The sequence below is a fragment of the Myxocyprinus asiaticus genome, chromosome 42 (genome assembly GCF_019703515.2).
Source record: "Myxocyprinus asiaticus isolate MX2 ecotype Aquarium Trade chromosome 42, UBuf_Myxa_2, whole genome shotgun sequence".
Lineage (NCBI taxonomy): Eukaryota > Metazoa > Chordata > Actinopteri > Cypriniformes > Catostomidae > Myxocyprinus > Myxocyprinus asiaticus.
In genome coordinates, this window is record NC_059385.1 from 25,076,481 (window position 1) to 25,148,569 (window position 72,089).

The 72,089-nt window shown below is 37.3% G+C and overlaps 2 protein-coding genes across 3 annotated transcripts in view; both read left to right on the forward strand.

Annotated features, from left to right (window-relative positions):
• pptc7b (protein phosphatase targeting COQ7 b) overlaps positions 1–6,371 on the forward strand; it is a 33,338-nt gene extending 26,967 nt beyond the window's left edge. The window contains exons 4-6 of the mRNA XM_051684186.1: positions 2,025–2,148; positions 3,005–3,134; positions 3,250–6,371. Coding sequence (XP_051540146.1) covers positions 2,025–2,148; positions 3,005–3,134; positions 3,250–3,308 — 313 coding nt within the window. The 3' untranslated portion in view covers positions 3,309–6,371. The remainder of the gene's footprint in view (positions 1–2,024; positions 2,149–3,004; positions 3,135–3,249) is intronic.
• Positions 6,372–13,143: 6,772 nt separating this feature from the next.
• Positions 13,144–56,365, forward strand: tbc1d10ab (TBC1 domain family, member 10Ab). 2 transcript variants are annotated; one of them, XM_051684163.1, is made up of 10 exons: positions 13,144–13,240; positions 13,753–13,937; positions 33,054–33,150; positions 33,954–34,061; positions 34,472–34,578; positions 36,693–36,807; positions 37,099–37,164; positions 48,479–48,668; positions 49,301–49,455; positions 53,025–56,365. In XM_051684163.1, the coding sequence occupies exons 2-10, from the start codon at positions 13,765–13,767 to the stop codon at positions 53,430–53,432; spliced, it is 1,419 nt and encodes a 472-aa protein (XP_051540123.1). In that variant the 5' UTR covers positions 13,144–13,240; positions 13,753–13,764; the 3' UTR covers positions 53,433–56,365. The 2 variants fall into 2 exon arrangements, with proteins under 2 accessions (XP_051540123.1, XP_051540122.1); XM_051684162.1 differs by having other exon boundaries at positions 13,146–13,240; positions 13,598–13,937.
• Positions 56,366–72,089: the final 15,724 nt, after the last annotated feature.

Below are 72,089 nucleotides of genomic sequence, written 5' to 3' on the forward strand. Positions count from 1 at the left end.
CCTTTTTTTTTTTTTTTTTTTTTTTTTTTTTTTTTAACACTATTTAAAAGCAAGCAGACCTGCACTTGTCATCTAATCAATTAGCAAACCAACTGTTGAAAACCTAAAAGTGAACAAAATAAGAGAGATTCATTTCTAAAGAATACACACCTAAAAATGTACAGGAAATAGAGCAGCTAAGGTATTTGACTGTAAATGGCACCACTCTGATTTTATTTTTGGTAAGGCAAGCATCGCTATTATTACTATTGCACATTCTCGGGGTTTAGGTTTTGAACAAACCTTTAACCCTGTGTATTAAACTTTGACACCTGTTTGTGCTATTTCCCAATGTATTTAGGTTAACAATCAATCAATCAAAACAATCAATTTCCGTGCTTTGCATTAGTAAAACGTCTCTGTCCTCTTTCCAAAATCTCACCAAAGTTTGTTTGTCGTATTTTATTTGTCCTCACCTTGCTAGATGTGACCTATAATCGTAACTGCAGTAGTTACCCATTGCACTAAGACAGATTACACTAAAGATTAAACTAAAATTCGGTCTCAAGGGATTTGGAGCTAAAGGGCCAGGTCTGGTTTCCAGGAAGGCAACCCGACTGTTTGGATGTGGTCCAGGGGTCAAGTTAGGTCTGAGTTCTCTTTACCCTGGGTTTCCATTAACCTTCGTTTAGGTCAGGCTGAACTCTGCCCTGGTCCCACTCTCACGCTACTTCTTGAGTTTCAGCCATGATCAAGTGTTCCGTTCTAATTCAGTGGATTAGATCTTTGTTTTCCCTTTTAATTTTTCTACAAAATCACTGTATCGTTGCCAATAGACAGTAGATCCATAATGCACTTAATTTTATGGGATGGGTCCAACAACGACTAGCCTAGTTGATTAGTGAGGTTGACTAATTAATCTAGATTTTATTCATATTTAGCTGTTAGCTGTTAAAATCTAAAAATTCATCCTCTTCACAGCATCGCCACTAAAGCCATACACATGCAGAGTGTCCTGCCACAAGCGTTGAGTTTTTTTTAAATGGTGTGTCAAATTAAAATCGTTCAACTTTTAAAGTAGAACTATTTCATTCCTATTTCATTCCGTTGTGCTATAACTGTTTTTGAATGCAAGAGTGCATCTTATGTAAGGGCAGACTACGAAATGCACTTGATAGCGGTCAGGTGAATGCGAAACCAGCCTGATTATACAAGGCTTCCTTAAGACTGATTAGTCGACTAATCGTTCAGGCAACCAACCTGACTAGTCAGTTTTGAAAAGATGTAGATTGTAGTGGCTATTTTGTTAATGCAGTTGCTCAAGGCTTGGCACCAAACATGGGTATAGAAGTGGCGTAGTCATTAGCTTAGTTTTCAACCAAGTTACGAATTTAATTTAAGCACAGTATCGGAACATCACACAAACAATTTGCAAATAAAGCAGCGTTTCGATCCAATGTGTTTTAAGAGAACAAAATCGTCACTTCGGGGGAAATTGACATAAAATAGAAATGAAAATGCAAGATTAAGCCACTATGGCTCTTATATTTAATATAATGAATTACTTGGTTTAGAGTGCGCAGACAAATTGCTCTGAACTTTGTTTGTTAGCGATCAGTGGCAGATCCCTTATGTCTGACCTGATGAGGAAAAGTCATATGACTTCATTTATGTGTGTCTATATTCCTATGTAAATTCTATAGGAATATATTCCATTGTAGTTTAAGCATGTCTACTATCAAATATCGTAGAATGTAAAAATGTAAAAAAAAAAATGTTAATGAGCATTTTGGAGATGTATTTTTTTTTTTTTTTTCGCATCTTGGTGTTTTCAGCCAGCATTTTTTTAATGTGTTAACCCATAATTCCCATAAACAGACATGGATGGAAACCTAGCTGTTGAAATAAACTGGTGAAGTGTTGGCTTGTGGCATAAAATTAAATCATTGACTTCTGTAGGATTTCACTGTTCACTGCCATGTAAGTCTTTTGATTTGTTTTTACTGTGCAGAGCACTGAATGCAGTCTTTCTCTGTTTCTTTCAGTCCTGAGGCAGCGGATAGCTCCTCCTTTGATGTCCAGCTAGGGGACATTATTCTGACTGCAACAGATGGCCTCTTTGACAACATGCCTGACTACATGATCCTTCAAGAGCTCAAGAAACTTAAGGTACAGCCAATGCTTGTATTTGATGTGAAAGTGTTGGTCTTAATTACTCATTTAGTGGTCAACCAGTATGGGTTTTTCAATAGCTGATACCAATATCTTGAGAACAGGGAATAGTCCAATATAATATATACAGTATCTGCTGGGTAGGGGTGGGCGATATACTGGTAGACACAATAAACTGGTAGAAATTTGACAACCAGTATACATTTTTGATTGTCGTCTCTATCACAGTTACGCAAAATCGCCACCACGTGGCAAGAAATGTGAAACTCAATTTGGTTTTAAATCAACCTTTAGCATAATGCTAAATTTCTTACTTTGAATATGTTTGTCAAGTTCCAAATAAGGAGAAAATTTTACTAGAGGAAGTAGTTTTAATTTATAAAGTATTTAATTCACTGACTGGATTCTTCAAAAATAGGCATTACAATATGATTATTCAATATAGAAACCTATTTTTGTTGTGGTTTATTTATTTTTATTTTATTATATTGTGATGTATATCTTTATTGTGATATAAAAATTATTCATATCATGATATTAGATTTTGGTCATATTGCCCACCCCTATACTGTGGGTTCCAAAAGTGTGAGGTCACATGTGAAAATGCTTCCATTTAGCATATTTTAATTTGCTACATATTAAGTCCACAATTTGAATACCAGTTAACATGATTTTTTTAGCTTTTAGTATGACAGCATGCACTCGAGCTGGCATGGACTCCTCAAGTTAGTGCTACACCTGGTGATCCATGTTATCCAGCAAAGTTAGAGAATGTTCCAATTATTGTCTTCTCATCCACTTTTTCATTTTATTTATCTTCAATCTCTTTTTCAAAATAAAAAAATTGTCTCAGAACACCAACTATGACAGTATCCAGCAGACTGCCCGCAGCATTGCTGAGCAGGCTCATGAGTTGGCCTACGACCCCAACTACATGTCTCCTTTCGCCCAGTTTGCCTGTGACAATGGGCTGAATGTAAGAGGTGAGTCTTCAGAAGCTGGTTGAATCCCTTCCATCATCACCGAGTTCAAAACTTGAAGTCATCAAAGATCCATATTCAAGAGACTGACCTTGTCATTGTTCTATTTCCTCTCCAGGGGGGAAGCCTGATGACATTACCGTGTTGCTGTCCATTGTGGCAGAATACACAGACTGAGTGCGCTCAGTGGGGCGCACACCTGTGTCTTCCACCCCTCTCCAATTGCACTGCTCCCCATTTCCCAGCACCCATCACCCTTTCCATTCTTCCATTTCTTGAGTAGATCTCCAGTTAACGCAGGGAGGACTATCACATGAACTTGCCGGTGTGGGAGGTGCTAAGAATGATACAAGTGGTACCAAGTCTACAAAGAGTCCAGAATAGATGACCTCACTTGTGGCCAAAACAATTTTTGGGAATCATTTACCCATCTTCAACCTGTGTTGTATTCGGGTCATTTTACATGGGTCTTTTAGCAAAAAGAGTCATACATTATCCAAAATAAAGTGTTTCTCATGGAAGGAACTGTTGAAAGGGATTGAAACTGGCACAAATGAAAAGTGAAGTGTGTAGTAATGATTTGTTAATTGGTGGGTTGTCTACGTCTTGAGAGTGAAATCTAAGTGTCTCTGAAAGGGTTAATTTTTTGGGTGAACTAGCCCTGGAAATCTGCAAGCCTGTGGTCTTCTAGGTTTATGTGTGTAATAAGTGTCCTGTTTGGTCATCTGTCGACTTTGGTTAAGCTGTAACGGAAAAGAAGGTTAGAGTTCAGATTGAGAGCTGGCTAGATTTAAACTTATTTAGAAATGCAAGTGCTTCAGGAGAATCTGGTCGGTTCAGTTTAGCCAGCAAACCTGCCGCAATAGTAATACAGCCTTCATCTACACTGTCACGTGCAGTGAGGTCTCAGTTAATGGTTTGTAAATTCAAAGGCATAAAGGAGATGGGATGGAATGTACCACTTGCGTTTGATTATACGAGATTGATTATACAAAACTTTAAACTGCACAGGCGTCATACCAGAGAATGTCACAATCCGCTGATACACTTGTCACGGGGACAGTGGATTTTGACTGAATGCGTGTTGGATGTATATTTACATGACTTCACCTCTCGACCCTTGAGTTTCGAAGTCAGCACGCACAAATGGCTAGCATCTGGCAGTGCTTTTTCATGCAATTTAAAGGTCAGGTATATAAATAAATGTTTTATTTTTATACATATTTTGCTTCTGTTGAACAAGATTCAAAAGAAAGCAGGAGTAAGGGAATGTTGGTCTTTACGGATCGACTGTAAGTCCTTTCGGCATTTTCCGTGCTCCTTAAAAAGGCTTGGATTTTTCTAATTGTTTTAAGGCTATCTAACGTCCCCCCCCCCCCCCAGTGTCACTCTAGATTTGTTCTAGTGAACTTTTTCACATGTGCAGCTTTAATTTTGTAAATAATAAATGTACGAATGACTACATTATTTATATGAATGTTTGTACCTGTACAATAAACTTGGGTGAGCTTATGACGTCTTTTCACAAAAGCAATGATTCAAGCAGACCGTTGAGTGTGATTGGCTTGCAGTCTTTTCCGCTATGACCTTCCGTTAAAATAGAAGCCGTGGTACGAAAAGTATAATCGGAAACATTGTCATAATTTTGTCTACTTTGATTTGATTGGGGAAAACATAAAGCAATTCGTTACTCTAAAATACATCTTTGTTTTTCTTTCATTTTGGGTTCAGTTTTTAGTTTTTGTCAAACATTGTTCATGCCCAGGATGGAAAACCTCAATCAAGTATGTGTTTGATTGGTTAAACTTGAAGTATATCCCACAAATGAATGGTATATGCTATATTTAATATACTGTATAATTAAACACTTATCCAGTACCTGGAACTAAAAGTTGAGATGTTTGGAAAGGTTTGCTGTCCCATTCCCCACATAGGCATGGTCATAGTTCTCCAGTTATAGACGAAGAGAACTATGACTGAGCCCTTAAAATTTGTGCCTGCAACACAATTTGACCAGAACTGTGGTCTCTTATCATGTGTAATGTCTTGTGGTAAATGTATTGTGTAATCGGTAAAGAAAACCAAAGCAGGAAAGCCGTAAGACCAGCACGACCAAGGTATTTTTACCCATCTCACCCTATCACTCCTACAAAGACTGCAATCAAAGCGTTAAATGTTGAGAGTTTCTAATTGAATCACGACAGTGTCCTATGTCTGCTTTTTTTTTTTTTTTTTTCTAGTTGTATGAAATAAAACAACTAAACAGCCAGTAAACTTTAATGGTAATAAGATCAGTTGTGTACTTAACAATTACAAAATGTGTGAACTAGTTAGATGTTTTTTAGCTATCTTTTTATGTTAGTTAAAGGTGAAGTGTGTAATATCTGCAACTCTAGTGGCACCAAGCAGAATTGCAATCTATTTGTTTGCATGGCATTACTGCGTTGCACCATAACAACATTGGCTCAACCAGTGGCTAGAGTTTTAAGAGTTTGCTTGGCGATTCCAAAGAGCCTGCAGTTAAACTAATTACTGCAATAATTATTAATAATGATTTGAACTGTTTGTTGAACATTGGTGTCTTAAGCACGACTGTTCGCATCATGCCTAAAGAAATACCCATTACCCATGGTAAATTCACTGTAATACAGGGCCATTACTTTTGCAATTCTGTATGGTGCCGAAATTACACACTTCACCTTTAATGAGTGTGTCATTGCATGAGATGATGTCATGACTGAACTGGTTTGCATCTGGAGTTTTGCCACTTTCTTGTTTCGGCCCGGCCAAATCAAAACAGCTGTCCTGTTGTCAGTTACAGTAGTTTTACTACATCAGAGTCATTTCATAGAGTCACAAATCTGCCTCTCTGAGTTGATCTGATAATGACTGTACGCTTGTCAAATTTGTTTCTGTTTCACTGTTAGTGAACTAAGACAAAATTGTCTCCCTCACGCACACATACGCCTTAAAATCTCATTCTGTCCCCTCCAGAGGCCTTTGTGCGGCAAAGCTTGTGTGTCTTGTATGAGTGTTGCTTAAAGCAGTTTGTGTCCTATCTGGTTGTATCGTGTCTATTCCCTCTCTCGTTTGATCGCTTCTATGGTGCTTCTGCAGCCAAGATGAGTCTCTAAAGCAGACAGTGTTTGAATGAGAACTACACTTTTTGTGTGTACAGTGTAACAATGCAAGAATAGTTCTTGTAAATATGTTTTACCAAGTTGTAAGATATTTAAATAAAAGAAATATAGTATTTATACTAAAATATGGTGTGGAGTTGTTATTGTGCCACTGTTTTTGCACCGTGAATATTCTTTGAAGTGAACCTGTTTCAGATTAATTAAATTAATTCATGTTGACGTTAACTGCACTTTTGAAGTAATAGTTCACTTATAGGCATACTTATAGTTGTCTCTGCACATTTAACTGAGAAAGGAGACAATATTTTAACATTTGAAAAATGTACGGGTACACTAGTTATGTTGACCTTCATTTCAACTCACACTGAAGGTGGTGATGGTGGGGGAGGCAGTTATTTGCTCCAGGATTAGTGAATAATGGAAAAAAGAAGCTTTTCAGTCCAGCTGTCATTGACTGTAGATAATCACACAAATATACTTGAGAATACTGTATATCTGATCCAGAAATATGAATTAATCATTGAATTCCCAATGTTTGTGTGATATCAAATACCCAGATCTAATGAATAGGTTCATAGGTATTTGATATCAAATATCAAAAGGCTGATTTATTGGTAGAATCTATACATTGGCTATAAACTATGAAAAAAAAAAAAAAATCATGAATTATACGTCAATGGCATTTTCTTATTCAGCAAAGCACAGAAAAGGAAATAACAGCAAAGTAGCAAAGTGATTCATCACTTGGCTAAGCTCGTTGAATGTAGAATTAGGTTGTAATAGATATAGTACAGCAGATAATGGGAAAAAAATCAGCACTTCTTGGGGGTTATAGAAATGAAATGTTGTGGATATAGATTTTATATAAATGAAATATAGATGTAGTGGCTATATAAAGTCTACAAAAGGAATCAAATCTACTCAAATACTCTTAAAGCTACACTATGTAACTTTTGGCCCTCTAGCAGTTAAAAAATAAAACTGCATGTGTCTAGCGGAAGAACATTGTTTTGGTAATGACGTAAGTTGTGCTATGGCTCTGCTCCTCTATGTGGATGAATGTTGTTCGAAGCACCAGTGTGCACTGGACACAGGACATCTTATCAGAGCGAATGGACAAATACATAATGAAAGAAAGGAAAAGACAGATATCTGAAAACGTCATCTGAGCAGATAAGTGCCGTATCTTATGCTGTTGTTTTGACTGATTGGTAAAACTGATGTTTTGAAATAAATGCCGTTACAAAAGTTGGGCAACGTTCGTTAACATTAGACACAATAATTGCTAGTTTGATAAGGTCAAACGTTGTAAAGTTTTTATAACTTCAGGATATTCTGGCCAAATAGACCACGGTAGTAACTAATTTAAAGATTGTCATTGTTATCAACCAGTGGTCAACATCATTTCAAGACTCGCATGTCCTTGGCAAGCCTAGGACTGAAGGATTTATTTATATAAATCATTATGAAGAACAATACACATGTGCTAGCAAGTGAAAAGTTCTGCACCGATTACAGTATAATTATTGTATTTCATTACACACACATAGACAGGGTTGGGAGGGTTACTTTTGAAATGTATTCCACTACAGATGACAGAATACTTGCTGTAAAATGTAATTTGTAATGTATTCCATTAGATTACTCAAGGTCAGTAACGTATTCTAAATACTTTGGATTACTTCTTCAGCACTGGTAGATTTTTTCACTTGTTTTGACTATAAAAACTCTGCCAGTACAGTAAGACAAAATCCACATGTTAAAAATAAATTCTCTGAAAAACCTAAATATCTTATGCAGTGTTGTTTCTAAAACAAGATAAATCAAACTGATCTTGTTTTAAGGATTTTTAGATATTTTTACAGGAAAACAATACAAATTTTCAAGAATACAATTTTTGCCCTAATATCAAAGGTCTTACCAGAAAAAAGAAATTATGATCCAACGTGAATTTTCTTGATAAACAAATATGATCGTGCCTGGTAACATGTGCATGTAAAATGTCTAGAAATAGCATTTTAGCTTAGCGTAAAGCTGGCAATTTACACAAGCATTATTTCTATTTCTTCTGCTCCAAACTTACTTCAAACTTACTTCTCTGTCTGCTCGTATGAATGTAACACATCGTAAGAAAGTGTTTCACCGCTGTTCAAATGCACTTTGGATCGCATCATTTATATGCATAAATGTTTTCCATCTGAAAGAACTAAATATTAAATGAAACAAATGACAATAAAATACAAAGTAATCTCTTCCGTAATCAAAATACTTTTTGAATGTAACTGTATTCTAATTACCAATGATTTAAATTGTAACTGTAGTGGAATACAGTTACTTAAATTTTGTATTTTAAATATGTAATCCTGTTACATGTATTCTGTTACTCCTCAACCCTGCACACAGACGTGTGTGTGTTATTACACAACTATACATAAAACATATCAATAAAATATCTTACCTGTTGAGTAAGAAAAGAGCCATCTCTGGGTCAATTTTAAATCCTTTCAGATCTCAGAGTTCCCTTTTTGCTTGTAGACTCTGCTCTGTTCGGGATTTCTTTGCCATTTTTAATGATCCATGGTCAGTTTTTCTCATTTGTTGTGACAACAAACTTTCAGCTTCAGCTACTCCCACACAATACACGTGCTACAGTAGCCGGAGCTTATTTTCTCTGAGTATGGATATGACAACACGCACGGGCAAATTACTCATGTATGCAGTTTCCTGCGAAATCCATCCCGACAGCTCTAAAATATAAATCATTATTATAGGTTTATCAAAGTGTATTTGGGTATAGACATGGTTTTGAAGATGGATTTTTGGATTCTCTCATTAATGAAATTGTATTATTTTTTTAACAAAAAAATGTACATAGTGTAGCTTTAAGTGCCCATTCATTCATCTGCCCAAAGTAAGATAATTCCTTTGTCTGTATTCTGAAAATGAATACACCCATCCTTGCAGTAACAGTGTCATCATAAATTACAATAACAGTTTAAATAGTGCATATTATGGCCGAATATAGTGTGTTAGCGCATTAGTGCCATAAATAAAAAAGGTAAACATTACAAATGACACATTATCTTTTTTCATGGAAAGGTATGCAAAAAATATTCATACTCCCTGAAAGATATTAATGAATTAAGTGTCATGAGATATCTCACTGGTCACTGTGACAGCTCTAGGCAAAACAAAAATATGTCCACGGGCCGCGGTCTCTGATGCTTTCTGCCTGTCAATCATTTTGCTTGTTCTCATAGTGTTGTAGTTGCAGGCAGCAAATTATTGAGACTTGATGCCATTTTAATGCCACGTTGCTCATAACAGTTGTCAGTTGAGGATGCTATTTTGCTGCTGTGTTTTTGACAACCACTTCTGCTCGGTGTTGGTCTCAATAAAGCTAATTTGGTATCTTGGAAAGCGGAGTTTTGGAAAGAGGGAGCATTAAAATAGCTTACTGCACCTTTAAATCATCATCGAGTTGTTAAAACAGGTTATTTTACTGATCTTGCGTGAATTATACTAATAGATTGAGGCATGAAGTCATTGATAACACATTTGAATGTCATTTGAGTAGTCTTCATTTTTAAATGCTCCTTTAAACGCCACTCTGGTGGATGTTCACAAGCAGAATGTCGTTGCTCAGTTGTTTCAAACTTATTTTAGGCTCTGAGCAAAGAATGAAGAAGCAATTGCCATGAGTGTGCTGGGGCCTAAACAAAAAAAAAAAAAAAAAAAAAACGTATCATACAATTCATTTACATTTTTCACCCTTTTTCTTTCTTCACTCAAAAAGTTCACTCACATTGTTACACTGACTATATTTGTAATGAAAAAAGCTGTTTAAAATTAGACAAAATGCAAAAAAGTCATTTTCACAAGTGTCATAGTGAAATTCAGGTTTATTTTTCACTTTTTTCACTTAAACATCACTCAAATTGTTATGCTGATTATAGTTTTAATTTAAAAAACCTGTATTAAATGAGGAAAAAGAGCAAAATAGACTCATATTTACAAGTGTCATGATGAAATTCATGTTGATTTTTCACTCTTTTTTTTCCACTCAAAAACAACTCAAATTGGTATATTTGTAGTGAAATCAAAAACTTTTTTAAATGAAAAATAGACACATTTTTTAATCAACTGTGTATGTTTTATGAAAACAATTAACATGACATGTATATTTTGATGTTATAGATTCAATATACATAGTTATTTGAAAAAGTTCAGGACTACTAAATAAAATAACGGTTAAGGATATATTGCCTATAAATAAAATGTTGTGGACATATCCACAACATTACATTTATATAGCCGCTCTTATAATGCTGAAGATATCAGTGGGCCTGAGGAAACCCCAGCAGTCTGATGGCAGCACATTATCTCTAATCCTTTATTCACGGAGAGCTCTGGCACGTGGCTATGAGAAAAAAAGACTGTGAACACTGCTGATCCCTACATGCCAGAACTCTCTCTCCCATCAAAAACACATGCATACACTTGTAAGACAGCATGAAGAATGGACAGAGTCTGACCTTAACCCATGCAAACCGCTAGCTGTGGGGCGTGACATATCGACCTGCAAGGCTGCATCAATTTGTCTTCAGATTAAAACACACACACACACACACACACACACGAGGGGAAGTGTGGCAGCAGAAGGAGACCAGGGACATGAAGGAGGAGTTCTGCGATGGCTGCACGTGGCCAGGCGACCCAGATGTGATGCTCATCTCTCAAAATTACGAGTTAAAAACATGATGTGGTGACCGGTGCTGCCCTTCACACACATGAACAAGCATTAGTGTGTAGACTCATTGATGTATTATGTCTGTCACATCATTCACACTGGCTGTTTTTTATGATACACTACCAGTCAAAAGTTTGGACACACCTATTAATTCTTTATAATCACCCAGGAAAGCTTTTCCTGCTTCTAGCAGTTGATGATTTCTGTGTCATCCACATGAGGGCAGCCATAAGCTTTAAGACTGAGTGAATATTTGAGTAAATTGTGCTTTGCCTTCCAGCAATGAAATGTAAAAATATATCTGCACAACAGACTATGAAACTGCAGCTACATTCAAGTTGTTTGTGCCTTGGAAACACATAGCACATCTGAAATGTGTGTGTGTTTATGCGTGTGAACTGAATGTGCAAGCACATATAGCCGTGCAGCCACAATGACTTCCTCAGGACTCTTTTATGACAATCATGAGAACAGCATGTGAGGGACTAACTGTATAGTTTTGCCATCACAGGAGGCAACAGTGAAGAGCATTGGACATTATTGGTTAATTATTGAAGACCATTGAAGTTGATCTTACACCACATATACAAAGGTTGACCAGGGAGGGCTGTGGTGTTGCTTTTGGGGTGATGCTGGTTCTGTGCACCCTCCAAAAATATTGACTTTATGTCTGACTGTTGCCCTTGAGGACTATTAATGCCTTAACTTTACATTTTTAATTATTAATGGGCTAGGCAATAATCATTAGTACCATTTCTATCACATCATTCTGTTTACATTGTGTGTATGCAGCATGACAATGTTATACTGCACTGTCTGATTATTAACTCTCATGTTCTGTTGAGATTGACTTTACTGTTTTTATGTCTGGGGTCCCAGAGAGCCTAATAATTAGAGTCTAGTATTTATTTATTTATTTATTTATTATTAACCTCTTTTTATTTTTCATAATATGTTCCTCTGACCTAGTCAAAACCCTTTTGATAGATATCATTGAATCTTTACCCTCTATTGTATCACAAAGTATATAATGCCTTTTCAGGAATTTGACTCTTATCCAATATAATGTTGCTTCTTATTGGGCTCAATTAAAAAGCACACATTGTAAAAAAAAAAAAAAAAAAAAAAAACACAAACACAAACACAAACAAACTATAAAAATATCAAAATAAACAACTGCCAGGAGTACAATGCAACAGTGTGTGGATTAATCTACCATATTTCATTGAGGACATTTAAAATATGTTATTGAGATGAAAATGTTGACTATAATGAGTTCTCATTTGATAAGAAAAACCTGATACTTCAATGTAAAGTATTTCTTTGATATTAAAAGATAAAAAAAATACCAAATGAAACATAATTATATAATAATAATAATAATAATAATAATAATAATAAATATAATTAATAATATAATATGAGATTATTATTGTTACAAGATACCTGAAAATATTAATAATAATTTTATAATAACGTTATATATATATATATATATATATATATATATATATATATATATATATATATATATAATAACATGTTTCTTCCAAGTAAAACATGATGATGATGATTATAATAATAATAATAATACATTTACAAAACATTTTTTAAATATTAATAATTTTATAATAACATTTTATATTTATAAAAATAAATATGTTTCTTCCAAGTTAAACATAATAATAGAAATAATAAAATAATAAAAAACATATTTTAATATTATCAATAACTGTATAACATTTTATATTCAAAAAAATCTTTGTAACATGTTTCTTCCAAGTAAAACATAACAATAATAATAATAACAATAACAATAATGATAATAATAATAATAGTAATATTAATACAAAACATCTTTAAATATTATCAATAATTATCAATAATAATCAATACCATTTTATATTTTTAAAAAAAATCTTTGTATGTTACTTATACGCTTAGCTCTATAATGATGTAAAAATATCTAAATACCAAATACCCTTTTTCGCTGGGTCTCAGAGGAGTATGTTGGTCAGTTAAATAGCAAATGTTTATGTTGTGCTTTACGCTAAACACAATTTGAAGGGATGTAAATAATACTGCATTTACTGCGCATAATCAGCCACGCCTCCTTACAGCTCGAGAGAAGAGGTCGATACACACAAACATAGATGACATGAAATATGATAAAAACGGTCGCGCCAAATATATTATACAAGCAGTGGACTTAAAACACAGTGAGTCTGAGTTTTATTCGTTTATACAGAGAGTTAAATATGTCAAGATGTGGGTTGGACTTTGTGTTAGCTTGCTAGCTCATTATTTTGAATATTCAGTATTGTTTGACAGAATGTGACAGAAGACCAGCGTTAACTTACATTCAGTCGGATTTAATCCTCCCAATAAACCACAAAGACAAGCGCTAAACCTTTGATGTTTCCTCAGGCCGAATGATGTTGTTTTTAATTGACTATAATGTCTTAATGTGTCTTCTGTGAAATTGCTTTTATAAATGTAACTGTTGAACTGTAATAATGGCCTGTCAGTGTCAGATACACCTCAGTTTTAGATTCATCTAATGTGTCTATCATCAGGAATGGCATATCGTTAGTGTCACTGGAGGCTGTGGCTCAGATCTCAGTGTGTTGAGAGTTTGAGGCTGTTGACAGGAGGAAATCTGTGTGTCACTGTCAAGAGAGACTTCATTCTTACTTGAGCCACAGTCAAGCCAGTATATTGGGTTTTGCAGCTCATATTCAGGATGGCGAAGCTTCAGTCCGGTAATGGAGTGCAGTGGAAGGACAGCAGGAGTCTGGCCGAGCATGAGAGATCTTCTCTGGTCTCAGACGCTGAGCTCAACGGCTTTGCCAACACTGAGATCCAGACTGACAAATATGGATTCTTAGGAGGAGCTCAGCAGAGCTCAGGAGAAAAGTAAGTGGAGCATTTATTACTTTATGGTGATTTTAGACGCATTGCAGTTGCATGTAAGGATTTAAAAGAAGATGAGTGTTCAAGAGTTATGTAATTTATTACTTTAATTAAAATCGCAACCAGAGAATGTATTAGTAACACTATAATAACTTTTATTAATAGCTTTAACAGACATTATTGCATGATTTAATGCTTAACATAACTGAAAATGTACATTCAAACAGTTGTAAATGTCATGAAACTTTGATTAATGTACATATCTGAATGCTCATTAACTACTGGTTTAAGCGTCATGCAACTTTTATTAATGACTTATTCATGAAGTTATTATAAAGTGTTTCCGATTATTTGTTTACTCTTTGTTGGAGCATATGAAACACTTTATAGGTATACTACATTTTCACTCTTCAAAGACTATTCCTTTAAGTGGATTCTGGATAGTCATTGAGGGCAGTTTGTCCTATGTAAGTCTTTATCCTCGTCCATGTGAGCGTAGATGAGTTTACAGGTCTATAACACCTGACTAAAGTCCCCAGTGAGTCAGTCGTTTTGTTGAGGTCATGTAAGCCGACTAGCTTTGAAAAAAAAAAATGCTTGATCAGCTCACGTCCATCTACGTAAGACTGAACAGAAAATGTTATATAATATTCTAAGCTCTGAAATGTCTGTTTTGTTATCATTTGCTTTTGAAATGTGCAGAAATGCAATTGAATCAAACTTTTTAAACTAATGTGGTCATATGGAATGGATATATTCTACAAACCAACGTTCACATCGCATTAGGATTTTTGCTTTGGAGGATCCTGTGCAGTGACTGCGCTTTTTTTCTTCTTATGCCGCTATTACAAACGCTTGTCTGTTTCACATTTACTTGCATGACTGTCTCTAATGGCACAAGACAATGCAGTACAGTTGGACCAGTTTAAAGCAACTATGCACAAATCAAATTAATCTGGTATTGAATAAATCACAGAAAGGTGCAGCTTATCGATTTGTTTTGGCTGTTAAATCTACCTGCATGTGTTTTCATGATATGATATGAATACTGCTTCATTTCATTTCATATCATACTTTCATACCATATTTGATATGAAACTGCTCCATGGCTCTTTTTGTTAATCCTTCAGGCAGTAGTGTGATAGACAGACAGACAGCTATTAACAATTTTTATTGATTATTGTATAAAAAAGAATAAACAAAGTATACACAGAATAAACTTTAACCCCCATTATTTCCTCCTCCCCAAACCCACCCTGTTCCTTAACAAACATCCCTGTGGTCAAAGCCTAAATTACACAATGCACACATAGAAACAAACAAACAAACAAAAATATTTGAGATAACAGAAAATATAAAAATCAACAAACAAATAGAAAAGAAAGAAATACACAAAGAACAGAATCCACAATTACTGCCACAATTTTGTCTCTCTCCACATGGTCCTCACTTAGAGCCTTCCAGAACGGACAAATACCTGTCCCATTTCTTGCCATACGTGTCAAATAATAATACATTATTATTATTGACTTTTAGAATTTGAAATACAACAGTAATATATTTCAATCGTGCACTTTTTAAACCCTCACGCTTTTATTTTGACATTCTGAACTCTCCAGGAAGTCCTGTATGTGTCTGTTTGTAGGCAAGTTCACAGTAGCTTAATTCGCTTCTTATTCAAATTCTGGTAAAATGCACCTCCGGTGCCATTCTAAATGCACATTATAAGTGAACCAAACTATTGAGCATCTACATCTGAGATGTTTCGTGAGTAGCACTCAAATGTTGCGAAACGCGTGAAGGTTGAAAATAGCCGCGAGTGTGAGTGTGTACAGAGCAGCACCATTCAATAACGCGCTGGCGCTGCGCATACTGTATATTTACTTATTTAAACACAGCCTTTTGTGATTCACAGAGCTATCGCACGTCTTCAAGTGGCTTTGAATAAAATGCACAAGTCATATGAACTACTTCAGTGATGCTTTTATGGTTCTTTTCTGTCATTTTTGGAGCTTGACAGGAACGAACATGACTAACACACAGTATCGGATTTGGATCGGGCTCGTCGGACCGATACCCGATCCATCTACAAACATCAGTATTGGAGCCGATACCGATCCAGGTATCGGATCTGTGCATCCCTAATCTGCCAAGCCCCTTATATGACATCTTTTCAAATGCTGCAACCCTGCCCAATTTGGTGAACCATTTCTAAAATGAGGGAGCGCCAATTGACTTCTTTCTTCTAAGAATTATTTGTCTGCCAATCATTACACTAGTTTGGACACAGCTTTTTGTATATTTGTCACCTACTTTAATAACCGCCTCATCACCCAATATACATAGTCTGGGGCAAAATGAAATTTGAGTATCTAAAACCTCACAAATACAATTCTGGTCTCTTACTCAGAATTCTTGAATCTTAGCGCAAAACCACAGAGCATGGGCTATGTCTCCATCCTCCAACTGACATCTTCGGCAGGTAGTTGTGACTTTAAGCCAAGTCTAAACAATCTAGTGGGAGTCCAGTAGAAACGATGCAAAATCTCAAACTGAATAAGGCGTACCCTTGCATCCCTAGACATAGTTTTAATATTTTTTTTAATACTTTCCCACTCCCCACCCTCCAAGTTCAAATCTCTTTCCCATAACCTCTTAAGAGCTGTAAGGCCCCATCACCAAGACTCTGAATCAATGAAGAATAATACACTGACACTTCATGCCCCTTTCCATATCAGATTTGGTAGCCGGTGGGTTAGTCTGCAGCTCTTTTCTGGCTGCTTCCAGAGACTTGATTCGCTTTTCAGCCTCGTCCATTCTTGTGATCAGGGTGGAAATTTTCCCCTCCATAGATGTGATCGCTCGACGTATTTCCACAAGGCCCTCCATGTCGGTCGAGATTTTCATTAGCACTGCATAAATGTTTGCAATATCTTAATCTACATCCTGAGGCGCGCTGTCATTCCTAACCGGACCCCCGCCATCCTGCTCTTGAGAGGCATCAGACGTGTGTGACCGTAAGTGCTTTTAAATGTCCACACAGGCCAACAACTTTGAATTCTTCGACATCCTAAACTCCCCGTGCAGTTTAATAATCAAAACTAAATTAGTTCTCACCGAGTAATTTGATTGAAAGGATAACTGTAGCAAAGTGTAGCGGAGAACAGCACTAGGCTGCTTCCACTCGCATAGCATCACGTGACTCAGATAAATAGTTTTAATTGCTAGTCAAATAACATTTCTCAACTAATCCGCATCAAGACATTCGGTCTATTTTGATCTGCTGTCAGTGAGTGAAGAAGCTGGATTCCCATTGAGATGACTGTGTTTCACCTGCAAAATTTGGAAAACGATGACTTTAGGAAACAGAAAATTAAAACTAGTGTGGGCGTGGCCAGTAAGTATTACGCAACCCCAGCCCCTTGCACGATTAGTTATTAAATATTTTGGCTAATTTCTTGCTTTCAACGAGTTAGTCAGCAAATCTGCCCCTCCCCCAAAATGAGCACAGTAAATGCAAATAAAGTCTGCAGATTCCATCTGGGCCAAAGAATGCGAAATTGACTGCATTCGTTTTGCCTTTGCCTCTTGAAGAAATGTTCAGCTTTAGCCCTTATGTGCTTATGAGTTGTTGTTTTTTTTTTATGGTAGATAGTCTCTTTCCAGTCCATTGTCATAAAAAGGAGGTCTTTGAGGAGTCTGGAAATGCTGTGGTCCATCATGGCACAGAAATATCACTCCTTCTTAATGAGATTGAAGTCCTTTAGAGAACGAAGACTTTGCTCGTGGTATGAGGGCAGTTTGACAGCAGAGTAAATGACTATTGTGCTTCTCCATGGTGAAGACAGAGTGCACTGTTTTGCCTTTTGTTCTCTTCCATTTGTTTACTATTGCCATGGAGATGAACTTGAGTTCCAGGCCTCTGGGGAGCGTTATAGGACACCAGTGGCAGTGCACTTTAGCTGGCTCATAATAAAGATTTACAAGCTTTAGTTGTATTTGTAGGCATTGATGTGCTCTGATTCTGGGAAGTTTTCCAGAGAGAGTAACAAACACACATAGGCCTTTCGCGATCATTAAATAATCGTCTGATCGCAGTTTTTTTATCTAACCGCGGTTATTTGAGAGAACCGTGTTTATTGTGCACTTCAAATTCCAGTCAAATTTTAAAATTGTAATGCTCAAATAAAGGAATTTTATGCGAATATTAAAATGCCATCAACGGCACGTTTGTGTGTCATTCAGTTAAACTTTCATTCACTGAGCTGCATCACCAACATCAACCAGTGCGTTTCCCAAATGCAGCGTTAGCCAACTATGGTCGCATGTTCCATCATTACCAACATAGTTCAACGATTTGGTGTTTCCCAAAATGTGGTTAGAAGCATAGTTTCTTGTTAGTTTGCTGTGTGGACATCATTTGACATCGCTGAGGCTTCTGTATCTTTTATTCCATGTATATCTTTCATTCTGTCAACACTTTGACCATGTTTACATGCATTTAAGAGAACTATTTATTCTGGGGATTTGCAAAAAGCTGTGTTATGAAAAGTGCAGCCGTTTAAGGGATTAAAGTCTGTAAAGAGAAAGCGCTTTATCACACATAATACTTAACATTAACATAATAATTTTATTAATAATATAATTAATATAATAACTTAATATTTGCAATAGTTCTTACTCATTTCAACCATGGTGGTTGAAACGATGGATTTGCGACATAGTTACTACGGTTTGGGAAACAGCCGTGATTAGCTACTTAATTTCTACAATGACGTATCATACTATGATGGTTACGCAGTGAGTTACGTCGTTGTACACGAAACATACCCCCAGAGTAGCTCATGTCTGGAAAGATCGTGTGATGCACTTCTCAAGCATTCTGATGCACGCGCCGTCAGCACAAACTCCAGTGAAAATATAAACAAACAAATACATATACTTTGATAGTGAACACTCCGACTTAACTTGAAATTATCGTATAATGACAAATATTCCTGGTCATAGCGGGTATTAGGGCTGGGCGATATATGGAAGATTAATGATATAATCGAGATCATTTTGCTGACGATGTAAAATTGACCAGTATCTTGAATATCGCAATGATTTTAATGTGCTTTCATTTGGCCATTAAGTTTCATAAAGAGTGCATCAGTAAACTAATTTCACAATCCTTCAGGGCTGCACAATTAATCAAAATAACATCAAAATGGCAAGTTGGTCATATATGATTATTAATCCACAAAAGGCTGTGATTTAAAGACAGATAAACACGGTCTGTGTGTGATTCAGAACAAACCGGTGACGCGCTGATCTGTGCACACGCATGGCGGCACTCTCAGATCAGTTCACGTGCATTGTGAAATCAAAGTAATGCAGGTTCAAGCATTCGCGCAATTCCAAATAGGCTGCTGAATATTTTGATAATCGATTAATCTAACGATAATTTGACTATTCGGCGATTAATTATTAGCTCTTAACCGATTATTCAGCTTGTGCCCCAACTAAAAGGTTGTATTAAACATGCTTACTAACAATAAAGAGGACAAAATCATCTTTTAAAAATACCTCTAAATGACATTCACTGAATTAAAGGAAAAAAAAAACCTTTTTATTAAATTGAATTCAGTAAAGAAACTCACTGCAAAAATCATATTGTTATTAAGTGTTTTTGTCTTGTTTTCCATTTAACATTTTCTAACAATCCTTAAAACGAAATATATTTACTTGAGAAGCAACATATAAGATATTTAGACTTGCTTTAAGAGAATTGTGGGAGAGAGAGAGTTACGGGCAGCCGCCCTGCATGTGTTTGTGTTTGTGTTTGTGGTTGTGTCTTTTTGTTTTATTAAAAGATTATTTATATTGTCAAGCCGGTGCTCGCCTCCTCCTTTCCATTGAACTTTGTTACAAGAATTAATCTTAAATATAAGTGTATTTTGTATATAAGTGTATGTTTTCACTTGGTTATACATCTGCGAGTGCAGTAAAGACAAAATATACTTATATTCGAGATCTATTCTTTAAAGCAAATCTAAATATCTTATATGCTGCTTCTCAGGTGAATGCATCTTTTTTTTTTAAAGGATTTTTAGATATTTTAAAATATTTATATTTTTAATATTATATTCAACATTCTCAGATAACAATTTTTTTCTTCTGCAGTATTGCTGCTAAAGAAAATATATGTTGTTTTATAGGCGTTTTAGATATTTATATTGGAAAACAAGCCAAAACAAAAACAAATTAAAAATGTATTTTGTTGCAGTGTATAATGGGGTGAAGACTACCCTCTCTCACCTTTCTGTTCACTTCAATCCATCTTTAACTCACAAAAAATGAAACTCTCTCTTATTAAAAAAGCTGTGTATTACCAATTTTCTTCTCGATAAGAAATGCACAGTCACATATATTATGATTCAGTAAATCGCAAGCCATCACGTTATAATCTAGCTGCATTACGCTGGGTTTACACATCCTCCGTGAGCGAGGTGTGAGCAGCGCGTTTTCGTTTCGGCAGCCGTTTCATTTCATTAACAGATGACACAGTTTACACTGCAAGCGTAAGTCACGAGGTGAAGTGTCCCAGACACGGCAGTGAGCAGATAGTTTCGGTGTTGAGCCTATTTTTGCCGCACGGCTCACGCTGAGTTCAGCGGCTCGGGGTGCAGTACAACACTTAAATAATCAGGAGATTATCGAAAGACACAAAAGCAAATCAAAATTATTCAAACCGAACCTATAGTACACTACAATTTATGTCTGCATGCAAGTAAACTCAATAAAATAAATAAAGTAAAGAATAAACTGCCGGACCTTTTGCCATTCTGTGTATATAGATGTGCAGTTTAGACACAACATCAACCAATCACAACTAAGTGTGCTGATAAAGATGAAGTGCAAGTTACTGCCTGCTGTTGTCCTTGAAGCAGCAATAACCTCAGCTTATTATGACCTTATTAAAGAAAACATTTGTATAACTTTATTTTCTGCGTAGAGGCGCTGCTGTTTCTCGCGGAAGATATGCGGCCAATGAGAACGTCCAACGCGACCGCCCACAGTGAACCCGTAAAGCGTGCGTACTCGAGGGATGAGCGTCCCCGTGACAGAGTGTGCATCAGCCGGGTGCAGTTTCAATCTCTCCCCTTAGATCGGGACATTCTCGCAACTCATAGAAGAGGTGCTGACCGCACAGAGAAATACCAGTTTCGGAGTTTGTAGTTATTTAAATGATCTGCTTCCTTATTATTTGAACTTTAATAAAGCTATAACGCATTAAATAGAACTGCATTTAAGATGTCCTTTAAAGAGCTCCGGCTTCGCTTATTCCACAGTGAGAGTGCTTCTGTATTTACCCATTTGGTATTTTTGTATAATTCCCTCATGCTTTGCGATGTACATCACCTGAAGCTGTTTGGAAAGTTTAGAGTGCATCTGGACTGTGAGCTGTGTAATTCTTCCTCTCCTCAGTCAGGCACCAGCTGCAGTGCTGCTCTCATGGGTCATCATTAGAGTTAATGTGATCTCATGTTACGTTAAATGAGATCAAACAACTATTCAACAACAATTATTTTTTATTGTCGACGTTGTCGATAATGCTGACTAATCGTTTCAGCCCTAATTCCAAACATTAGTAACTGCTACAATTTATACTAATCTACAAATGCGGCACAGAATAACAGAAAAGGAGGAAATTACAGCATTTCAGGAAATGCGGGACATTGTAAGCTCTCAAATACACATTGCCTTTTCTGTGTCACAGTAAAAGCTCCTTGTGAAGTTGAAATAAATACGACGGCACTTTCGGTGTCAAAATAAAAGACCAAGGTGAAGGTTAAGTAAACAGGACAGAAATATTTTACTTTTGTATAACGCAAATCTAGTAATCAGAATAATAAAGATAATTCAGATAATAAAAGGTAATATTATTATATTATAATAATAAACCTAATGTGTCCCTCATTAATAATGGTCTAATATGCAATGTTTAACTTGGGTTTCAAAAATAAGTCAGTGATGTAGCTTTGCACACCTTTGTAAACATTTGAAGCTGGTAAATAATGCTTTTTATTAAGTTTTATTATGTATCATTGTATATGAAATATAAACATAAAGTGCATATCAATGAAAATGATTGGATTGTATTCTCCCTTGTGTTTTTTTCATAAAAAACTAATTATTTTTAAATAGATTTTTATTTAATGTTTTTAAAATATTGAATCTACTTGGCTACAATTGCTGTTTGGATGAAATGATGGTTCCTCTGATTTAAAAAAAAAAAAAAAACACTTTTGAGCCATTTTAGAGCAAATACATGATTATCGAGATATATATCGAATATCATCAATAGGCTGAAAATATCAGGATATACTTTTTTAAGGATGTATGTCTTGCACAACATTTTTAGCTATTTAGCTGCAGGGCGAAGATTACTATTTAAAACAGTCTACTTCATATCATCCTCATAACACACCTGTTACATTTCTAATTCTGTAATATACAGGTATTTTCTTTCTGTGCTTTGTGTATCAGTTTTGGTCTTGTTGGTTTGTCTAATGTTATGTTTATATCCACATTCTTAATTCACAGGTTACACCTAATATCTACCTAATGTATATTACACGTCACAACTGATTTAGTAGCAAGGTCTCCTCTCTCAGGGATTCATATGTTTATTACATTTAGCCAAAAATCAAATCTTTAACTCAGTGACTAAATCTGAAAACCCATCATTTGCTCCACAGAACTCTTTGCTGAAAAACACATGTGTAAGGGGGTCTGGGTAGCTCAGCAAGTAAAGAGGCTGACTGCCACACCTGGAGTCGCAAGTTCGAATCCAGGGCGTGCTGAGTGACTCCAGTCAGGCTTCCTAAGCAACCAGTTGGCCCGGTTGCTAGGGTGGGTAGAGTCACATTGGGTTAACCTCCTCGTGGATGACGCAGAGAATAGCGTGAAGCCTCCGCACACGCTAGGTCTCCGTGGTAACGTGTTCAACAAGCCACGTGATAAGATGCGTGGATTGACGGTCTCAGACACGGAAGCAACTGGGATTCGTCCTCCGCCACCCGGATTGAGGCGAGTCACTACGCCACCACGAGAACTTAGAGCGCATTGGGAATTGGGCATTCCAAATTGGGGAGAAAAGGGGAGGGAAAAAAAATAAAAAATTCTAAATGACAAGGAAGCTGAGGTTATTATGATGTATTATGAATTTATATCTATAAAGTGCTTATATGAGATCACATAAGGTTTAAATCATATCTTTCAAATTATGAATGTGATACAATTTTTAATTGTCTTAAAAAATGTAATATATCTAAAAAATATTTAGCTTCGGACACATTTTTTTTAAGCCATGATGGTAAAAACAGAATTTTTCATTTTTGTGTTGGGGCCAGTGACAATTTTGGCAGGGCAAGTAAAAATCTGAAACACTGGCCCAACAAATATCCTTGGTGTTGAGCCCTGATTGATGTATTGATTAAAAACACAAATTATTCACCAAAGGCATTGGAGCACAAAAGATCATATGCATTCTTTGACTGGTAAGACAAAGTAATGCTATCAAATTTCATAGTTTGATGTCAGTTCACATCAAAGGACTTCAAAGGAGCTTTTATTCCCAGTGAATCTTGACCAACCACAAACAGTTGTGTTTACATGTAGAGAATCATACATCGATTGTTATTTTACTGTGGTAAAATCATAGTAGCACTCAAACTTGAGTGGCTTATTGACTTTATAAAATGGCAACAACAGCAATTTAATGAAGACCGCAATGTTCAAGAAATAGAATGTATTCATTTGAAAAATAATCGGAATAAGAAATTATTTAACCAAGTGATACATTTGCCTTTGCCTAACTGTAGGCTGTTTATTATATAGATTAATTATTATTATATACTGTATATTATAAATATTATTATAAATAATATTCAGCCACATTTACAGTTATTTTAATTCATTTAGAATCAGATGTGTATATAACCATTATCAACAGCTTTGAACGTGTCTCATCATGTTTTAAAAATCAACAATGATTGTGTTTAGATGCACAGCAATATGTTGATAATTACCAAAAAAATCTGATAATGCAAGAATACCTGTTTACATATATTGCAATTTTTAAAGTATTGCAATTCTGTAAGTATTGTGATTTGGTGTTTTGATATATTTAGCTGTGTTTACTCCTTTTTCTCAGAAAGAAATGTCTATTGAAGAACAGTTGTGTCTGAAATGACAATTGTTTCACTATGTAATACAAAATTTACAGGTAAAACTACCAATCGACCAGTTGGTGCGTGTCTGAGCTATTTCACGAAAGCTCAAATACAGAGCACCACAAAACCGCTTATGTGCATCCCGGACACAGATGACGTGCTTCAAGTAATGGAAGTGCTTGATGTCACAAGGCGCTCGGCTCAGCATTCAGAAGTGCACAACTGTTAGATTATAAATATTGTGGAGTCACGACATGTAGTTTACGGCATCTAACAGTTTGATAAGCCTTTTTACAGCTAAACTGTTTGTTAAAGCAGTGTCAAACAGAATCTGCAGAATGATTCCTGACCAATACTCTCCACAACAGCTCACAAATAAACCTGCGGATTATGCATAGTAACAGTAACATTACCACAGCAGAGGATTTGACATCCAACAGTGAACAAGCAGCACTTTGATGGCTGTAGCAGCGGTGAATTAAAAGACTAAATGTAAAGAATTAAAGAGATGAAACTCCTCCTGCACAAATATAGCTTTCTGTATTTACCTATCAATCATTGTATTAACATTAAGCTAAACGTGTATTTTTTTAAAATTTAAATAAAAATTGATTTTCCATAAGGGAGACGATTTTAAAGTAATTTGTCTCAAGAATCGCGATTTGTAACAGAATTGATTTAATAGTATATAGACTATTTCAAGAATGTAAAAACAAAAACAAAGGAATTAGAATGGTCCAAACGTATTTCCGGAACAAAGTCTCTTTTTCAAGGTAAGTCAGTCCACTTGGTGGAACACTTTTGGGCAGTTTGGGCAGCTATTTTTCTATGTAAACAAGCGTCATAAAAGTGCAGCTCCTATCTACTTGAATGGGGAAAGATTGAAATCTCCAAAATGGTTGGTAAAAAAAATAGGTTAAAGGCCACAACGCACTTTCCTCCTTGGTCCGAGGCGCGTGGGGCGGTGGCTTCTCTCGAGCGGCCTGGCTTCCCTGGGCCTCGTCACTTGAAGGGAATAGCGACCCCTTGCCCATGATATGTGCTCCAATCCCCTGCATCGCATCTACATCCTTTGACTGTTGGCTGCCTGTTGGGTGTTCCAATTTCTCCCATTCATTTTAATAGAAGTGGCCTGTCTCTGGTAAGTAGTCTCTGTTTTGACAAGGAGGAAATGTCCATGGAACAATGATGTCACTTGACATCACCAACGAACAGTCCTTGAAATTATCTACAGTACTGTACAAAAGTTTTAGGCACTTGTGAAAAATGTTGTATAGTGAGGATGTCTTCAAAAATAATGAAATAATTAGTTTTCATTTATCACTTAATGTCATACAAAGTCCAGTAAACATAAAAAAGCTAAATCAATATTTGGTGTGACCACCTTTGCCTTTAAAACAGCACCAATTCTCCTAGGTACACCTGGACACAGTTTTTCTTGGTTGTTGGCAGATAGGATGTTCCAAGCTTCTTGGAGAATTTACCACAGTTCTTCTATCTGTCTAGGCTGTCTCAGTTGCTTCTGTCTCTTCATGTAATCTCAGACAGACACGATGTTCAGTGGGGGGCTTTGTGGGGGCCATGACATCTGTTGCAGGGCTCCCTGTTCTTCTATTCTAATCATTTCTATTTGCAAAAGTAATGTTTGGGAGTCTAACATTTATATTTCCTATTGACACACTAAAGATATAAATAACCATCTTAAGACAAATGCTTTTGTGAAACATCTTTTGTGCCTAAGACTTTTGCACAGTACTGTATATATACACACTCACCAAGCACTTTATTAGGATGTCATGTACACCTACATATTCATGCGATTATCTAATCAGCCAATCATGTGGCAGCAGTGCAGTGCATAAAATCATGCAGAAACGGGTCTAGAGCTTCAGTTAATGTTCACATCAACCATCAGAATGAGGAAAAATGTGATCTCAGTGATTTAGACCGTGGCATGATTGTTGGAGTCAGACGGGCTGATTTGAGTATTTCTGTAGCTGCTGATCTCCTGGGATTTTCACGCACAACAGTCTCTAGAGTTTTCTCAGAGTGGTGCCAAAAATAAAAAACATCCAGTGAGCGGCAGTTCTGCGGACAGAAACGCCTTGTTGATTAGAGAGGTCAACGGAGAATGGCCAGACTAGTTTGAGCTGACAGAAAGGCTACAGTAACTCAGATAACCACTCTGTACAATTGAGCAGAATAGCATCTCGGAATGCACAACACGTCGAACCTTAAGGCGGATGGGCTACAACAGCAGAAGACCACGTCGGGCACTTTATTAGGACCATAGTGTTCCCTATAAAGTGCTCAGTGAGTGTATATGCTATGAAAAAATTGTAAAAACTAGATTGATGATCCTACCATATTGCCATATTTAGACCAACTATGTTTAATAAGCAGAGAATGTGTATGGTTATCTAAACGTGAAAAAAAAAATGCTTTCTTTCATCAAGGTAAGGTCATAAATGGTTCTTGCAAAAAATGATTGTCACAGATTTTTGCCTATTACTCCGATTTTGCATTGAATGTAAACACCTTTACACACATTTTTACCGGCTTATCCAGTGTGCACAAGCGTTGCAGAGAATAATCGGATGATTTCAATCTCATGTAAACATGCTTTTCTTGCATTGTAAGATTGTTTTAAATAAATATATCGGTGTGCCTGTGAACACGCTTAAAGATGCCTTCAGTTCTTATTTAGCCTATCAGATTCTCTCTCTCTCTCTTTCTTTCTTTCTTTCTTTATTTCTTTCTCTTTCTCTCTCTCTCTCTGGGAGACCTATCTTTCTCTAGCCAGTTGAAAAGCTTCATTGGTCAGTAGTTTTAGCCTTATGTGGTAGTGAACACCAGGAAGGTAATAGACGAGGAAAGAATAGACAAGGAAAACAAAGGGTTTTTTTCCCCCCACGCAGCCATGTGCTTCCTATTTTCCTCCTCTACCAACCACATGCTCTCCACTTTGGCCCAAAGATACTTTTCTATAGGGTGAAAGGAAGCACTTTTAGGGTACTTGTATGACATTTTTTTTGTAGGGTGGAAGGGCACTTGCCCTACCTTCTCCATGAGGCAACTTTTGTACTTTATAAACCCGTTCTCCCTCCATTCAACTCTCTCATTGTGTTTTTGGAATAGCACAATTACCTCAGTCAGCGTAAGGGAAAGGTAAACAGGCTGTGGTACACGTCTGTCCTTGTTTCTGTAGTTTCTGTTGCACACATCTAAACAACCACAGTCATCTCTAATCAGATCTTTGGCGATAATCCAATCTGTCCTGTGTAATCTGCGTGCACACAGCATGTGTGCGAGTATATTTGCTTTCCTTTTCCCCGTGTGTATCATCAGGGTTTACACAGTTGGTAACCCATTGCTGAGAGATTAACTGACCCCTCAGTTCCTCAGGGGTGCCAAAATACCTTAGTCAATACAGCTAGTTTTACTACAGTAAATCTGTTTTAAAATTTTGTAAGGATGTTGATGTGTGGATTGAAAAGCATTTTGATTTATGGCTGTGCCACAGTGTTTTCTCAATGTTTTGTCATTTCTGTTTAGAATATCTGGGCTGTTTCATTTGGTTTTAAACTAGTTTAATCATTAGAGGTTTCAGTGGGCTTTGCAACAGAAAATTCTGTACCTAATTTAAATGGGTTCTGCGACCCACGCCATGCTTCTCACTGGTTCTCGCAGCAGGCGCGTAGATAGCCCTGGGCGTCCGGGGCTATAGCACCAAATCATTTTTATCTAGCCCCAAACTCTTTCTCCCTCATTCCCGTACAGTGCGCCTATTTTGCCTATGGTTGCAAGGTGTTGTAGCATCGCCCCTCCCCCGCTTACCACGAGCAGAAAGGTTCCGACACGCTGACTCAGTAGCTGTGTTTACAATAGCATACAAGCATACTACTCTTTCTGTTTCTGCTGTATACAGATATGGCCAAACTTGTAAGAGTAGTATGCTATTCCAAACAGCGAAAGAGACACTGCCCTGCACATCCATCACTCTCGCGCATTTGAGTGAGAGACTGATAACAGAGAGTATTGGAGAAAACAGGCGATCAGAAATGGATATCCAACAGTTTTGTGTTAAAAAACACATACCACACAATTTGTCAGATAGGGCTGCAACTAATGATTATTTTGATAATCGATTAATCTAACGATTATTAGAATGATTATTCGATTATTCTGTGATTATTGCAACAATTAATCATTAGCTCTTAAACGATTATTCAGCTTGTGCCCCGACTTAAAAGGTTGTATTAAATGTGCTTACTAACAATAAAGAGGACAAAATCATCTTTTAAAAATATCTCTAAATGACATTCACTGAATTAAAGGGGGAAAAAATACTTTTTATTAAGTTTAATTCAGTAAAGAAATTCACTGCAAAAAAATCCTATTGTTATTAAGTGTTTTTGTCTTGTTTTCCATTTAAAATGGTCTAACAATCCTTAAAACAAGATATATTTACTTGAGAAGCAACATATAAGATATTTAGACTTTCTTTAAGAGAATGTATCTTAAATATAAGTGTATTTTGTATATAAGTGTATGTTTTCACTTGGTTATACATCTGCGAGTGCAGTAAAGACAAAATATACTTATATTCGAGATCTATTCTTTAAAGCAAGTCTAAATATCTTATATGCTGCTTCTCAGGTGAATGCATCTTTTTTTAAAGGATTTTTAGATATTTTAAAATATTTGTATTTTTAATATTATATTCAACATTTTCAGATAACAATTTTTTTCTTCTGCAGTATTGCTGCTAAAGAAAATATATGTTGTTTTATAGGAGTTTTAGATATTTATATTGGAAAACAAGCCAAAACAAAACAAAAATGTAATTTGTTGCAGTGTATAATGGGGCGAAGACTACCCTCTCTCACCTTTCTGTTCACTTCAATCCATCTTTAACTCACAAAAAAACAAACTCTCTCTTATTAAAAAAGCTGCATTTTGCCAATTTTCTTCTCGATAAGAAATGCACAGCCACATATATTTGATTCAATAAATCGCAAGCCATCACGTTATAATCTAGCTGCAGCAAGAGTATACACTCGAGGGATGAGCGTCCCCGTGACAGAGTGTGCATCAGCTGGGTGCAGTTTCAATCTCTCCCCCTTAGATTTGGACACTTTGCACAACTCATAGAAGAGGCACTGACTGCACAGAGAAATGCCAGTTTCAGAGTTTTTAGTTATTTACATGACATACTTCCGTATAATTTGAACTTTATTAAAGCTATAACGCATTAAATAGAACTGCATTTAATATGTAACGCCAGGGTGTTTCCTTTAAAGACGCTCGACACGCAAGTTTTGCTTCAGCGGAGCGGCAGCTCCAGCTGCAATTATTCCACTTCGAGAGTGCTTCTGTATTTACTTATTTTGTATTTTTGCATTATAATTCCCTCATATTTTGCGATGTACATCACCTGAAGCAGTTTGGAAAGTTTAGAGTGCAGCTAGACTGTGAGCTGTGTAATTCTTCCTCTCCTCAGTCAGGCACGAGCTGCAGTGCTGCTCTCATGCGTCATCATTAGAGTTAATGTGATCTCATGTTACGTTAAATGAGATCAAACGACTATTCGACAACAAAAAATTTTGTCGACAATTTTTTATTGTCGATAACGTCGACTAATCATTTTAGCCCTATTGTCAGATGAGAAAAAAGGACGAAGAAGTAGTAAAAACCTCCTCATGGATCAGGCAGCTGCAGCCAGATGATTCATCTGGCCCAGGTAGACTGTTTGTGCTTGGGCAGGTTAACATGTTGTTCCATAGCAGCTTTTGGCTGGAGACAGTAAACCAGAGGCATATACAGTATATAAACTTCAGCTAAATTCCTTGAAGCATGTGAATGAATGAAGCTGTATTTATTTAGTTTTTTGTTTTCTGATAAAGCAGCTGTTTTAACACACAATATGAGCTGTTATTATCAATATTACTCTGGTCAATTTAAAATAGTTTAGAAACACTGATCAGCCACAACATTAAAACCACTGACAGGTGAAGTGAATAACATCGATTATCTCGTTGCAATGGCACCTGTCAAGGGGTGGGATATATTAGGCAGCAAGTGAACAGTCAGTTCTTGAATTTCATGTGTTAGAAGCAGGAAAATTGGGCAAGAATATGGCAAGAGATGTCATCAGGATGCACTATGGGAAGAAGGCTGGCCGGCGGAGGCAATGTGATGCCCTGGGCAATGTTCTGCTGGGAAATCTTGGGTCCTGGCATTCATGTGGATGTTACTTTGACAAGTACCACCTATCTAAAGATTGTTGCAGACCACATACACCCCTTCATGGCAACGGTATTCCCTGATGGCGGTGGCCTCTTTCAGCAGGATAATGCACCCTGGCACACTGCAAAAATTGTTCAGGAATGCTTTGAGGAACATGACAAAGAGTTGCTGGTGGTGTTGTCTTGGCCTCCAAATTCCCCAGATCTCAATTCGATTGAGCATCTATGGGATGTGCTGGACCAACAAGTCCGATCCATGGAGGCCCCACCTCACAACTTACAGGACTTGAAGGATCTGCTGCTAATGTCTTGGTGCCAGATACGACAGGACTCCTTCAGAGGTCTTGTATAGTCCATGCCTCGACAGGTCAGAGCTGTTTTGGTGGCACAAGGGGGACCTACACGACCTACATTAGGCAGTTGGTTTTAATGTTGTGGCTGATCGGTGCATACAACCCTTAAAACAAGGAGTAATACAGTTGTGCTCGAGGAATTTGCAAACTTGAAGTCACGAGTCAGGACATGTGCGTTTTTTGCAAAACTCTTTTATTAAGACACGATGCCATGAACCTTGCAAACATTGCAAAATCTAGCAAACATTTTTACTTATGAGCTTGTATTTTAGCATATTTACAGCCTGTTATCTTCTAAACTATAAAATAGTTGCAAAATGCAACCATTTAGTTGCAGTCTGGAGCCCTGTAACATCTCCTACACTGTTTGTGCAAGCTATATCTAGGGATCAGAGATCTCTGAGACGAGGGTGTGGACTCTTTTAACCTGGACCAGGAAGTAACCACATACAGCAGCAACCACTCAAAAAGCCTTGCAAGGGTGCACCACTCACAATTCCTTAAGAAATTCTGATTAATGATAGATTGACAAAAGTCTGTATATTGCAGTGGCGATTTGTCAGGGCTAGCAAAGCCTTCTCTGTTGGCGTATAAATATTTTTTTAATCCTTTCATTCTCACTGACCTTTTTGCTTATGTATTTACAATCGCTTTCCACTCCTAATACATCTACAAGCGAATAGCAATCAGAATTTATTCCTCGATGCTTACAAGCAAAGTGTGACAACTGTTTCATAAATCACATGCCCGAAGCCATGCTCCTTAGCTGAAGCAGCGTGTGAGTCTGAGCTCCACCCCGTCAGACCTTCAGAATTTCCACAGAATCCCTCAACAGTGCAAATGAATGGGAAGTGATTTTCACTTCAAGCAAATTGGTAAGTATATCGTAACTGGTATATCGTAACATTTTCCACTACTGTATTCTGATATAAATGCACTAAATGTTTTATTAAGGGTGTGTCTGTTAGCTGGATTTAATAGAAGCCTTTCCTGAGGAAAAAGGCCCTGAGGTCACACGAACACAAACAGACAGTACACAAAGTTCAGAATGATTCCCAGGAATGAGCCCTCACCCAATGATATGTGAGAGAGCAGAAATGTTTCCCCCTCTCTGACTGACAACAGTGTTCTTATAAACAATCATCCCACACTAGTGTCATGTTCTATATTTAAAGTACAATGATCATAATGCAAGGCAAGCACGTCGCAGATAAATGCCCCTTTTCAGCGGAATTTAGCATCAGATTAGGAGTAGATAGTATTTTATAGTATTTTAAATGGGTCGCATAAACACTTTTTTTTTTTACTGTTTTCTGAAGGTTTCTTATTTTTTTAGACTAGTCGACTATTTTCATTTAAAAGTCAGTGAAATTAGTCCTTCCGCACATCCCTAGTTGTAACAAATGTATTATCACTCCCTGTATTTAATTGTATATACAGTATATTTATGCTATAATAATATTTAGTGTTAATAGCAACAAGAACGCAACAAAAAACAGCACCGCATAATCAAAAAGAGAGAGTTCGCCAACTTTGGAGTCGCACCAGTCCAACCCTGAACAATATTTATTTGCATGGGCTGAAAAAATGGTTGCAAAATGCAACCATTTAGGTGGTTTTCACACTGGGCACGTTTGCTGCGGTCCGAATCCGAGCATGATTGTTCCCGACGTGTTTTTATTCATTTGGTGTCATTATGCACACCAGAGTGAACAACACTTGCACTGGTGCATTGCATGCCAGAATTGAGCAGTTGTACATGTCTAGGAGAAGGCGAATTTATCGTATGCACACAATCTAACTTTTTTGAGGAAACTAATGGTTGCACGCTCTCTCACGCACGTATATAAAGGGCACCTCACCTCTTCTGTGTCCAACAACCTTCCCCTGTGTGTGTTTGTTGATGTCATCATGCTTAAATTGTCAAAAATGCATGCGCAAGTGATTTTACTTCTTGAACAAATGCGGACCCGAGTACAGCTTACTTTCTCACTCATGTGAATCACGCCACAGTTCCATTCTACCGAGCTCAGACCACCTCCTGCGAATGGTGTTTTGTCTGTCACTGAAAATATGCAGATGCACAATAACTATCAACAGAACATAAATTCATAAAAAATAATTTGGTTTATTTTATTATATGATTTCTTCAAAAAACAAGAACTGGTTCTTTATTCCCGGTCTTGAAAATATGTGCTAACATTCATGCATTCGATTAGTACATGTAGGTGTGCTTACATTCATATTAATGCATATCAGACACATTTCCTAATCTCTCTTTGTTCTCTCTTGCTGCAGTGATGACATTCCTCCAGAGGTGCTACGACAGAGAGAAGCTAAGTGGTTGGATATGCTCAACAGTTGGGACAAGTGGATGGCCAAAAAACACAAGAAGGTTGGTCTCGGACACAGACCTGTGTCAAAAACACATTTAATTTTTGTTTCTGAATAGCTCAGTTTTCTAGAGTGAATGTCTTAGCTTTCATAAAAAACTCAACAACAGCAATAATGATGATATTTTAGGAATTCCACTGCGCATCACAATCTGTTTAAAAGAATCAGATAAAGATGTTGTTTAGTACCATGTTAAGTTTTTGGGAATTTGGCCACAAATGTTATCTTTCAAAAATGTCCCCCTAAAGCCAGAAACATGCTTTTTGCAGAAAAAAAAGCTTGGTCCACAGTCTCATTGAACACACATAAAATGTGCTCTTGTATTGCTGTGGTGGGAAGTTCTGGGAACAAACACTGAGAATGCAACGCGTACTTGAGTATTGCTTTTCGGACATAAGTTCCACTTAATAGTCCTAATATGGATTTGTCTCTACAGTAAATGATCAAATGTATTTTTAAGATTAGCTTTGCTTTTGAAATTTAGAGGGTGTTTCTTGTTCTTTTGGGGTAATTCCATTCTGATGACTAACTTTCCAAACAAAACACTCAGTTAGTAATCTCATGAGATGACAGCAGCCGGACACCTCATCAGCAGCTCACACATAATTACTGTAATTCTGCTTGACTCTCTTCATACCCTGTTTACTGCCGCACACATAAACACAGTGTGTGAGTCTTCCCATTTATTAATAGTTTTTGGAAAGGGTGCAGTAGGGGTGTAGCTCACATTCACAGACACATTCTTCTGTTTTCTTTTTAACACTCTCTCTCTCTCTCTCTCTCTCTCCCTCCATCTCTCTGAAGGTTAAGTTGCGTTGCCAGAAGGGCATTCCTCCATCACTCAGAGGTCGTGCTTGGCTTTATCTTTCCGGTGGGAAAGTGAAGAAAGAACAAAATCAGGGAAAATTTCAGGTGAGGACATCTGCAAGATTTGTCCACGCTGTTCACTCTATGGCTCTGTTTTTTAAACGTAGTGAGCTGCATACATAGGCAGCATTTTAAGGCATCATAGGCTCACTCCTTATGCTCCTTCACAGCCCGCATTCTATTGCTGTTGGTTTATGCTTTAGTCAGTCTTTACAGGCATGAAAAGACACCATGAAAAGTAATCAGGCATGAAAAGTAGTCAGGTGCTTCAAAGTCACTGGCTTAAAAAGGGTGAGAATTCAGTGAATGAGAAATATTAGTCAGTGAATAGAAGCAAATGAGAACGATTCATTCACTTTAAACATTCGTTCAAAAATGAAATGTCACTAAGATTTTTGTTTAGAAAAATGACTTCCTGCGGTCATTAATGAACTATCATTGTGTTTGTGTGTCAGGAGTTGGATAGTCAGCCTGGTGATCCTAAATGGCTGGATGTGATAGAGAAAGACCTCCACAGACAGTTTCCATTCCACGAGATGTTTGTAGCTCGAGGAGGCTACGGGTGAGTCCGCCCTGCACCTCACTTAAAGGAATTTTCCGGGTTCAATCCATGTAAAGCTTTTAATTTGTGGCATAATGTTGATTACTACAAAAAATAAATTTAGATTTTTCTTTAACGAAAGCAAAAATTTGGGTTCTAGTGAGGCACTTATAATGTGTTATAAATGTGAATAGTGAATAGGGCCTGTTAACATAAATGTTAAAATACTCACTCTTTCATTTTTATAAAATTATTAGCTTCACATTTCTGCCTTTTAAACCCTCACTTCCCATTCACTTTCATTGTAAGTGCCTCACTCAAACCTTGGTTTCTGCTTCTTTTTCTTTTTCTTTTTCTTTTTTTTAAAGAGTGGGAGGAGTCGAAATTATTTTTGTGGTAATAAACATTATTCCACAAAAGGTGTCGATTGAGGTTAACTTTTATTGGGCCTAATCTCACCTGACAAACCTGAGCTCACCTGACAGACCTCACCTCGCTTAATAGACCTCAACTCAACTGTTAGGCCTCACCTCACTTGATAGAGCTCACCTCACTTGATAGACCTCATCTCACATGATAGGCCTCACCTCACTTGATAGACCTCACTTCACTTGATAGACCTCGCTTCACTTGATAGACCTCATCTCACTTGATAGACCTCATCTCACATGATAGGCCTCACCTCACTTGACAGAACTCACCTCACTTGACAGACCTCACCTCACCTAACAGGCCTCACCTCACTTAATAGACCTCAACTCAACTGGCATTACCTCACTTAATAGACCTCAACTCAACTGGCATTACCTCACTTGATAGACCTTACCTTACCTGAAAGGCCTCACCTCACTTGAGAGACCTCATCTCATTTGATAGACCTCACCTGACAGGCTTCACCTCACTTAATAGACCTCAACTCACTTAATTGACCTCAACTCAACTGTTAGGCTTCACCTCACTTGATAGACCTCACCTCACTTGATAAGCCTCTCCTCACGTAAAAGACCTCACCTCACCTGTTAGGTCTCACTTCACTTAATAGACCTCAAGTCAACAGTTAGGCTTTACCTCACGTTGGTGTGTCGGCATCATTCTGAGAGTACACAGCCAAAATGCTAACAATATATTTCATAAATAAACAAAAACAATGCAAACAAAGTAATTTCTGGATTCAAAAGTATTTATTACATTATTGTAGTGTCAAAACTGAGTTCAAAGTATGTGAACATGTTGAAATATGGGTACATATTATTTATTATACATGTTGCCTGCATTTCAGGCAGAAAATAAATGAGGAAATTACTGTACACTTGCTCTTGAGTCGCTTAAATAATAATACATAAATATTTTGGCATACATTTGACATTCCATGCTGAAAAAGAAATCGTCACTCTTACCAGGTCTTTTTAATTTGCTGACAAATTAGAAGTGTTCTTTTTTTATAAAATATGATTATTTACTGCACAAATACTATCAAAAATACGGTCAAATCATTTTGCTGATTGGAAAGTTTGTGAGTAGAATAAAAAAATATGATTTCACTCACATCAAATTAATATCAAGTAAAGGCTTCATGAAACGCAAACAAAATAAAAAAACAGCAGATGCTCCCAATGGAGACAGTTGGTCACGAGTCCAAATACAATGTGATATGATGCATAGATATTAAAATTTACTTGGATAAAATGTGACGCTTCCTCAGACATCCTTGTTGTCATTCTGGGACGGTCTCTGGTTAAAGTGGGCCAATTACAGCGGTTGTGGTCTGTGTCAACGTGACACGCAATCACATTTTTGAAGAGGTGCACATCAGGCTACAGCGTAGGCTACGCCATAACCGCTGTAGCTACGCATAGCCTATGCCGTAGGTTCGACGCAGAAGTATAAATCGACCTTAAGGCCTCGCCTTACTTAATAGACCTAAACTCAACTCAGCTGTAATGCTTCACCTCATCTGTCAGACCTCACCTCACTTGAGAGACCTCATTTCACTTGGTAAGCCTCCCCTCACCTGACAGACCACAACTCAACTGTTAGGTCTCACCTCACTTGACTGGCTTCTACTCACCTGACAGGCCAGTTTAACATTATTACCTCTGTTGTGAGCATTGCCACGTTCAACTTTGTGTGTGCAGGCAGCAGGATCTTTTCCGGGTACTGAAGGCCTACACACTACGCAGGCCAGAGGAGGGGTACTGTCAGGCTCAGGCACCTATAGCTGCTGTGCTGCTCATGCACATGCCCGCTGAGGTCAGTCCAAACTGCCTTAAAATGGTGCCTACATAGGTAGATGACTCGGTTTCGGAACAGAGATACAGTATTCTGTTGCTTATTGCTGCGTTTATTGATACCTTATATAGTTATTACACTGTTTTACATGTTATAATAAATCAGCAGAATTTGTCTTTATTAGTATTTATCATATTAGTTTCAGTGGTTTAAAGTAAAGTTTAAAGTGGTTTAATAGAAGTAAATTAAGTTCATTGTCGAGCCTCACCCTGATCTGGTGTCTTTTGTTCTTTTATGGTCATGCTCTGGTAGGATGCATTCTGGGGTCTGGTCCAGATCTGTGAGAAGTATCTGCCTGGATATTACAGCGCAGGCCTGGTAAGAGGAGACAACACACAGTCCTCTTCTATACAGCACTGCTCTGCATGTTATCAACCCTCCCCCCCTCTCAAATCTACACTGGAATTAACAATCAGCCTGACAAAACGCACAGATCGATTGTTTACAATGGTCTCATGTTGTTTTGGGATGTCTAAGCCAGTCATAATCACATTCACAAACACTCTTCTGCTGAGGGTATTTGCTGATGTAAAGAGCTGTTGTTCATCGTGATCAGGGTTCAAAGGTCGCTCTTCTTGTACACTTCACAGACCATCTAACTCAGCAGAACTGTTTATTAACTTAGTTCAACTTGCTAAACTGCATCTAAACCACCCTATCTCAACAAGGATTGTATAGAAAGATAAGATCAAACAGCATACAGCAAAATAGCTATTTTTTAGATACTAAAATACACAGGTTTTAATGGAACTTTTCTGTGGCCACATAAAAACTGCAGCTAATTCAGTTGTCGCTCCTTTCCTGAGTTCTTAGGCGTTTGGAGTGACTGCTTTTTTCCATACACACACAGAACGAAAACTGCAATACATGCATTTTTTACTTCTAAAACTGCAGTGTGTACGTGTCCTGTTTAACTATTACACTGTGTCCTAAACAGGTGCAATGCAAGCTTCCAGTGACAATTAATGTGTCTGTCTACAATAAAAGTGAAAATGCTGCATGATGCAACAAAGTCACAGCCAGTCAGAACATTTGATGTTTAATATAGTTATGTGGAGCAGGATTTTTTGACCACCTGATTTGGACATGATATTAGAATTTTAGATAATTAAGTCATCTTTACACTGCAAATGTGGCACAGAAGCTGGATCTGAAGTGGCATTTATTTGTATTTACACAGACTCTTTAGTCATACATGCATTTACACAGCTGTTACAAATGCATAAATAATGTTATGAGATGAATATTTAAAATCTAAAATTATGAATATAGAAATATGAAATGAAGGAAAATATGAAGTTATACTTTTAAATATGAAATTAAATTAAGAAATACATGCTCTGTCATGACAACAACAAAGTTTAAGACTGCTCTGATGCTGCATTTCATTTACTCAGAACCAAAACAGCATTAGAACTATCTTTGATACCAGGGGCTCAGGTGGGTCAGAGCATGTATATTGTACTCTGGCTTTTGTGTCTTTACACAGAATTTTGAGCAGGTACAGAGCAGGCTTAACTTGGCTGTGTAAAGACATCTTTAGTTTCTCAAATGGACTCACAAAGCCCTTTAGTATCACTAATACCATTATTTGTCTTTAATAATCATCTCAATGTTTTTTTCTTTTCTTTTAATAGCAGATCTAAAATGGTATATCTAAAGAAGACATTAATCAGACACCTTCTCATCTGGATTTATTGAGAAACAAATCTTTTTTGTGAATAATGTGTTTTGCTGGGTTCTCCCATTGCCAGGAATCTACGGCAATTCCAACATTAAATGTGGTGTTTTGTGTCTGACCTTTGTGAGCTGACAGGCAAATGACTCAGAGTGGGTGGCAGGGCCACGCACGTCAGATAAAGACAGAATTAGATTAAACAAACAAAAAGGATCTCGCTCTCTCACTCCTTCACTCTTTATCTCTCTCGTTCTCTTTCTCACTCGCATCTGCCTGGGGCGGTTCCTCTCATCATTTCGGTTTTTAAGTGCAAGTGAACTGTCTCTGCCACAAATTTTTTAACACATTCATGTAAATCACTTTGAATTCACAACAGTGTCAGATTTTAGACTATCAGTGAAAATTTTCATAAGCCACAGATCATTTACAGGTTTGGATTCTTTAAAATGATTTACACTTGCAGGGAAATACAGCACACCCGCTGCTACATGACCCACACAAAACAGCTTGTTTTTTTTATTAATACTCTGGTCCTTAAATAAGGCTCAGGTTTTCTTTCAGTGTTAGACTATGGAATTTTTTCAGCTGTATCGTTTGATAGGCATATCTGATTACTTAGAAAAGTAATAGCATGCCATGTAATAATAATATATTTCTTTAAATCCCTAATCCTAAGTGACTGACTCAAACACAGTGGCTGCAAGAGTTGTAAATGAATAAAATCTCAGATGCAGTTTATTGATTAACCAAAATCCCAATAATAATAAAACTGAGATTTGGTGCATTACACGGGACTTTTAAATATAAACAAGTCCGAAACACACCGGAAACTCTAATTTTAAAATGATGGAGACTTGGCTGTCTTAAGGGGGTCACTCACCGGACGCATCTGGTGGACAACATGGCATGTTCTAAAATTCAAAAGAATAGTTTTCTATGAAAGTACGCACACTGCCGCTCTGCGTCTGTCTGCTTTGCCCAGCTACGACTCTGGAGGCTGCTCAAATTTCTGCCGCACCACGGAACGCAACTCACATAGATTTCCATTAAATTCGACACAAATCATTATCAAAGGGCATAGATTATTTACTCTAGCCTTCACTGGATAATATATTGTTGAGTATCTTTCATCTTGCTTACACAATGTATTTTCAGTTACAAGTATGTCTTTGTAACGGGGTTCATTAGTAGAGACAAGGAGGAAACGGGAAACGAGACTTCAATTCAAACAGAATTTTTGACATATTGTGCTCAGGTGTGTGCACCCTTACTGCTTTCTCTCCGAACGAACGCTCCACCACGCCCCCACCTCCAAATACCCTCACCGCCTGACTCAGGCCAGGGAGCCATCTGGCTCCTCCTCCACCACCTGTGAGAGCACCGCCCCCAGCCCCCTGTCCGAAGCGTCTGTCTGTAAAAAAATGGGAGAGAGAAATTAGGTGCATGTAAAAGCTGCCCACCACAAAGTGCAGCTTTCACCTGCGTAAATGCCTGTTGACACGGCTCCATCCACTGGACCGGGTCTAGAGCCCACTTTTTAGTGAGATCATTCAGTGGGCTGGTGACGTCCGAATAATTAGGCACAAACCCTCTATAATAGCCAGCCAGCCCCAGGAACTGTCTCACCTCCTTTTTGGTCTTGGGTTTCGGGCAAGCCCCAACCGCTGCGGTCTTATCAATTTGGGGGTGCACCTGCCCGTGACCCAAGTGGAACACCAGATACTGTACCTCCACCCGTCCAATTGCGCACTTCTTGTGGTTTGTCTTGAGTCCCACTTTTCGCAGTGACCTCAGAGCAGCCCTCAGATGCTGCATATGCCACTGCCAATTGTGACTGTATATGATGATGTCATCCAGATAGGCAGCGGCGTAAGCCAAGTGCGGTCTGAGAACTAGGTCTGTAAGGTGCTGAAACGTATCCGGGGCCCCGAACAAACCAAACGGAAGTGTCACAGAATTGGTAAAAGCCAAACGGTGTGGAGAAGGCCATTTTCTCATTTTCACAGGACATTGGCGATAAGGGGATCTGCCAATAACCGTTTGTCAAATCCAATGTCGAATAAAAGCGAGCTGTGCCCAACCGATCAAGCAGCTCATCAATATAAGGCATTGGGTATGTGTCAAATTTTGACACCGCATTGACTTTTCAGTAATCCACGCAGAACTGAACTGACCCGTCGCTTTTAGGGACTAGAACGGCCAGGCTGGACCAATCACTGTGGGATTCTTCTGTTACCCCCATATCAAGCATTGCATCTAATTCTTCCCGAACTACTATTTTCTTGTGCTTGGGAAACCAGTAGGGATGACTGCGTACTATTACCCCAGGCGTAGTTTCGATATGGTGCTGTATGAGGTTTGTACAACCAGGCAGAGGTGAAAACACTTCTGAAAATTCTTTCTGCAACTTGGCAACCTCTGTGACTTGAGATGATGAGAGGTGGTCTCCACAAGGGTTAGTTGACCCAAAGTGTGGAGTTTTGCACTAAGATCATGAACATACTGAATTTCATTTTTGCTGTTTGAAGGTCCCTCCTCCCAAGCTTCCTGCATGAAGTTGAGCACACCATGTGGTCGCCGCCCATACAGCAGCTCGAATGGGGAAAAACCTGTGGAGGCTTGTGGGACCTCTCGCACTGCAAATAATAGGGGTTCGAGCCACTTATCTCAATTTCTAGCATCCTCTTGTACGAACTTACGAATCATATTCTTCAGGGTTTTATTAAACCATTCCACCAACCCATCTGTTTGCGGGTGGTAAACACTGATGCAAATCAATTTAATACCCAATAATTCATACAGTTTGCGTAGTGTCCGTGGCATAAATGTAGTGCCCGGCCAGTGAGGATTTCTTTCAGAACCCCCACTCTGGAGAGAGTGCCTCCACAACACTATGTGCTGAGATGTTGCGCAGGGGCACTGCTTCTGGATATCGCGTTGCATAGTCCACCAGAACCAAAACAAAGCGATGTCTGTGTGCTGTCCACTCTAATGGCCCGATGAGGTCCATACCAATTCTTTTGAAGGGGACCTCGATCAAAGAAAGCAAGGGTGGCCGGCATATTCACCAGCTGACGTTCATGGCATGCAACACACCACCTGCGAACATCCCAGTGAATGCTCGGCCAATGGAAACGGGCCATTAGACAGTTTAGTGGGTTTTATTCACCCTAAGTGACCCGCCATCGACTATGATGAGCCGTCTGGAATAACATTTCCCGGCGGCTCTTCGGTATCAACAACTGGGTTGCATCTTTTTTGTCTGAGCATCCTGCGTCACTCGATACAAGCGGTCGATTATAATAGAAAAATATGGGTATGAGAGTTCAATGTCTGGCTGAAGGCACTGACCATCAATTACTTTCACTTGGTTGAAGGCGTGTGTCAGGGTTTTGTCTCGCGTCTGCTTCAGAGGGAAATCCCCTGCAGGGAATCCAGTAAGGGCTGGGGAAGTCGGGTTAGTGGATTGGTGAGGCGGGAAATAACCGCAGCCTCCACTCAATGCTTTTGCCCCCGAAATTTAATAATGAGTAACAGGGTAATTGTGAATATCCCCATGCACACACCACACCTTCACCATTTTATCTGTGCCCAAAGCCTCATCTTGAACCAAACATTGATGGAAAGTGGTCTGATTACAGCCAGGATCCAGCAAGGCTTGATATGTACTTCCCCTGATACTCACAGGTATTCTGTACACTCCGGCTCGATCGGGAGCAGCCCGCAGAGTGTTGGGGACCCGGACCAATGTTCCCACCTTCATCACGGTGCATTGGTCCTGGAAATGCCCGTGTTCCCCTCTACTCCAATCGGCCGGCCCAGGTGTTACACCTGCACTTGCGACAGCGGGTTCAACCACCTGAGGGGGAGAGCGAAGTGACATTGGGAATGGGTAGCCGGCTTCGGTGGTACCTTTCCTCGTCTCCGGGGTACCGGAACAGCTTGCATGACGGACTGAGTGAGAGAGAAGGGGAAAAACAAGAGGGAAGGGAGAGAGAGTGGGAGGGCTCCGCCCTCGGATATGCCGACACATGGTCCTCAGCCAGTTGGATGGCTTCCTCCAGTGACGCCGGGCGATGACACTGGACCCACTCTGCCATTCCTTCTAGCAGACGACAGATCAGCTGATCCAGCACCATGAGATCGATAACTCCCTCGGCGACGTGGTCCTCAGCCAGCAGCCACTTCTGGCAGGCATCACAGAGCTGATGCATGAAGGCAAATGTGCGGCCGCGCACATCCATTTTCATCAAACGGAAGTGTTGTCGGTGCTGTTCAGGGCTGCGACCGACCCGCTGCAAGATGGACTTCTTCAGGTCATCGTATACCAGGATACTCAAGGCCATAGTTGTTGCGCTGCGAGCTGGGCTTCCTCGGACAACAGTGGGATGAGACGGAGCACCCATTTTGCATGCGGCCAGCTCAAGATCTTGGCCGTCCTCTCAAAGAGGTCTAGAATTGCCTCCGGATCATCTTCTGCCCCCATTTTCATGAGGGCGCCCGGAGGCATGGGGGCTGCTGTTGACTCCATGTTGACGTATGTTTCCTCCAAATTCCCGGGTTTCGGTACCAGTGTAGCGGGGTTCATTAATGGAGACAAGGAGGAAACGGGAAACTTTACTTCAACTCAAACATGTAATCTTTTATTTCCTTAACTCAAAACATTCATTTAAACGGAACACAGCCAGGGCATGTGTGTGCTAGCTCTCTCCCAGTCTCTGTCTTGGTTCCTCCTTAAATCGCTCTCCCCATTGCTCACTGCAATCAGAAACAGGTGTTAGACAAAGGTGTGTGCACCATTACTGCTTTCTCTCCGAACGAACGCTTCACCACACCCCTACCTCCACAGTCTTTTTGTGGTTTGACCGCTTGAATGAAACCTATTCATTCAAATTGCATAATAAAAGTTGCCATTTCTAATCATACAGTTTGCGCAGTTACACAAGTTTCATACACTGACCTGCAAACTCAAAAACACTTTGTTCATTCTTGAAAAAGTACAAAAACCTTTGTAACTTTTGTGTGTATCTGTACTGCACCTGCCACCTGCACCGTTTCGATGCGTCCTGTCCTTGCTGCGACGTGGCGTGGCACTTCTCGTCCGATGTGTGACCGCCTTTACAATGCTCTACATTTAAGTATTAAACAAATTATGCTTTTTATAGCCTATATACAGTTGAAGTCAGAAGTTTGGTGGCCGATATAGTTGAAAACAGACCTTTTCTATGTGGATTGTGCACCGATTTTGTACTATGCAAAGGTATTCAGAAGGCTGCTTTCTTAAATATTTTTTTCAAAGAATATATGACACTATTATTATACATTGTCAACAAATTCTAGAAATGAACACTGAGAAAATAAAGAATAAATAAAAATACAATAAATAGCTTAATAAACATTAGTACTGTATGTTTAGTATCAGTCAATGGCTGACCATTACAATAAAGAATAAATTCAGATACAATAAATAGCTTAATAAACATAAGTACTATATGTTTAGTATCAGTCAGTTGCTGACCATTTAAATAAAGAATAAATAAAAATAAAATAAATAGCTAAATAAACATCAGTAGTACTGTTTAGTATCAGTCAAATGCTGACTATTTCATTACTGCCAGTCAATTAGGGGCAGGATGTAAAACAAGAAGCATTTATACCTGCCGAGTCAAGAGATAAACAGCGGCAGTGGTGTTACACCGTATTCTGCTATACAAGTTCAGGGGAAACTTTCAATGGTGGAAAACCAGACTTTTAGATATTACATTTTGTAAATGCAATGACTGGAATTGTTCGGTTGAAGGGGCTACCAAACTGTGAATCCTGAACAAAACAGTTTCGTGAATACATGTTTACACATTAGGTTCCACTCAGCTGACAAGCAATGAACGTAGCTACGTGGTTAGCTAGTTAGTCATAAACTCGTTGTCACAGAGAGTAAAAGATGGACTTTATTTACTTTCCATTCACACCGTTGTCTGCTGAGCTGCAAAAAGCTCTGATGTTTACCTTTCAATCTGCTACATTACTCTGCAAACAGATGTGATAAACATGAGTGACATGGTTGTCAGGGACAGGGTTAACATTATATTAGTTATATTGAAAAGGGAAAATGATGAGGTCATTGTTTATTAACTTTCCAATATGTATTTCACAAACTAGTTAGCAACTTACTGAGAAGACACCGCTTAACTCTGCACTGCTTTACTCCGCCCTGTCTGCAGAGCCACTGTCAGTTCTGTAAACTGACAGGAGTCGGAGCACGCTCTGCTGGACAATCTACGTTATGACACCAATTCAAGCATTGTTTTCTGCATTATATGTTCTGAAAAAAAGTTTTCATATCGGTAAATATATATGCTGATACCGTTATATCGGTGAAAGGCTAATATCGGCAGAATTTAGGCAGTTAGCCAATTCGCTTCTGATAGGCTAACTGGATAATTGGAGTCAATTGGAGGTGTACCTGTGGATGTATTTTAAGGCCTACCTTCAAACTCAGTGCCTCTTTGCTTGACATCATGGGAAAATCAAAAGAAATCAGCCAAGACCTCAGAAAACAAATTGTGGACCCCCACAAGTCAGGTTCATCCTTGGGAGCAAAACCACCATAAAAAAGCCAGACTACAGTTTGCTAGTGCACATGGGGACAAAGATCTTACTTTTTGAAGAAATGTCCTCTGGTCTGATGAATTTTTTTTTTAACTGTTTGGCCATAATGACCATCGTTATGTTTGGAGGAAAAAGGGTAAGGCTTGCAAGCTAAAGAACACCATCCCAACCGTGAAGCATGGGGGTGGCAGCATCATGTTGTGGGGGTGCTTTGCTGCAGGAGGGACTGGTGCACTTCACAAAAGAGATGGTATCATGAGGAAGGAAAATTATGTGGTTATATTGAAGCAACATCTCAAGACATCAGCCAGGAAGTTAGAGCTCAGTCGCAAATGGGTCTTCCAAATGGACAATGACCCCAAGCATACCTCTAAAGTTTTGGCAAAATGGCTTAAGGACAACAAAGTCAAGGTATTGGAGTGGCCATCACAAAGCCCAGACCTCAATCCGAGAGAAAATTTGTGGGCAGATCTGAAAAAGCATATGCGAGCAAGGAGGCCTACAAACTTGTCTCAGTTACACCAGTTCTGTCTGGAGGAATGGGCCAAAATTCCAGCAACTTATTGTGAGAAGCTTGTGGAAGGCTACCCAAAAAGTTTGACCCAAGTTAAACAATTTAAAGGCAATGCTACCAAATACTAACAAAGTGTATGTAAACGTCTGACCTACTGGGAATGTGAAATAAAATATTCTCTCTACTATTATTGTGACATTTCACATTCTTAAAATAAAGTAGTGATCCTAACTGACCTAAGACAGGGAATGCTTTTTATGATTAAATGTCAGGAAATGTGAAAAACTGAGTTTAAATGTATTTGGCTAAGGTGTATGTAAACTTCTGACTTCAACTGTATACACCAAATAAAGAATTTTGTGTATATATATATATTTCACCAGATGAGGTTTAATGAGGAATGAGGTTTATTATTATTCACAAGATATGAAGTTGGAGATACGATGTACATGCTGATGGGGGACATTTCCATATAGTCTCATTTTTCTTTGCATGCCTTCACTTCAATTAAAACACTTGATTATCTAATCAAAATAACAAAATATGCATTGAAGTAAGAATAAAATTATGGATGAATTTTGATGATGAAAGATTTAAATGCAGCAAATCCCCATGAGGCCTCAGTGATTGTTTATATTCCACCTCAAGAGGCCACTGAAAACTGTAGAACCGATCCGTTTTAATTGCAGAATCCTCCAGCGTCGGCCACAGAGGAACACGTAGGAATAGTAAAAAACTATTTGCAACTATCAGCACTGACTAATCAGTAAAACCTATATATCGATTAGGTCTGCCCCCTAATAGTCGATCAAACATTAGTCAATGAGAAGAGTCTTGGTCGACCAAGTTTTGATTGGTCGGTTGGTCGCAGAAAAAAAAAAACCTCCACTGGTATAACTTCTGGTTGGACGATAGGTGGTACTATGGTGTCATTTTCGTTAAGCAGGGTTAGGGTTAAGCCTACACAATAAAGCAAGACACCTTGATTTCAAACTTTGAACTTTATTTTTTATTTATTTTAACTAAAAATGTAAATGAAAATGTAAATAAATTAAGTGCAATTAAAATGTGTGTTGTTCAGCTTTTTGAAAGATGGCAGAGACAACTCTCTCTGGCAAATAACCTATATTTCATCCGTGCATTCTCTACCGGTCGGGTATTTCGTTGTCCGGGAAAATACATTGTGTGTGAATAAATTTGTTTTTGATATATATATATATATATATATATATATATATATATATATATATATATATATATATATATATATATATATATATATATATATATATATATATATATATATATATATATATATATATATATATATATATATATATATATATATATATATATATATATATATATATATATATATATATCGTAATATCCAATTACATCGGCAACCCCCGGGCTGAGGGATCGGTGAATATTCTTGCTTTAGTGATTTTGCATTGAAAATTAAATTGATTTAAAAATGAAAAACTTAAATCAAATACATTTCTAAATTCAAATTGCACTCCAAATGAAACAAAAAATCAATTAAAATAATGAAGTGATCAAAAAAATTATATATAGGCTATATAAGTAACCACCTTTCCATTTACCGTCAGGCAAGTATCCGTCTAAACATGCAGGCGGAAATTTACTTACACAAATGAAGACATAAAAACAATTTTAAATGTAAACATAATAATTATAATAATGACAATGATCACTGAAATATAAACCATGGTTCGAGGTGAACGTGTTTTTTTATTATTTTATGTTTTAATCACAGATGTATAGGCTGCAGCGTTGTGGTCACAATGAACTGCTCTGTGGAAATAAAGCTGAACTGAACTCAAAGCATCACCTGAGCTGAGATGTCTGAGGTCATTTGCAGCACTCATAGATGATACTGTTCTTGCAAAAAAAAAAAAGAAACAAAGAAAGAGTGAGAACCTTTTACATGTCCGTGTTCCACGAGACTGCACACCTCCGAACAAACAGCGCGTCATACATGTGCATAGATGGCTTTTCTGTCATCTGTTCTTAATAATATAATAAAATGTTTCTTCAAATGTGTGTCCGTGTGTCTACAGGCAAATTATTTGTAATATTTATTTGATAATAATAATAATAATAATTTAATACATTAATGGGAAAACGAGCCAAATATCGTCTTGATATTGTCAAAGACATCAGCTACTGGCGATCACTCTGACCATCGTCTATCCCCAAGATCATCGTCTGTCGCCACAACCCTAATGTGCACTTCTCTCTATAAATTAACAAAATGTTCAGACAGTCTCCTTGCTGGTTTTTCCAACACATTCATAATCATTACCGCTTTTGCCGCTGTCACTGTGGCTCACTTTGTACGTGTGCTTGTAAAATTTATATTTTAAAGGCTCATTATTACGGTTTAGTATTTCTCTGTAATGTAGAACAGTGTTAGCAATGTTACTTATAACATTCTTTCTCAGCCCTGGAACTCAAATCATTTTCTGATGCCCCCCAAAATATATATATTTAAGGAATTAAATTAATATCATAAACGTGCGACAGCTAGTTGACTAATGGCTTAAACTAACCACTACTAGTCGACTAGGAAAATATTTGGTCGGGCGCAGCCTTAATATTGGTCTACCTCTAATAGCAAGCATTTACCTTTATGTTTATTCAATTGGCAGACACTTTTATCCAAAGCGACTTACAGTGCATTCAAGGTATACATTTTATGAGTATGTGCAGTTCCTTGGAATCAACCCATGACCTTGGTTTTTATTGACTTTGTGACAACAAATTGTTGCCACCTTTACTTAAGCATTCTCCTTCTATCTGCACAGGAGGCCATCCAGTTAGACGGTGAGATCCTGTTCGCTCTGCTCAAGCGGATGTCCCCTGTGGCCTACAGGCACTTGAAGAAGCATAAGATTGACCCTATCCTCTACATGACTGAATGGTTCATGTGTGCCTTCTCTAGAACGCTGCCCTGGGCCTCCGTCCTGCGCGTGTGGGACATGTTCTTCTGCGAGGGTGAGACTCACCAGTGCCCACTTAGATACCTTGTGCACTATGCCCGTAGTTGACACCATGGCCCCCCGGGGATGAGAAACTGTTTGCACTTTGTGTCTTATGACTTGTGAAAACTTCATGATATTGTGACACATTACGAACAGCAGCATAAATGTTTCACACAATTGTTTTATTTTAATCAAGAAGTCAGTTAAGGATATTGTGTTTTATTTGTGTTTATGTCAACACCTTATCCATTGCACATACATTTGGTACTTAGTGAGGTAAAGTGCATTCTAATGCGTCCCGGACAACAGTGAAGGACTGCTTATTTGCTTAACATCCCGCTACTTTGCCAGTTTAATACTGATTTAAAAGAAAGCAACTATTACTACATTTTAAGGAAGCCATGCCAAGTTAAAAATAGTTCAACTTTTGACAATCAGTGCAGCAGATTAATGATGGTTTTTGAAAAATGGACCAATCAGATGAGTCTGGGGGTGGGGCATAAGCATCACGAGTGTATTGACTGTGTACATTAGCAATAGTGTATGGCAGGTAATGCACCTATAAATCCATCTTCTTTTATGTTGTATTCTGTGTGAACGGCCTTTACTCTGTTTAATGTTGATGTATGTCTGTGTGTGATGTAGGAGTGAAGATCATCTTCCGAGTGGGTCTGGTGCTGCTGAAATGTATGCTGGGATCTCAGGAGAAACTGAAGGCGTGTCAGGGCCAGTATGAGACAATGGAGCTGCTCAGATCTATTGAGCCACGATACATGCAGGAGACTTTCCTAGTGCAAGAGGTATCACACACACACACACACACACACACACATAAACTTGTATCTTGTATACTTGTGAGTACATTCTTTTTTGTGAATTAAAGTGCCATTACCTTTATCTTACCCCAGTTTCAAGTTGCTCATAAGAGATTTTATTATATTTGTGAGGACATCTGCAGAAATTTGGCCCTTAGAAGTATAGCAAGTCAAGTAAACACACTGTTCAACTTGAGGTTGAAATCAAAGGAAATTTGTTGATATGTACTAAACCACCGTCTGCAGGACTGTTATGCAAAAGACAGGAGTATGTCTCCCCCTGCTGGTTAGAAAAGTCCACAGGCACATCACTGCCTTGATCAGCACAATATAATTGGCCATTTAATGATTGCTCTGAAAATTTGTCACTTTAAATTAATAGAACATATTTTGAAGTAAATTTAAATGAATTAGTATCTGTACAAATTAGTTAAAGAGACACACTACTGTTTAAAAATGTGGAATCACTATGAAGTTTGTATGGTCTTGATATAATATTATTTATTTATTGACCAAGGAAGCTTTAAGGTGATTAAGAGTTACAGTAAAGACTTGTTAAATGTTACAGATGACTTTCTATTCAAATACATGCTCTATTCTTCCTACTTTCTTTTAAGAATCCTCCACTTGCAAGATATTCAGGTGAAGTTTCACCCCATGCTTTCAGTAGCACTTCAACATTAGATTGATGAGTTTCTTGATAAATTTGTTACTTTTAGGCCATTCTAAGACCAAAGTTTGATTTCGTTTGTGTAAAGTGACTTTCAGAAAATGAAAAAAGACACTATTGCGAATTTGTGATGTCCAAATGGTATTAGAGGGCACAACTGTTTTCAGCTTCTAATAATATGAAAAGTTGCTTGAGTACCATATTAGCACATTAGAAAGATTTATTAAGGATTAGGTGACACAGTGTTTTCTAAGTGGACTGGAGTAATAACAGCTGAAAAGGGGGCTTTGTCATCATGGGTAAAAATTACATTCTAAAATAAATAACAATGTTTCAAACTGTAATAACAATTTGCAACATTAAATTGATAAAAAAGAAAGGAAAAAAAAACACTGCCAAAAACATGACTAATGCATCCTTGGTGAACAGTAGCATTAATTTAAGAACAAAAAACAAATATGTCTTATTGATTCCAGCAACATTGTGTACATCTATTTGTTATTATTAAATTCTATTTACTGGTATTAATAAAAAATATATATTATTAAAAAAAAAAACATTTTGGGTGGAAATCTGCAAAAGGACTTGAGCATCGTAAAGTGTGTTCAACGCAGCTGAAATTACTACATATTTATTGGTTATTGAAGTATTAGAACAATTAGACTAAATATTTAATAAATTAAAACACAAGGGATGGGGATGTGGAGAATGTAAAAAGAATTTCCCCCCATTCATCCATTATGCAGGTTGTGGTATGCCGGTGGAGTTTTTCTGGTGCCCCCTTACCCGTAGGGAGTAGGTGCAGTAAACATACAGTCACGTGTATAGGGAGCGCCAGCACCGGTCAGTAATACCACACTGAAGATGAATAATACCAAGAAATGTATTCAGTAATCCCTTACCACATCCTTCTCAGTTTTAGCAATAAATGCTTTTTGGAGTTATTAATTAAAAAACAAATGTATATCCTTTCTTATATGCTGAGAACTTTCCTGACCCATGACTTATAAAAAATATTATTTGTATTTCTTCAATTATTTATCTTGTTAATCTTATTTATTATACATCTGTGTTTGTTTGTATTTTTACCTTTTTTATTTTTTTTTTTATTTTAGTTATTTATTTATTTTCCTTCACCTGTACTTCTTGTCTTTATGACACAGTGATTGTAGTCCTTCATTGTATCTTTGTAATTTTGTACATCTTCTTGAACATTTACATTGAATCCACAGTTTTAGCACAATATGTGGACTTTTCAGATGGTCCCTTACCACACCCTCCATAGGATTAGCACATTTCGGCACAATGTGTGGACTTTCCAGATGACCTCTTACCATCCGTATGTAAAATTCTCAACTTATATCAGTGTTAAATTAACGATCTTGAACGATTTCGCCATGACGGCATCTGACCACCTTACAGGACAAATCGCACCCCGTATTGATTCGATGCAAGACACATCATTTCATATTTAAATACGGGATGATCCTTTATTTTATGGGATGGGTGGCAACCCTACCTGGAGGTCTAATACATTCTCATGAGCAAAGTGTGGATGCAGAAAATCACGAGTTTATCGGGAGAAATTGTAAATCGGGAGTACAGTGGAAGGAGGGGAGGAACAACAGCAGAAAGCCGGTAAAATTGGGATTGTTGGCAGGTATGACGTACAGGCCTTCATCGCCGTATTGTGCACTTCATAATACGCCACACATTCTCAATTGGAGACAGGTTAGGACTGCAGACAGGCCAGTCTAGCATCTGTACTCTCTGTGTACGCTGCCGTGCACTTGTAATCAGGGCAGTATGTGGTTTTGCATTGTCCTGCTGGAAAATGCAAGGATGTCCCTGGAAAAGATGGCATCTGGATGGCAGTATGTGTTGCTTCAAAATTTGTACAAATCTTTCTGCATTAATGGTGCCCTCACAGATGTGCAAGTTAGTCATGTCATGGGCACTGACACACCCCCATACCATGACAGACACCGTCTTTTAGACCTGACACTGATAACAGCTTGGATGGTCCTTTTCCTCTTTGGCCTGGTGAACACGACGTCTGTTTTTTCCAAAAAACATTTTAAATGAGGACTCGTTGGACCACAAAACATGATTCCATTGTTGTACTTTACATCTCAGATGAGACGGAGCCCAGAGAAGTCAGTGGCGCTTCTGGACAGTGTTAATATATGGCTTCTCCTTTGCAAAGTAAAGCCTTAACTTTCATCTGTTGATGCAGTAGCAAATGGTGTTGACTGACAAAGGTTTACCGCAGTATTCCCGAGCCCATGTTATGATATCCATTATAGACTCATGACGGTTTTTAAAGACAATGACATCTGAGGGATCAGAGATCACGTGCATTCAGAACTGAAGAGGGTGAAATGCCCAGAATCCTTCCAATTGGTCTTTAGAGAAAATTGTTCTGATGCATCTGTTTACAAATTGGCGAGCCTCGACCCATCCTTACTCTTGAAGGACTAGGCTGGTTTGGAGGCTCATTATATTCTATAAAACGAATGCCTCACCTGTTTAACATCACCTTGTTATTTCAACTCCTCAGATTGTTATTAGTCCTAAATTGCCCATTTCAACTTTTTAGGAATGTGTTGCAAGCATCAATTTCAGAAAAAAATTACATCTTCAAAAAGCAATTAAGTTGATAAGGTAAAACATGAAGTACCTTGTCTTTATACTTATTTTGTCTGAATAGAAGTCAAAGTACATTTACACTTCTTTTTGTTTTTATTGGCATTACATTGGTGTTGTACAATAATTCAGTGATTCAGCTCTTTAATAACAAAAATAAATAAATAAATAATAAATAAAATGCAGATTTTCACTCCCCCATCTCTACCGCTTTCTCTCTCTCTTCTTACCCTTTCAGATCATTGAAATGCCCGTGTCTGAGCGAGACATCGAGAAGGAGCACCTCTCACAACTCCGCCGCTGGAAGGAGACTCGTGGAGAGCTGCACTGTAAATCCCCAGCCAGATTGCACGGCGCCAAAGCCATCATGGCTGCCGAGCCACCCAGCTGCCAGGACCTCAAACAAAACCCCACAATCATCGTTGAGCTGCCACAGGCCTCAGAGAGCCAGGCAGAGAAAGGGAACAAGACAAAGAATAGCAAAGACCAGAAGAGAAAAGACACAAAGAACATCTCACCACCCCTCAATCCATACCCGTTACCGAGTGACAGCTTTTCACCCAAATCACAGCACCTGCACAAAGACACACCCCTGCAGGGCTCCAGTCAAAGCCTCAGTAGTGCAGAGCACGACACTTACCTGTAAAATGCTGGAAAGGAAATCGGGAACCATGACTGTGCTTGTGCAGAATGTTTACTGACAGTGTTTAGAAGAGAGTCCTACCTTCCCACTCTCAGGATTTCTGCATCACAGGAGAGTTCACGACTTGACTGGACCAAAATGATCCTCCAGAATACTTGTGGGAACAATCACATAGGAAGAAATATTAGACAGGAGAAAACTCTCTATTTTATATACGACCTGAAGTTTTCAAATGTGTTTACATGAAGTGTTTGTGTCTGTCTATGTTGGGAAATGTAATGAAGGATGGATAGCCAAGACACACTCTCAGATCTCCAAATGAAGCATATATAAGCTGTGCTGGAGGCAAAACATTCACATGGGATCCTCAAAATGTGATAATCAGGAAGAATTTGGTCAGCTCGGTCCAGTACAACATCTGAACATTGTCTAAACGTTTCTCATACTGTTTGAACTAGACTTCCGGTTCCTGGTAGTACAAAACACATACTGGGATGCAAGTACCTCCGTCTTCCTCAGGAGACCAAGTTGTCTGATCTAAAGGAATAGTTCACCCCAAAATGAACATTGTGTCATCATTTACTCATCCTAATATTGTTCTGTCATTCAGAATTTTTTTCTTCTGGAACAGAAAAGATGTTAGACAGAAAGTCCAAACTGCCCTTTTCTATACAAGGCTCCAACAGGGACAAAAAAAAGCATAAAAACGCCTTAAAAGTAGTCCCTAAATTATGTTCGCCACATTTGACATTAAACGCCTTTGACTTTTGCTTGTCACATAATCGATCACAGTGTGGCAAATTTGAAAAATGCTCCGGCAGAGGGAAAGATTATTAAAATTTTGGCCTGTTCCTCACACAAAGCTATTATATGGCTTCAGAAGACTTGTAAGCTGAACAAGTTCCATTGAGTACTTTAATGATACTTAACGGTGCTTTTTTGTCCTTGGTAGTAAAACAAGCTTGGCAGTTTAAATCACCATTCACTTTCGTTTTGTGATCATTGAAGGAAAAAAAAATACTGGTTCAGGAGTTGTGACCACATGAGAGTAAATGGTGACAAAGTGTTCATTTTTGGCTGAACTATTCCTTTGAGGACATAAAATACTATTGGAATGGAATATGTTGCATGATAAGATTGTTGTAGTCTAACATTTTAATGTCGTGACCGCCTTCAGTTCATTTGCAGTGCACCTTCTTGACCACTAAGGGGCTCTACTGAGCTGTTTTACACAGAATTGGGAGCTGAAACCGAGGTCACCGTTTATCACAGGACCAAATAATGCTGTCCCATTTCTAAGATTCATGCCCTCTGACATCATTGGAATCAGTCCACTTGTTTCAGAACAACACTAATCATATTTATATGGCACAACAGAACCACAACAATGAAAAGACAACGCTATATTTCACTGATAAATGAAAGGCAAAAACTTGTAAGCCCAACGTTAAAAACAAAATTCTATTCACTCTTAGTGCCAAAATTGTAATTAATTAACATATTACTCAGAACCTAGCTCTTTTGTAGTACATTTCCATTTCTTGCAAAAGTGAGACATATCTCAGATATCCAGAATCAGTCTATTGACTTTACATTTGGGAGAAATTAAACATTATAAAAAGGCCAAGTTCGCACCCTACATCACAATAAGTCCCGTGTGCATCGCATTTGTATGTAAGAATTATTGTCGTGACCTGTGTTTTGTATATTTAAGATCTAACGTGATAATCTGTGGACATTTCTTATGAATATGTATGCTGGACAGCAATATGCATGATTCTGACATCATATTTCCATCTCAGTTTTCTAAAACTGAAGGGATGCTGTAGGTAGGGCAAAATCTTCTGACTTTTTTAGGGAGAAAAAAAAAAATATATATATATATTTTTTTTTAAATGTCTTTGGATGTAAATCGCATAGCCAAGGCAATTTAAACACTTTAAATTTTTTATGTTGCAAAGAAACATTTTATCACCGACTTGCTCTGGCTTCTTGTAAATACTGATATTATGAAGACATATATATTTATGAACATTTATGGGAGGATTTGCTGTGGATTCACTGATTGGTGAGGTGTATACATTATTCATGCAAGTCTTTTCTCCCTTTCTTTTAGGGGATTTTGGGAGGACGATATAATTTGGTAGGCTAGCAATGCTGTCTACTTGGTTTTCCTAGCTCAGATCAGATGTTAACATCTGACATCATCTTTCAGTTTGCCAATATTTTGTTATAAGGAACCATAAATGGTTCATGAACTCGGTGTGCATGCCTGTTGTTTTGCTGCACAACTTCATGCTCAGAAATGTGTTGCAGGTGTCATTTTTAGTATTAGAATCTGGACTAAAAATATCATTTAAGATTAACCCTCTATTGAGATATGACATCTACAGTTGCCCCAAAAAAGTATTTGGATGCTTAAACCACACTTAAAAATGCATGAATGTCGCTTCATTAGATAACAAGATGTCAGTCCAAGTGGCATTCATTTTAAAGAAAGATTTGAAATGTATACATTTTTTAAGTGTGGCTCAAGTGTCCAACTAATTTTTGGGGCCACTATGTTGAAGTTGAGAAGGCTTGTATACTCTAACATTATCAGTGATTATGATTTATCAATTATAAGAAGATTTATTTTTTTGAGTCACTGAAAGGAAAGAGCTAGTTACATTTCAGCACTGTTTGTGAGAATTAAAGTTGCCAAAAGTCTGTTTTTTTTTATCAGAAAATATATTTTAATATGGGCACTGTGCAAAACAGATGTTACTTTGATAATAACTGAAGTTATTGTAGATTTTATTTTTTAATTTTCCTGCCGTCTTTTCTTTTTCTTCACACTTAAGCTATAAATAACCTCGTCCTGTATGCAAGTAACATTTTTCATGCAAAAAACACTGAAAGAATGTTTTTCATGATTAAATTTGATACTATTGGAATTTTGTTTCTCTTTCTGCATTTTTCGTGTCTCATGAATGATTCTTTGCTCCTGTAATTACTAAGTCAGACGGGGTACGGAGGGAAGAAAGGGAATAGAGAGATTGAATGAGGGATGAGGAGAGGTGAAAGAGAGTACTGTGGTGCTAGTGTCGTGTGGACTGGACACCTGTTGTCCTCGCTCCTTCAGCTCTGCAGAGATTTGCATGTCAAAGGTGCTGGTGTGCTTCCCTCTTCTCATCTCCTCATCACTTCTCCACATTTCCCAGACCCCCACCCCACTCCTGTCAGCAGATGTGCCGGAGTGATTCAACCCCTATACTGACAAGTGCATTAGCCAAACCACAAAATGGGAAGAATTTGGTCTCAAAAATTCTTATTTAATTTTTGTATTTCCTACTCTATTTAAAAAAAGCACAGAATGGTATTTTATTTTTTTAAATTTTTTGTGTATAGTAGAAGTTTGTCTTTTAGGACTGATATAAACAAGACTGATCTAATGGGGAAATTCGGCTAAAATTGTTCCATGACAGAGATTATTTAGCAGAGACGTGCCACCTCTATTCAAATGAACGGGAGAAATTGGAACGGTCAATGGATGTAGAAAGGAAGACCCGCCTTACAGTTAAAAGAGCCAATCACATTTTAGATACAGACATCACCTGTCAATCAACTCTAGAATGTGCTTGCGCATTATCTATAAAAGCGGGGGGAAATGCGTATTTTAACGTAATATGAGGTAAAGATTCACAATTTATGATACCAGTATTGTCAGATCTTATTGCTGATTTGAAATATGTTCTTTGATCGTAATTTTGATCAACCATTTTTGAGATTTTGGTCATTCTCCATTCAAGTAGATAGGAGCTGCACTGGCATGCCTGAAAATAGCCTCCCGAGAGCATTCCAAACAGGGGCGTAGCCAGAACTTTTTTCAGGGGTGGCCAGGTAAGACCCAGTGATTTTATTGGGGTGGCCAAAAAAAATTCACTACTGACTGTGACATGCTGTACCAAAAGCAAATACTACAGACAGAAATTCTATAAATTCTACAGAATTTATAGGTCACAAATGTACATGAGAAATTTAAAGTGGTCAATTTATTTCCAGTGCCATACAAAAGAAGGAAAACATTTATTGGCTGCATGTCCCAATAAATCCATGAATCTTTTTTGCAGCATATTTTAAATGTGTTTATATATTTTTGATTAATGCTTGTTATTTTTTTATCTGTGCTAACTATTTTGATCTGCAAAAATTGACCGCAATACATTTGGCGGGATTTTGATCCCATACACTGCAACGGTCGTGATTTCAAAAGTAACACTCCCAACCCTGGATATGACGTCACACTTCTACACACAGAGGTTTGTGCTGTGTGGGCGGTTCGCAGCTGTTCAGCCTGAATAGCGCAGACTGTTTGCGTCATAAAGCAGCATAAAAAAAGTCACCTGTCTGTCAGTGTTGTCAAAAGTGTTTCGCACAACAGGGGTGGCCAGAGGGGTGGCCAAGCTTCAATCAGGGGTGGCACTGTCCACCCATGGCCACCACGTAGCTACGGCCCTGATTCCAAAGATGGCCGACTGTGGACTGACTTGCTAGAAAGACTTTGGCTAAGTTCAGAATGAAATTCTACCCATACTACTCTTACTAATTCTGCCATATATGTCTATGGCAGAAATAGTATGAGTAATACGTTAGTATGCAATTCCGAACTCAGCCTTTGTCTATAGTTTCCAAATTTCCAAACTGCCCCTTTTGGCCGAAGCTGGAACTACAGTTGGACGCATGCACATCTTCATTCGACACACTGCGTAAGACATGAGCAAACTGAAACATTTCTGTAGTAATTACATTAATTTATTCCTAACCCAAACCATTAACTGAGCCCTAACAGTACAGAGACCAAAACAGCTTGATTTTAATTTTTACAAATATAGTATGTGACGTCAAAGATTTTGCCACATGATTTTGCCACTTTTGCCAAATTTGGGTTAAAAATACTTTGGGACTAGAACACCAATTTTTTTTGTGCACATGTTGTATAAACATATAACATTTTAGATGACAGTTATGTATGTAGCATAAACAAAATGAATACATCAATAGAGCAATATCACACGAGCAAGAGTGCTGTTCCGCATAAAGGCATGGCTGTGTTTTGGCCGTTAGCATGAGGTTGCAGGCTGACAACAGCACTATTCTGAAGCGTTATACTGCTTATTCCATTGTTTCAGTGGTGAACAACTCTGTGTTTTTAATGAATCAATTATGTCAGTGATTGAATGACTTACTCATAACATAAAAAATGCTAATTTTTTGCCACCTACTCGAGTAAATATGCAATCTCCAGAAATGGTAACTGAATGAATCAGTGAATGAAATGTTTTTTTGAATGAATCACTTGATTCAATGATTGAATGACTCATAACATAAAAGACACTCATTTGTTGCCAACTATACTGGCATAAACATGCAATTATCAGAGATGGTAACTGAAGGATTCAGTGTGAATGAAATCTGTGTTTTTTAACGAATTAGTTGGGTCAGTGACTGAATGACTCAATTATAACATAAAAGACACCCATTTGTTGCCACCTACTGGTATGCAAAAATGCAATTTCCAGAAACGGTTACTGAAGGAATTGGTGAATGAAATGAAAATGAACAATGAATCAAAATCCCTGCCCCTACTTGGAAAGCCATGAACACGGAGAAGCAGAGTGATACAAATAGTGAAGCATCCCAGTGCTGTTGGATTGTATATCAGCACTCCCGGAATGCCGTTTGTCCAATCAGATTTGAGAACCGAAACTTACTGTTGTATAAAGATTCCCTAACCCCGAGCAATAGTACAAGTGATGCTGACCTTAGCAAACACCACTAACTAATGAAGATAAGCTCTAAAGTAACAAATTTACTTCAGAACTAGAAAAGAGATTCTGTCGACAAATACATTTTTTTATTCAACAATACAGTAAAAAGAGAGTATATTGTTGTCCTTCAGTTCAACTGTTGACACAGTTACCACAGAGCCATGAGTCCCTTCCATTAGCACATAATAAGACCTATTTCCCCCTAACTTCACAGGTGCTCACACACACACACACACACACTGCCATGTGGCTTAGCATGACGGCTGCCGTCGAGGGGACATTCCTTTGGAAATCAATCTGGGTTTGACAGTTGAGTGCAGTGGGAAAGCTCATAAACCACTAAGCAGGAAACCCTGTGATTATTTACTACAGCTCAAGACAAAAATGTCCCTGTCCTGCATGAGGTGAAGCGGACGTCAGATCGTCCAGAATGACTGTGTGGATTTATCATTTCTTCCTTCTTTTGTCCTTCTTTCTTTTTCCATTTTTTGTTCACTTCATCTCCTTAGTGATCCTTGTTTCCTGTCCAACTCATTGTCATTTAAAAAAAAAAAAAAGAAAAAATAATCTTTCCGTCTTAGGAATAGTTCTCTCAAAAAATTTTATTTGGTCATTATTTACTCACCCTCATGTGTTCCAAACTCATATTCTGGTACTTTTTCCATGGATCACAAAATTATAATTTTTGAGAGAATTTTGTAATGCGATTTTTTTGTTAAATTAGTCTACAAAAGTAATCAAATCTTCTCAAATAAACTTAAGTGCCCATTCACATATCTGCCCAAAGTAAGATATGCCTCTTATCATCATTCTTTTGTCTGTATTCTACCCATTAACACTCTTTTCTACACCCATCTTTGCAGTAGTATCAGTGTCATTATAATGTACAATAACAGAGTGTAATTGGCACATATTATGGCCCATATAGGGCATTAGCACCATTAATTCAGAATGTAAACATTACAAATTACACATCATCTACTGCATATACAGTATATTACTTTAAATCATCATAGAGTAGTTAAAACAGCTTCTTATACTGATCTCGTATGAATTCTACTCCTAAAATGAGGCATGAAATCATTGATAACACATATTAATGTCACATTAGTTGATGTTTCACATGTAATCTTGTGCATCCTCATATTTAAATGCTCCTCTAAACGCCTCCCCCAGCAGTGTGGCTGGTGTCTGAATGTTCACAAACAGAATGTCGTTGCTCAGCTGTTTCGAACTTGTTTTTGGCTCTGAGCGAAGAACGAATAAGCACTTTGCCATGAGTGTGGCATTCTTAATTAAATGTGATGGCATTGAACATTTAATTAATCTCATTGACTTTAAATACACTAAAATCAACCGACTGAATCAATTAATTCAATATTCATGGGTTCAATAAGGGTGTGCAGATATTTGCATGTCTCTAAAGTAGTTCATACGAAAAATTATTTACGTATTAGATGCTGTTAATAGGTCAATATTGTACGAGTTTATGCAAATGTAAACGAATGTACAGTATGTGTGCTAAAACCACACTTTCTGTGTCTCTCTTTTCCTTTCTGCTGTAATTCTTCAGTAATACAAGCACAGTGACTGGACAGCATAAAATCTGAGACAGGTGACCCAGACGTCACCCCCCTCAAACCTGCAATGCCCAGACAGAGGGCAGCCATACATACCATGCTGAAATAACCGTAGCATCTATGATTTACATGGGTGTTACAAAGTACAGTTCGATTGAAGAGGATAAAGAACAGATGGATGTCCTGAGCTCTTTGTACAGTTTTTTATAGCATGTTGTATTTGCATGTACCTGCAGATGATATCGTGGAAGACATATTCAGAGGCGTCAGTAGGATTAAACCTGCAGTTATGAGCTAGAAAAGTCTTCAAAACCACTTTATTGACATGGTCATTAACCCTCCCCCAGACACCAGACTCTCTCCATTCCTCTCGTTTGCTCAGTACTCTGACATAGGGAAGGATTTGTCTACTGAAAGGAGATGTGGATGGCCGCACCTTCGATCTCAGGGTCACTGAGCGCTATTTGTGTAATTTTAATACAGTTCACACTGAGATATTTTTCATAATGCATTTGCAAGCCAACCCTGCAGCCATGAGACAGCTCCCATATAACATTAGATTTATAAAGATAAATGACTCTAAATTCAGACTTGTTTTGTAAGATTATTACATAATATGTGTCAGTCTAGTTATTATGACAAACTTGATATGGGCAGTTATAATGATATTTCACAGCAGTGAAATCTAAGTCTTGCAGTGCCATGCTCTATCTAAAACATCAAACTATCTTAAACAGCATAGTTTTAGTCTTTGTATAATTATTTTATGTTTTGAATTACCTTATGTTAATTGTGAGACTATATTTGTACTTTTAAAACTTAGGAAAACTGCTGGACTATTTAAAGGAATATTCGGGGTTTAATATCAGGGTAATTCAACTGGTAATATTTTAACTACATTTGATTTATTATCTGATTACTCGACAATATTAGGCAAACATTAAACCTCCAACATATCAAATTTTCCCACCTCATGCATCAAAGCCCTTTAATTATTATTATTTATTTTTTTTCTGATTTAGACACCTTTTGTTCTCAACCCCGTCATGGACATAATGGAAGTGGTTAATAAAATGACTCTACACAATACTGGTTATAAAATAAACATTTACCTACTGCTCATGTGTCCCTCATACTAATTTAATGACTACAAATACTGTATAACATAACAGTTTATGACAGTTTTCTCATTTTTATGTTTATGTTTTTTATGTTTATGGCCTCATTATTTTTTGTTAAATATGTTTTAAATTCAGATTTAGGTAACACTTTATTTTGATGGTCCCAAATAGATATTTAACTGTCTATAAGTGACTTATCAACTGGCTTGCTATAGCTAGTAAACAATGTTTCAACTAATATTCAGTAGACTTTCAGTGGCTTGTATATAGATCTCTATTAATGACCTACTTACATTTATCAACTAAGTTGCTATAGCTAGTAAACAATGTTTCAACTAATATTCAGTAGACTTTCAGTGGCTTGTATATAGATCTCTATTAATGACCTACTTACATTTATCAACTAAGTTGCTATAGCTAGTAAACAGTGTTTCAACAAACATTCAGTAGACTATCAATAGCCTGTATATAGATCTCTATTAATGACCTACTTACGTTATTGTTGAGAACATCAGTTCATTAAAAGGTCATTAATAGAGATCTATATACAGGCTACTGAAAGTCTACTGAATGTTTGTTGAAACACTGTTTACTTACATTTATGCATTTGGCAGACACTTTTATCCAAAGCAACTTATAGTGTACTTATTACAGGGACAACCCCCCCCCCCAGAGCAACCTGGAGTTAAGTGCCTTGCTCAAGGATACAGTGGTGGTGGCTGTGGGGATCAAACCAGCAGCCTTCTAATTACCAGTTATGTGCTTTAGCCCACTATGCCACCACCACTTGCTATAACTAGCTATAGCAAGCCAGTTGATCAGTCACTTACAGTCAGTTAAATATCTAATAGGGACCATCAAAATAAAGTGTTACTCAGATTTTTAACTAAAACATCAACTTTTTTGTGCTAGACCTTAATAAGTCAGGCTGTGCTCAGCAAACAATTCATAGATTTTTAATAGTGTTCCTATTTTAATTATCAAATATTGTCACTCTCGTCTCAACCCCATCATAAAACTAGGCTAATTGCACCCACATATTTTTAACACTCAAGTAAATAACACTCAAGTTTCATTCAAGTAAATATATAGTATTTGTAATGTATAATATACTGACTTCCATATTTTTGTTACAATATTCAAAATGTAGTGAATAACTCAACACCGTCACAGGATGACAGTGAAACATGTGACAGGGTTGTGTGTAATGCATGAAATTAATAAATTCTATATATATTTATGGATTAAAATTCATTATAATTTTGAAAATAACTGATTTAATATCTTAATTTCATGTGACGGGGTTGAGTTGTAGATACCCATCTGACTATAATGCACTTCAAAATATGAATACTAATTTTGATGATTCTTATCTGTTTCTACACCAGGATGTTGAAGAAAGCTGAATGATGTCACTTCTGGTTTATAATGTCACATATGGGTGGAGCCAAAAAATGTTATGGGCTGAAAATGGTTGGTGTGACGGGGTTGAGTTTAGACTGAGGGACTTTATAGCCTAGTTTTTATTTGTTTTTAAATCATGCATTTTCTAGTAAAATATCTTTCTCAGCAAAGGAACACATTTAAATGTTTACATTAAAGACAAAAATTATGGACCATATCCACAGTTTATTCATTATTTTCTAGGTATAAATTCAGTGAAGTCCCTCAGGGACATGACAAAATGCTTGGTATAAATTATTTTATGATAAAGATTATTTTAATGCAGTAATTCTTTAAATGAATTATAATGTAAATATCAACAGCTTGTAAAAAGCTTCCAATGTTTAATTTTAGTGAATCACCACTTTAAAAAGTCTGGGGGACTAAAATATATCCGAATCCCAAGAATGACCCACAAGTCAAGCTCAGTCGACAGAATTTGTGGCATAATATCGGTTACCACGAAATTTAATTTCGACTGAATGAAAGTGAATGGGGCCAATTTTTGGAGGGTTTAAAGGCAGAAATGTGAAGCATGTAATTTTGTAAATGCACTTACATTAATTCTTCTGTTAAAACTTGTTTATTATTTGAGCTGTAAAGTTGTTTTTGCGGGATTACAGGGTTTATGGTGTTACGCCATCATGGCAGCAAAATTGTAAAATTAGATATAACTTTACACAGAAAAGGTTAGTAGTGATTTTTTCACACTAAAATCATGTTTACATGCATATCCTTTATGTCTTGTGGCTATATTTTTGAAACCGTAAGTATTTAAACGTTTACGGATTGGCCCCCATTCACTTCCATTGTAAGTGCCTGACTAGAAACCAGATTTTTCTGTGAAAAGGTCATAATATCTGATATTACAATCTGGCACCATAACACTAGTAGATAACTCATTTCATCACACTAAAATCATGTGAACACATAAAGTGTTTACATCTTGTGACTACTTTCGAAACTGCGTTGTCTCATAACAGAATTTCGGAACCAGCCAGCATCCTTAAATCTGAGTTTGTCATGAGGTGTTTGTCGGTTTAGATACACATACCGGTCACTGGCATGGAAAAATCCAGTAGTCCTTTTGAGCACCTGTGGGTCAGGAAGCTGGTTCTGTCAGGTCAGGGTCAGAGGTCAAACAGATGCTTAACAGATGCTTTTACCATGGACAGAGTAGAGGAAACAGAATTTGACAGTTTACTCCTGGTACAGGATGATTTGACGATCAACAGCCTCTTGCTGTTGACCTCAGTGCGGTGTGTTATTGTTTACAGTTTTACACGTATGTCTTTAGGTGTGTTCCTGCAGACTTCATGATTTTGTTTGTCAAAATAATGCATTGGTTTTGTCTCAATGGGATGTTTTGTCAAGTTTTATCAGTGTCAGTGGAGATACAGGGTTCACTTGTCCATTTTTGGCCTAGTTTAACCTGAGTGATCTAGTCGCCACTGTTTAACTGAATTTGTTCAAGAGGTCAAAATAAGATTACAGTAATTTATTGCTGTAAATTCACCATTATAAAGACTGAATTGCCCTACAAAGACCTTCCATTTCTAGTGTGATGAATGAACCACAAGTATTTACAGCCAGCGTTTTTAAATCTCTTTTTTAAAATATTTTTTGATCTGACTGCCAAAAGTTTAGTAATTTTTACTCTGACCTAAATTAAAAATGCAATCAATTCTAAGATGATGACTGGATGCCACTCAAATGCAATGTGTTGAGGTCATTTGACAAGAGTGTAGTGCAGGTTAAAATGTTAATCATGGAAAAAAGCATACTGTTTTTAGTGTACAGTAGAAGGCAGTCCACAGTGTATACTGTACAGTATGCTGTAAGTAGCAAGCTAGTATTCTTTTCCGGACATAGCCTTTGTGTACTTTCAATCTCTCTCTTAAAGACAGGCCATGTGGTTTGACTCTTCCTCTTAAAACAGTGTGTTCCCTGTCCATTTGAGCGTGTTAAAGCAGTGTGTTTGGTGTTTATTTGAGGAATGTTTTTTGCCTTAATCTCTATTTGATCTTGACTGTCTTCCTGCCATTGTTGTTCCATGTCCTCACTGTCTCCTATCTTCCCGTCCTGAAACCCTTTCACCATGGATGCAGATACAGGACACGCACACGCACACACACACACACACACACACGTCAGTGGGGGTGATGTGATGGCTATGGCAAGACGTGGTGTTCAGTTGGATAAAGGTGTAATGAAAGGGATGAGAAAGCTTAGAAACAAATACTCTGAGGGTGTTAGGAGAAAAGAAGATGAGGGCGAGCTTGTGATAACAGTTTCCTTTGTTTTCCAGAATAACAGCATATGGGTTTGAATTGTCATGTCATCTTGACATACTTATCCTGTATATATATATATATATATACACACATACACTACCGGTCAAAAGTTTTGAAACACTTGACTGAAATGTTTCTCATGATCTTAAAAATCTTTTGATCTGAAGGCGTATGCTTAAATGTTTTAAATTAGTTTTGTAGACAAAAATATAATTGTGCCACCATATTAATTTATTTCATTATAAAACTAAAATGTAATAAAAAAAAAAAACGTTTTTGAAATTGATGACTTGGACCAAATAATACAGAAAAGCAGCCAATAAGTGCCCAACATAGAGGGGAACTCCTTCAATACTGTTTAAAAAGCATCCCAGTGTGATACCTCAAGGAGTTGGTTGAGAAAATGTCAAGAGTACATGTCTGCAAATTCTAGACAAAGGGTGACTACTTTGAAGATGCTAAAATATAACACAGTTTTGATTTATTTTGGATTTTGTTTAGTCACAACATAATTCCCATAGTTCCATTTATGTTATTCCATAGTTTTGATGACTTTACTATTATTCTAAAATGTGAAGAAAAAACAATTATAATAAAGAATGAGTAAGTGTTTCAAAACTTTTGGCCGGTAGTTTATGCTATTAAATTTGTGTCTCCATGATTTACTACTGAAATAATTAGCAGGATACTGATCTTAGTTATATTGTTTAATAGATTTGACTCTGTTTAGTGTGTCATGTCAGCTAAATTGCATGCCTTCGTTCATCACCATTACATTTAAAAGTTTTTGATGAAACTGACTGATTTGGAACACTACATAGGCAGCAACTCTGCGCATCACATGCTCATCACGGGAGACTGGACTTGTCATTGTTTCCAATAGACACAATGTTCTAATAATGTGAGAAACGTTGTTGTTTATAACCCAATCCAGAAGGTTGGTAGCATTATTATGCTATTATTTACACCATTAGCTTAGCAAAATGCTAATGCCAAATTTTTTTTGAAGTCAACACGCACAGAAATGGACAGTCCACATTTCTAAAACACTTTAAATACACTTACAATTCAATTCAATTCCTAAAAGTGTGGATTAAAAGTAGTTCTATAATTAAATCCACACAAATTCACTATTTTATTTATTATAAGTGTGCGCTATGTATTTTATGCATATTGGAGTATTACGTCCATTATCTTAGCAACATGCTAATGCCAAACATTACTGAAATCAATGCACACAGACATGGACAGTTTGCATGTCTAGAAAAACACTATAGTACACTTAAAATTCATTAAATTCCTGTGTGGATTGAAAGTTGTTCTCTTATTAGACTAAATCAAATTCAATTTGCTATTTTATCCAGTAGGTGTAAGCACAGTTCTGGGTAGTAATGGATTACATGTAATCTGGATTACATAATCAGATTACAAAAATCAAGTACTTGTAATTGTCATAAATTACATTTTAAAATACTCTTAATTGGACTACAGTTACTTTTTTTTAGATTACATGATTACATATTAACAAGGCCATGGCAGTAAATTAATATTTAAGTAATTAATAGTAAAGTCATATTTTACTGATCATCCTAATCATTCTCTTTTTTTGCTTATTTTATGATTGTTTCATGTTGATTGTTAGGTCATTAATATTCATAATTTTACTATTGTTTTATGCACTTAAAATGAACTTGTTTTGAATTGGCCATGCACTGTCATTGCTGTAAGATTTAACATTTATTTCATTCATGTAATGTTTAATGCACTTTTTTAAAAATGTCATAAGGACCTCTGTTTGTGTGGCTCTTGTTGTTAGTAATAAAGAATGGAATAAATTTTCTTCCTGTTTGTACATTTATGTTAAAATCATTATCCTACTCAAATGCACGTGGCATAAAATAAAATAGAATGAGGTTGAAAGTAATCTAAAAGTAATCAAAAAGTAATCAGATTAGACCAAAATGTAATCAATGAGATTACATTACTGATTGCATTTTTGGTCATGTAATTTGTAATTTGTACCTGATTACAAAAAAACTGATTCAGGTCTGAAGATTGGGCTGGCCATGACAGGGTCTTGATCCGGTGGTCCTCCATGAGCCACAACTTGATTGACCTGGCTGTGTGGCATGGAGCATTGTCCTTCTGGAAAACCCAATCCTCAGAGCTGGGGAACATTGTCAGAGCAGAAGGAAGCAAGTTTTCTTCCAGGATAACCTTGTACGTGGCTTGATTCATGCGTCCTTCACAAAGATGAATCTGTCCGATTCCAGCCTTGCTGAAGCACCCCCAGATCATCACCGATCCTCCACCTGGTCATCTAATGGTTAGATGGAGAACTGGAGAGGCCTACAAGCCACAGTGTTTTGCACCCACTGTGAAATTTGGTGGAGGATAGGTGATGATCTGGGGGTGCTTCAACAAGGCTGGAATCGGGCAGATTCATCTTTATGCCAATCTCCAGATCTGAACCCCATTGAAAACCTCTGGAATGTGACAAGCCATCAAACAAAGCCGAGTTGCTTGAATTTTTGTGCCAGGAGTGGCATAAAGTCACCCGACAGCAATGTGAAAGACTGTTAGAGAGCATGCCAAGACGCATGAAAGCTGTGATTGAAAATCAGGGTTATTCCACCAAATATTGACTTCTGAACTCTTCCTAAGTTAAAACATTAATATTGTGTTGTTTAAAAATGAATATGAACTTGTTTTCTATGCATTATTCGAAGTCTGAAAACACGGCATCTTTTTTGTTATTTTGACAAGTTGTCATTTTCTGCAAATAAATGCTCTAAATGACAATATTTTTATTTGGAATTTGGGTGAAATGTTGTCAGTACTTTATATAAAATAAAAATGTTCATTTTACTCGAACACATACCTATAAATAGTAAATCCAGAGAAACTGATAATTTTGCAGTGGTCTCTTAATTTTTTCCAGAACTGTGTGTATTTTTGGTAAAAATACTGACTCATAATAATATGGTGATATTACATTTTATTGCTAGCAAAGGCATTAGACATGTTGCACTGACCTTCAACCCTATAACGTTCTACACCCCCAGAATGTTGGCACAAATCATGTTTTCATAGAAAATTGTGGTTTAAGATTTTATTCCAATTAGCGCTGCAACTAACGATTATTTTGATATTCGATTAATCTAACGATTATTAGAACAATTATTCGACTATCCTGCGATTATTGCAGCGATGAGTCAAATGACATTTACTGAATTAAAGGGAAAAATTATTACGTTTAATTCAGTAAAGAAATTCACTGCAACAAATCCTATTTTTATCAAGTGTTTTTAAGAGAATGTATCTTAAATATAAGTGTATTTTGTATATAAGTGTATGTTTTCACTTGGTTATACATCTGCGAGTGCAGTAAAGACAAAATATACTTATATTCGAGATCTGTTCTTTAAAGCAAGTCTAAATATCTTATATGCTGCTTCTCAGGTGAATGCATCTTTTTTTAAAGGATTTTTAGATATTTTAAAATATTTGTATTTTAATATTATATTCAACATTCTCAGATAACAATTTTTTCTTCTGCAGTATTGCTGCTAAAGAAAATATATGTTGTTTTATAGGAGTTTTAGATATTTATATTGGAAAACAAGCCAAAACAAAACAAAAATGTATTTTGTTGCAGTGTATAATGGGGTGAAGACTACCCTCTCTCACCTTTCTGTTCACTTCAATCCATCTTTAACTCACAAAAAAACAAACTCTCTCTTATTAATAAAGTTGCGTTTTTCCAATTTTCTTCATGATAAAAAATGCACAGTGACATAGATTATGATTCAATAAGTCACGAGCCATCATGTTATAGTCTAGCTGCATTAAGCGCACACGCTCATGAGCGTCCCCGTGACAGAGTGTGTATCAGCCGGGTGCAGTTTCAATCTCTCCCCCTTAGATTTGGACACTTTGCACAACTCATAGAAGAGGTGCTGACCGCACAGAGAAATACCAGTTTCAGAGTTTTTAGTTATTTACATGACATACTTCCTTATCATTTGAACTTTAATAAAGATATAACGCATTAAATAGAACTGCATTAAAGACGTAACACCGGGGTGTTTCCTTTAAAGAGCTCCGTCTCCACTTATTTCATGACGAGAGTGCTTCTGTATTTACTCATTTGGTATTTTTGTATAATTCCCTCATATTTTGCGATGTACATCACCTGAAGCTGTTTGGAAAGTTTAGAGTGCATCTGGACTGTGAGCTGTGTAATTCTTCCTCTCCTCAGTCAGGCACGAGCTGCAGTGCTGCTCTCATGCGTCATCATTAGAGTTAATGTGATCTCATGTTACATTAAATGAGATCAAAAGACTATTCCACAACGAAACTTTTTGTCGACGTTGTCGATAATGTCGACTAATGGTTTCAGCCCTAATTCCAATTATAATTGTGATTTTTTTGCAAGGCACACCAAAAATCAGTTATGTATTCAAATTATACAAATTAAAAATGTACTGTGACTGGGTTGAAGTAACAGCACTTCAGGGTTACGTTGAGGCTAATTAATGAAATAACTTTTTGTGTTTTGCAAGACTGAGAATGATAGTTTAAGAATCTGTCATATTTGCTGAACGTTAATCTGAAATTCCTGTATGGCCCCCAATGTCTTTGTTTTTGTTTTAAATAAAAATATTACTAAAAATACTTATTTAACATAAATAATAATAATAATAATAATAATAATTGTTATTATTATTAATAATAATACATATCTGCAAAATTCACTGCAAAAATAATGTTCTTAATCCATGTTTTGTCTTGTTTTCCAAGATAAGTTTACTTGAGAAGCAAAACTGCATAAGATATTAAGACTTGTCTGCAGAAAATATATCTTTCAGTTTATTTTTCGTACCCATGGCAAGTTGCTTTTATCGATTAAATATTAAAGATGCTCTCAGTGATTTTTTTTAATATGTTGTCTTAGACACTGACACCTAGTGGCGTGGATGCAGCATCATTCAAATGCAATAGTTTTTAGTTACCAGTGTAGAAATTCACTATTTACTGTCAGCCAAGATTAATGTAATCAGTGAGTGAAAGTGTCCAATAACAGTAACTGAGATTAAGCGAGTAGTATTCGGCAGGTCATGTGATACTAACATGTCCACCCCCATGAGAGGACCGTCTCCATGTAGAATAAAACAGCAATTATATTATAAGATTACTGATATGACTGGAGTCTTCATCTCATGTGAATGCTCATGTTTTTATATACTGTATGTTTCAAAACTGCAATTCATTTTTTTAAAAGTAAAACTTTTTAAATAAGGAAAAAATTACTGAGTACTAAATCTAACAAAATTTTGTGAGGTTTATGCCCTAAACAAAAACACTCATTAACAAAAATAAAAATGCTTTTTGCTTTTGTTTTTTTGTAGTCTTAAGGCACCATATGTTTGGACACACTTCAAATACTTATGTCTTGATTTTTCTTATTTAAGTCTTTGATTAAATCAATGCTCCAGCATACCGCCTGAGTGCTAACCTCCTGTCTGCACTTTCAAGCTGCTGTCGCTTTTGCTCATAAAATGCTATACAAGCAAAAGAGGAAACCAAGCCATGGAGATACAGTACAGGGACAAAAGGCACACTCAGCTTTCTTGAGAGCTTCATGACATCAGTGCTCTCTGGAGGCACGAGATAAGAGGGAGTTAAATAAACAGAGCCGATTGCTAGCCGCTAACTGCTAACAACAGCAGCAGCTACCATACAGATCTCATCTATCAGCTCATTTAATTGTGCCGGACAATAGTCTGTCTGGGCTGGTTTGTAAATCAGCACTACTGAAGAAAAAGGTGGAAAGAAGGCCAGACATTTAAAACCATCTAGAAAGTAAGCTGAAACGTGTTGGTGTTACGCCTGCTTGATTAGCATCCAATGTTTTCAACAGGTCGTTAAATAAAAACATGCAGAGCAGAGGGGTAAATGTTTATTTAGATATTCAGCCATACTGGGAGAGGAAGCTCTCACCTGGCGCTGATAAAGCAGTTTGGTGAATGATTGCAATGTAGATTTACTTGAGACTCACAAACAAAGCTTCTTACAAAAGAAAATGTTGACCCAACCCCCATCACCCTAAAGAAGTAAAACTAGAAGTTCTAAGTCAGGTCATTTTTATAAGTATAACGTTTTCATAGTTTCAAAGCAGCTTTACATGAAATTATGCTTTAGCAGAAAAAAGCTGTAATGTCTTAGAGTCATTATTGTGCAGTTTGATAAAAACATGACTGTACATTGTGCCTAAATAAGTACATAATATGTGTATTTAGATCTCCAGTGAGCAAGCCGAAGGCGACTTTGACAAGGAACAGAAAAACTCCATAAGATGTTGGTTAATGGAGAAAAAATAACCTTGGGCGAAACGAGGCTCAACTGAAGT

What these genes read in the sequence shown, in the direction of transcription:
- tbc1d10ab (XM_051684163.1), top strand. Translation starts at nt 13,765, where the DNA reads ATGGCGAAGCTTCAGTCCGGTAATGGAGTGCAGTGGAAGGACAGCAGG. An exon ending in TGGCCAAAAAACACAAGAAG is followed by an intron (nt 33,151 to 33,953) that starts GTTGGTCTCGGA and finishes ATCTCTCTGAAG; the next exon opens with GTTAAGTTGCGTTGCCAGAA. An exon ending in GTAGCTCGAGGAGGCTACGG is followed by an intron (nt 34,579 to 36,692) that starts GTGAGTCCGCCC and finishes TTGTGTGTGCAG; the next exon opens with GCAGCAGGATCTTTTCCGGG.